The sequence below is a fragment of the Dama dama genome, chromosome 20 (genome assembly GCF_033118175.1).
Source record: "Dama dama isolate Ldn47 chromosome 20, ASM3311817v1, whole genome shotgun sequence".
Taxonomy (NCBI): domain Eukaryota; kingdom Metazoa; phylum Chordata; class Mammalia; order Artiodactyla; family Cervidae; genus Dama; species Dama dama.
The window spans coordinates 95,846,119-95,915,720 of NC_083700.1; the positions used below are offsets into that span (position 1 = coordinate 95,846,119).

Consider the following 69,602-nt stretch of genomic DNA (forward strand, 5'->3'; position numbering starts at 1 on the left):
ATGTCAGGTTTTCAGAGCTGCTGGGGCCCTCAGAAATCACTCGGTCCTCACTGTACAAATGAGGACACAGGGGCCCCAAGAAAAGGGACTCGCTTGAGTTCACACAGCTTAGGAAGCACAGCGCTTGGGTTGGAACACAGGACTCCGGCCTGAGTTCACATCATATGCCATGGTATTTGAGTTAGTAAATCAGGTGCCAAACAATCAAACCTAGCCTCCCCTCCCCCACCCCATTACCCTTTATACCATAAAGGAAGGAAAAGGCTATGTGTGCACATGGGCACGTGCACAAACACACACACTCCAACTGTTCCCTTGGCCTCTGCAACCTCCAGGAGCTTAAAGCCCTGTGAACTCATAAAACAACGCTCAGAGGCACCCCTGCTCCACGACTCCTCCCCACCCTGCAGGAAAGTGAGTTTTTTCCCCCTTTTGACTTCCCATTCCCCTTTCTCTGGTCTTCCTTTTGTCCTCTTGCAGATGATGACAGCCAGCTTGAATGCTGGTTGTGCGTACCGAGGGCCGGGAGGTTCTTAAGGGGAGGGACCACGTATGCTAGCCTTATCCAGAAGGTCTGCTGAATGTCCCTGCTCTAGGACCTCTAGGGCCTTGTGCTAGACTACTGGAAACAAAAGGAAAAAGAAAGTTCTGGCAGACCCCACCATTGTAAACATGCCTGTGTGTGTGCACGGACACATGTGCCGAATCACACTCTTCAAACATTTACCTTTGTCCTGCTCAGAGTCTCGTCAGGCCTCACCCAGCTCTGCAAGGTAGCAGCAGCCAAGGCCGCAGCTTCACACGCACACACTCACAGAGGTCCTCGGGATCACAGAAAACTGCGACCAAAGCAGAGGAAAAGAGCTGCCGCGAGTGACAAGATCCTGCTTCAGGACCGTGGGAAGGGGGAAAGGGTGACAGGATTATCCTGAGAGATCTTTCTGAAAATCCGAAACTGCCTGTTGCAGAGTCAGTACAGTTCGCCTGCTGCCTGGCCGATCCTTCAGGTCACACACGAAAGCACAATTATATTTGTTTTCTCATCTAATCACCGTAGTGACTCAGAGACTGAAGAACAATAGTTAACATTTACTGACTACATCTACTATGTTCTAAGCCCTTTCACACTGTTAGCTTACTTCTTCCTCACAACAACAGTATGAGGTAGATACTCCTAATAGCCCCCGTTTTAGGGAGTAGGAAATAAGAACAGGGAGGTTAAGTAATTTACCCCCGGGGTTACACGGCCAATGTGAAGAACCAGGATTCGAACCCTGGCAATCGCTCTTCACCCAAGCATTATGTGGGACTACACTTGGTGCTAAAGTGCTGTGGCTGAGGGCACCCAGGTGAAGCCAGGGTTTGAACTTGGGCCTGTCTGGCTTCAGAGCACATGTTCTCTTCTTTTTCTCCTCCTTCTCCCTCAGAGCAGAGGGTTGATTGAAGGAAGCCTGTGTTTCCGCTCCCTAAAGCTCCAGTTCCTACCTTGATATGGTGATACTAGGTGATGGATGCTGGCTGGGAGGGGATCAGGTACATGGACCACAGCTGAGTCACTCCCGACGAGTGGCTCGCTCCAAACCCCCAGAATCACCCCAGGGGTTGGGTGTACTGTGACTCTCCCCTCCCCTCCCCTTCCCCAGCATGGACAGTACCTTGGAGCCAGGGAGAGCCCAGCACCCCACCCCCATCAAGGCCAGCATTCCCTGGGCCACCCAGGAAGGGGCTGCGAGCCACAGCTTGTGTAATCACAGAACAATTTCTCTCTCCTTGCACGTTTTCTGGCACTGGTTTCTAGAATCAGGAGGGCTGGCCAGTTCTCCCTGCTCTAAGCTCATGGTTCCTGCTGGGTGATGTCCCCCTCCTTCAATTTCTTTCTCCAGCTCCATCTCTGTTGCTCTTCTTTCTTCAGCATATATTTGCATGTTCCTGCTCTGTCTCCGTGATAAGCTGGGATGTGGACAAACCAGACAAGGTCCCTATCTTTGGGGGCCTCAGTAGGGAACACAGACACCCAAACACGTGTGGTTGGAACCACAGTGAAGGGATGTTTAAGGATCATAGGAGAAAGAGCTGAGGCGGGAATCTCTGCTCTGCTGGAAGTCCCAGGCCAACCAGGGTCCCTGGCTCTCCCTGTCTCCCTCAGGGAGATTTACTTGGTGTTCACCCACGTCTCCTCTCCCCCTGCCACTCCATGCAGTAGGGCCCCAGGGCACAGTCCCGGGAAAACAAGACAGTGGAGGGACGAATCCAGGAGGAGCAAAGCACCCAGCTATATGCTGCCAGAGGCCCTAGATCATGGGTGTGATTTCATTCAACGCCTCTCCGTTCCCTGAAGAGTGAGCCTTGGCTCCCTGAGGGCAGCCCAAGTGGGCTATGCCTCCTCTCCCATCCCCCGAAGCCAGCACAGGGCCCGGGACTACTGCTCCACAAGTGTTTGCTTCAGATGGACAGACGAGCAGAGGCTGTGCCCACTGTGCAGATGAGAAAACTGAGTCCCAGACAGGGAAGGTACTTGCTCCCCCACCATAGCTTTTAATAACAGAATGAGAAAGAACCCAGGTTTCTTAGCTTAGAACAGGAACTTGCTGCCCAAGAAAGGGGAGCGTGTCTTTCTGTCACCCAGACACCTAAGACACTCAGGTCAGTTCAGTCGCTCAGTCGGGTCCGACTCTTTGCGACCCCATGGACTATAGTACACCAGGCTTCCCTGTCCATCACCAACTCCCAGAGCTTGCTCAGACTCGTGTCCATCGGATCAATGATGCCATCCAGCTATCTCATCGTCTGTTGTCCCCTTCTCCTCCTGCCTTCAATCTTTCCTAGCATCAGGGTCTTTTCCAACGAGTCAGTTCTTCACAACAGGTGGCCAAAGTATTAGTATACCTAAGACATTGCTAGGCACAAACTAGACGTGCAGAAAATGTGGAATAAAATGAATGAATGGAGCTGGGTGGCATGTGGTAGAGCCCTCCATTCTTGCCACATCTACCATGGAGCCACGGTCACACTGAGAGGCTTGCTGTCCCCATCTGTGCCCTTCACTTCCCAACACCGGGCCTTTGTACTTGCTATTTCTCTTCCCTGTCACCTGCCCAGTCCTCACAGACACCAGTTCTCTGAAGTCTAGTCTGATTCTTCCAGGCTGAATAAACACACACACACACAGTCTGTTCCCAGCGCACTTTGCACACCCCACCCTAGTAGGGCACCGATTAAACTGCACTGTAATTCTTTGCCTCTATCTTAAGATCTCTAGGCATGAATACAGAGTTGATGTGGAGTAGAGACTCCTCATAAAAAAATAATAGCTTCTATTTATTAAATGGTGGTAAGCTCTTTGCAAAGCTCTTTATATACATCTCATAATCTTTCCAACAATCCTGTGAATCATGTGTTACATTTGCCTCCACTTTAGAGAGGAGGAAACTGAGTTACAGAAAAGTGATGTAACTTTCGTAGTAACACCTACTGAGGAGCAGAGGAGTAAGTCTAGCCTAGCATGTTCTAACAATCAGTCACATCATTAACCACACCATCAGGCTCTGTCCTGTGTGTGGGAGGCATTCTGAGCTGACATACAGGACCCAGGCCATGTGGACAGAGGGCTCCTGCCATGGTGTTTCCTGGTGACTCAGGAGCTGGTGACAGAGTCCAGTAGGAACATGTGTGTCTTTAATTGGTGGCTTTACAGACTTTCCCCTTCACTTTCTACCCTTATTTCCATCACCCCATCACCCTGGCCCTGGACAGCCGACAGACCTGTTTATAATGGTCAGGGCTGACTTGTTAGAAACATGACACCGGAACCAGGATGCTCTGCTGGTATAGGTACCTGTGGGGAGCTGGAGTTCTCATCGGGAGCCAGAGCGGAGACTGAAAAAGAGGAAGGGGGCAAAGATGAGAAGCGCAGAGGCAGAGTAAGGATCAGGGGCAGGAAAAAAAAGAGCGGCCCCAGGGAGAGAGACAGAGACAAAAAGAGCACAAGCTTGAGACAGAGGTGGCAGGGATGAGAGGCAGAGTGAGAGAAATGATAAGAGATAAATGGAGAGAGGAATTCTGTGGTTTCCTCACCCCATTACATTCCCTTAACAGATGGAGAAACTGAGGGTCAGAGGAAATGACCCTACTTCCTGGCAGATGTGTCTGCCACTTCCTAAACACCACCAATTTAGTTCTTCTTGTGTCCCCGGATATGTACCAGTGCCTCATATGCTGGCCCTGAGAGTCTTTCCATGACATTTTTGACTATTTGTTTATCTTCTTTAGTGTCACAAAGGATTTAAACTAGGACATATCACAAGATTTTGAAGTAGTAATCCCAATGTAGCAAGTATTTCCTTATAGTCAGCAGGAATGAAAAGGATGTTGGTTCCAAGCTGACATGGGACCCAAGCTGACATGACTAGCTGAATCACCTTGGATAAGATGAGCCTCATCTCTAAGTTTTCCTCATCTCTAAAGCTGGGGTCACACAAGGTTATTGTGGTAGATGAAGTAACAGAAGGGAAGCAGAAGCAAGGAGCAGTACAGGCACACACAGTAGGTGCTCAACACATAAAGTCCCCCTCATCTGTGCAAGGGTCCCACTCATAAGTACTTATGTTACATGAAGGCTGGGGCCATGTCTGGGTGACCAACAACAACTGTTTGCTGGTTAGAGGGCTGGTGGCTGCACACTTGTTCTTCTGTCCTTTTCTGACAGTTCTGGGAGCAAAACCACTGATAGCAGAGTTCTGTGGGATTCTCTCCTCATGAGGACAGAAACCACTCAGGCACTATCAGCTCTATAATTCTGGGGAGTGCTTCTGGTCTTCTGGATGCTTCCATAAGAAGCATGGGTTCACGGAAAGGGAAATGGCTTCAAAACATCAGGAAACACAGTGCATTCTTAATACATTCAGTTCTTTCACACTGGCCATTGAAATAGATGAGGCTTATAAACCACAGCAAGGGTCCTCACATTTTGGTACTCATCAGAAATCACCTGGACATTCTGTTAGAATTCTGGGCCTCACTCTCAGAGTTTCTACTTTAGTGGGCATGAGGGTAGGCCTGAGAATTTGCTCTTCTAACAAGTCCCCAGATTGTGGTGATAGTCCCCTTTGAGAACAATTGAATGAATGAGTGAGGCCTTTTCTATTTGCATTCTGATGGCAGCACTGGGTTTGGAAGCACAGAGATGACTCTCCCCATATCTCAAGCGTGGAATTCTGGGCTCAGATGTGCTTACTGGGGGGCAGAGGCCAGGATTCTTCCAGGGCAAGGAATGGGGACCAAAACAGAGACAATGGTCATATGGAAGTGAAAGAGGAAAACAATGACATCTCAACTTGGATTTTTCACTGTTAAAAGTAAAATCCTTAGAACAGTGTGAAGAACTGACTCGTTGGAAAAGACCCTGATGCTGGGAAAGAATGAAGGCAGGAGAAGGGGACGACAGAGGATGAGATGGTTGGATGGCATCACTGACTCAATGGACATGAGTTTGGGTAAACTCTGGGAGTTGGTGATGGACAGGGAGGCCTGGCATGCTGCAGTCCATGGGGTCACAAAGAGTCAGACAGGACTGAGCAATTGAACTGAACTGAACTGAAGAACAGTATGATGTATAGACAATTATCATCTCCCTCCCCCAGAAGAGGAAAGTGAAACTCAGAGAGTAGGTAATTTACCTAGAAACATACAGCTGACCCTTGAGGGAGCAGGGCAGGAACTCAAGGCTGCCTTACTCTTGAACTTGCTCTGCTGCCCTTGGAAGCAGCAGAGCCTGAAGGCAGATGGTCCTAAGTGTGAAATCTGGCTTCACCACTTGCCAGCTGGGTGTTTTCTGCAAGTTGCTCAGCCTCTCTGGGCCTCAGTTGGCTACCTACAATAATGGGGGTACTGGTAGTCCCTACCTCACTGGGCTGTTTTAAGGATCAACTGAAGTAATAGTTATGAGTGCTAAGGCCAGCACCTGACACATAGTACCATCATGTACATATATTGAAAATAAACTGGCTGCTCACCACAGTGCACACACACACACCACATCCCTTCAGGCAACAAGCTCTGGGGAGAAAGCTCAGAGATTGCCTTGTACCCGAAGACAGGGGTAGACAGAAACAATTCCAAAAAATTTAAAGCCTCAAGTTTGGAGGAGCACCCGGCCTTTGGTGGGGGTGGGGGACAGCTCAGAGAGTGGCGACGACGAAGCCCTCGGGCCCAAAGCCGGGCTCGCTGTTCACTCCAGGCTGTTTCTCCCGGGACCAGACTCCAGACGCACAAGTCTGGGTCCTCACGTCCCCTCCACCTCGACATCCCCAGCCCAGGAGCTCCGGGTTTCCTGCCCGCCCGCGCGAGGCCCCTGCCTGGGGCGGGCGGAGGAGGGGTGGCATTTCCTGGCGGGGCTGCGGGTAGCGTCACTCGCTCCCGGACACTCGGACAGTGCGCTGACCGACAGGCACCAGATGCTATTTCGGGCGGCGCTCCGTTCAGCGCGCAGTTTCCGTTTTTCCATCTACCGTCGGAAACCGGGGAGGGGGGAGAGTGTGGACGTCACGAGCCCCCAGCCCGAGGCGGGGGGTTGAAGGCCGCGTCGCGATGGCTGCCAGACGGTCAGAATCTGGAGCTTCGCGAATAGAGGCGGGTGGGGAAACCACCTCACCGCGCGTCTCTCTCTCCGCGTGGCCGGGCTGACAAAAGCCGTACCTGTCCTTGTTCTTTGCTCACAGCCCTTGGGGTGCCCGGCGGGGTCGTTTAATGCCCTGTAAAATAATCCAACAGCCTGGCGGTTCCTCCAAGGCACCTAAACTCGAGACATTTAAAACCAAATGCAGAATCCCTTCCCGTTCCCTTTGGCTTCCAAGTCTCCGTCACCAGGAGTAACACTCCCATCGAGGCAAATACAGCCAGAAACCCAGAGGGTTCCTGGATCTCTACTTGCCCCTCACCCTGCCAACCCAATTCTTACAAACCTGATTTGTGTTTTAAATACATATCGTCTACATCTGCCTTTTGCCATTTTCCTGGCAACACCCTAGCCCCCTCTCCAATCCCCCTTCCTTGGATCACTGCATTGTCTTTGGAACTGACCTCTCGACATCCTTCCTACTCTCTCACACTCCTTCTCCACCTTGCAGCCAAATAGCTTTCTAGAAATGCAAATCTGATCCTGTATAGGACATTATGCTCCCACACCCAACCAAATAAATAAAGTGGTCCCCTCCTCAATTCTTTGAATTGTCAACAGCCTTGCTCCAGCCATTACTGTACTATTTTCTGTTCCTTTTATGAACCTCAAGTTCTTCTCCAGCCCTTGGTTAACCTGGAAGGCTCTCAATGCTCAGTCGTCTAAGCTAGCCCTCAGCCCACTCTCCCATTTCAGTCCAGGGATCAATTCTCAGAAAGCATTCCCTGGCTGGGCTCTCCCTTTTCGCAGTTGCTCAGAGATGTGAAATGATTTGCCCAATGGTGCCATAGCCCAAGGATGGTAGCGCTGGGCTTTGAATCCAGAATTACTTGAATCCCACCCTTTCTATTTAGTGATGCAGCCAAGCAAAGGCAACAGGAACCAGAGAAGGGAGAGATGAAAGCACAGCCGCCCCCCCCCCCCCCCCCGGCCCGCAACCCCCGCCGCCCCGTTGCAGAGAGGCTTCAAGAAGAAAAGGGTAGGGACTTCCCTGGTGGTCCAGTGGCTAAGACTCCTTGCTCCCAATGCAGGAAGCTCCAGGTTCAATCCCTGGTCAGGGAACTAGATCTTGCAATGCCACAACACCTAGTACAGTGGAGTAAATAAATATTTAAAAGAAGGAGAAGAATAATAAAGGTGCGGAATTTGGTAACTAACAATGGGTGAAGCGGTGAATGGGGCTAGAGCTCTGGGGAGATGGGGCTGAGTAAACCGCAGAGACCTCTCCCCTGAGTCCCTTGTCCAGCAGTTGGTGTGGCTGGGCCAGAGGTGGCTTTGTGGCAAGTTCAGGAATTAGACTTTCTCCCAGGACATGGGTAGCCTCTCTTCCATAGGATTCTGTAAAGTTACCCATGTCCACATGGTATCCTAACTTCCACCAGAGAGCACAAGAGGAACAGAGGGAACAGGCTACAGTGAATTAACTGTATCTTCACAGAGAGTTAACTAATAGCCAAGGAGGAGCTGAACTAAGGCTTTGGACACACTCTGGACTCAGTCTTCGAATGGGACTCGTTCCGTGAATTCTCAGGCTCCAAAAGGAGCTCAAAACCAAGATGCTAGAAGGACAAAGAAGCCTGGCCTGATGGGTAGAGTTGGGGACTGGGAACTGGATAACTGAGTTTAGGTATTGGCTTTTCCTCTAGGTCACTGAAAACTTTGATAAAGTCACACATCCTGATGACCTAATTTTCTTCTCTATAACGATAACCAGAACTCCTATGTGCAAGTGCATAGGATGTCAGCCTGGGCAAGGTTCCATGAATTATTGCCCTCACCACCTTTTAAAGATCATCTTATATAATCCTCATAACAGTTCTCTGGGGTGTTATCTTCCCATTTTACAGATGAGAAAGCTGAGGTTCAGATCTACATGCCTTGTAGTATTTCAGCTTCCACAGTAAAACAATGAATCCATATACCTTCCATAGGCTGAGCCCACTGCCTTGTGCCTCAGTCACTCAGTCCTGTCTGACTCTGTGAATCCATGGACTGCAGCATACCAGGCTTTCCTGTTCTTCACCATCTCACAGAGCTTGCTCAAGCTCAAGCTCAAGCTCTGTGAGTGAGCAAGCTAGATGTCAGTGATGCCATCCAACCATCTCATCCTCTGTTGTCCCTGTCTCCTCTTGCTTTCAATCTTTCCCAGAATCAGGATATTTTCTAATGAGTCAGTTCTTCGCATCAGGTGGCCAAAGGATTGGAGTTTTCAGCTTCAGCCTCAGTCCTTCCAATGAATATTCAAGGTTGATTTCCTTTAGGATTGACTGGTTTGATCTTGTAGTCCAAGGGACTCTCAAGAGTCTTCTCCAACACCACAGTTCCAAAGCATCAATTCTTCGGCACTCAGTTTTCTTTATAGTCCAACTCTCTTCCACACATGACTACTGAAAAAATCATAGCTTTGACTATACAGACCTTTGTCAGCAAAGTAATGTCTCTGCTTTTTAACATGCTGTCTAGGTGTGTCACAGCTTTTCTTCCAAGGAGCAACCATCCTTTAATTTCATGGCTGCAGTCACCATCCACAGTGATTTTGGAGCCCAAGAAAATAAAACATGTCAACTGTTTCCATTCTTTCCCCACTTGCCATGAACTGATCAGACCAGATGCCATGATCTTCGTTTTTTTTGAATGTTGAGTTTTAAGCCATATTTTTCACTGCCTACCCTCTCACAGAACCCAGATTTCTAGGCCACAGTACAGATCTGCGCTCCTGCAATGAGTTGAGCCCAGAGCCTAAGCTTGGAGGACAGATCTGGGCTCAACTCATTGCAGGAGCCCAGTTCTGTCCTCCAAGCTTAGGCTCTGGATGGGCTCTGGAGGACTCCGGTGCCAAATTTGCTTCACACTCAGGTTTCACCACTCAATAGATCTGCAACACTGGGGAAATTACTTTTACTCTCTGTGCTTCAGTTTCCTCATCTGTTAGGTGAAGATCATCGAATCAACCTCTTAGAATTGTTTGTGAGAACTAAATGAGTTATTTGTACAGTGCTTCAGTATGTGTTAGTTGCTCAGTCCTGTCTGACTCTTTGCGACCCCATGGACTGTAGCCCGCTAGGCTCCTCTGTCCATGGAATTCTCCAGGCAAGAATACTGGAGTGGGTTGCCATTTCCTCCTCCAGGGGATCCTTCCGACCCAGGGATTGAACCTGGGTCTCCTGCATTACAGTCAGATTCTTTACCGACTGAACCACCAGGGAAGCCCACAGTGCTTCAGTAGTGAGATTAAAATGTTAAATGCTCCCCAGGTCTGGGTTCAGCCTGAAACTCAACAGAATGGATATTTTAAACTCTTCGTTGACACCAGTTTCTTCTCCCTAGAGCCCGCTGGAGAGACCTCAGTCTCTGACATTCAGGCAAGCAGGCTCCATTTTAGAACAGAAAAGAGACAAGGTTGAGGGGAGATGGGAGTGGGAGGGGTGGGAGCTGGGGAGCTTTCTGGGCTAAAAGGAACTGTCCCTTGAAATTCGGGTATCTAGGACACTAGAATGAATGGATGTCAGGGAAGGAAGGGCTGGATGTGACCGTTTGGGTGCTGTGGTCTGGCTGGGATGCGAGTCGTTGGAGAAATGTGCCTGGAAGGAGGAGGGACTGAGGCTGTGGGGAGCCGGGATTCCCCGGAGGCCTCGGGATCTGTAATGAGGCTGCACCCGCCGGGTCCTACACAGAGCGCCCAGCTCTCTCCGTGGCGCATTCCGGGGCCGGTCCCAAAGCCGTGCAACCAGTCCCCACTCCCCTCCGGTGAAATTGCCAAATTAAAATGAATCATTTGGCCCATAATGGCCGAGGCGCTTATCGGGGGCGAGCGGACCCGCGGCAGTGCCTTATCTCCGCGGCGCACACGGCCCCCGCGCGCCTCGGCCCATGCTAACGAGGCCTAGAACGTGAGCGGGATTAGAGTGCGGCGGCGGAGGAGCCGGGCGCGGCGCGGCGCGGGCGGGCGGGCGGGCGGGGGAACGGGGACGGGGCCGGGGGGAGGGGAGGGGAGGGCTCGGCACTAAGGACCAGGCCTCAAAATGGCCACACGCGTCCCCCAGTAGCGGCAAAACGTGAGCATTCTGGCCTTTTTCTAGGGGAAGGCAATCTGCAGCCTCTCACGGAATTTCCCGTTAATTTCTTCCCTTTTTGCCCGTTCGCAAAAACAAGGTTTCGCTCCTTTTCCCTCGGTTTCTTTCGATGGGGGTGCATTTTCCAGGGACGCCCTTGCGCTCGCCGCCGCCGTCGCCGCCCCTCCCGTCTCGGAGACTCTCTTCCTTCCTTCCCTTTTTTCTTACGCAATATACAGAAATGCGCGAGGCGGTGGTTGGTTTTCGTTTCTTCTTGGTGGTTGTGGGCATGCAGTGGAATTGTTGAGAGTGCGTGTGTGAGCTGTGGACAGTGTTGACTTCTGAGTGTGGTCTTCTAGGCGACAGGTTGTGTGTCCAAGTGTGATGGTGCTTGTGCTGTTCGGTGTATAGATTTGGATTCTCCGAGGCCCATCTACGTTTTCATCGTTGTATATGCAATTATGCTCGTTTGCCTTCTCGACATGTATGTTGGGTTGCTTGATCTTCGCGATTGTGTTTGGATGGTCTCCTTGTGTCGGACGTGCGTGATCCTGACTACCTTGGGTCGTGCGCCTAGGAGCGATTGCCTTTGATCGGTTTCGTTGTGTCCTGCTGGACAATGTTTGGGCCTGACCGAGTCGGCTTGTGGGGCAATGTTGGGCTGTGCTTACTTTGCTTCCCTTCTATGGGGCTGGACCGCGAGTGGCCTTGTCCATCCCGGGTTGCGTGGCTGTGTGCTAGTGTCCTTTGGAAGTGCATTTGTAAATCGCTGGGGGGTGGAGGGGAGGGCGAACGAGCGAGAGATGGATGCGCAAGTTGAGGTGGCGGCATGGGGGCGGGGTGAGGGATTTCACATTTTATTCCAATTTATGATGTATTCGGAAGCCAGTGTTGGCTTGGATGAGCAGCTGGATCATCGGCTGCTCTGTCTGGGGGCCAGTCTGTACCTCAGTGTTGGAGGGGTTTGTTAGTGAGTGGGAGCCTCTTCCAGGCTGGAAGCTGAGCAGCGTTCGCGGAGGCCCGCGCCTTCAAGCCGGTAGCCGCCAGCTTCGGTTCCCGCGGCACTCAGGCTTCGTCCATTTCTGGTCAGTTTCACCGGTACGGCCGCCGGGGTCTGCGGGAGAGGCCCGGAAAAGACAATGGGCGCATTCTCCAGGCCTCGCGCCTCGGGTGGGGACTTTGGGATCATCTCCAAGGAACATTTTCCCACTCCTTCCCCGGGTGAGCGACATTCCCGCGTGGGTCAGGTACCCCGTCACATCGATGACCAGGGCCGGGCTTCATGGAGGGACGGGGTCAGTGCTGCCCTAGCTCCGAAAGAAAGGATTTTGTTTTGCCAGTGGTTGTGGTTGCTAATGTCATCATCACCATCACAGTCATCGTCATCACCATCATTTTTAATTAAAATAATCATGTAGGAGCGACTAGTCCCTTTTAGCTTCTTTGGAGTGATAACAAAGCAGCGGGGGTTTCCTCCCACCAGCGCTCTGTTTTTTAAGTTGCTGGGTTTGTGACTGCGAGAGAAATGCAGAGAGGGAGGAGCACAGAGACTCCATCCTAAAGCAAAAATTAACCTCGACCTAAGACACCGGGGCACAACTGGATTTCCCCTTGTTCTCACCCTTCCCCCCTTTTGAATTAGAAGAGGAGAAAGAAAATCTCCTGCATTAGATTGAAACTGCGGGGAAACAATTATTACTGTATTTTCACCAAAGCCAGGGCAAAAAAAGAGGTGGCCGTATCTATTAATCCAAGACTTCGATGTGTGGCCATAAACTGAACGATGGAGCAAAACAAATTAAACAAAACCTTCCAGAGGGAGGGGGGGGAAAAAGAAAAGAAAAGGCGAACTAAATTTCCCTGCCACTACACCTTGGGAAGCAATATTGGATTTATTTTTACCCTCCCTCCTTTCCTTGTTTATTGCTGCAAAGAATTACTAGAATTCTCTTGTATTCTGCCGATATGAGTATGAAAGAATCGAAAATCTTGTGTAGGGATGGTTGCAGGGAGAGGCGAGGACCTTCCTTCTTTTTTTTTTTCTTTTTGATTGCTTTCTTTATTTTCCCCTTCCTAATCCTTGTTTGTTTGTTTCCCTTAATGGTAGGAAGAAAAAAAAAAAAAAAGGGACCTGGATACATCAGATTCTCTACCCGCTTCCCCCTATTCTCTCCGATCTCTGCGGTTCAGACTGTGTTGTATCCCTTTGGGAAAGTAGTCTTTGGAATTGGGTTCTGGTTTCGGTTTAGGTTGGAGGTGGGGCGGTGAGAGTCAGAGAGAGAATAGGGCTTCTCAGAGGTTCTGTCCCACCGACCACGGTCTAAAGACTGGATCCCCCTTTTGGTACACATGTCCCCCTACCCACCCAAGCCAGGCTGCGGACGACTCCGGTGTTGTGGCCGCAGCTCTGACCCGCCTGACTTCGGTTCCAGAGCCAACTGCTATAGACAGTCAGTGCTATAGATAGTCAGTGCTTAGAAACCAAACGGGCCACACTGAACCAGACGTCCCGGTTGGAGGGTACGATAATGTTCAGGGCAGTCTGCCGGCGAGCTGTTGTTGTTGGACTCTATAGTTATTTCTGATTGGTCAAGTGTAGGGTTCTTTTTTCTGGGGGTGCGGGGGAGGCTTCAAACACCTGCAGGTCGCGGGTGGAAAGCTGCTGGCGATCCCCAGGGCTGGTTGAGGAGGACATGAGGTAATACCCAGCCATTGACCCCCATTTCTCTCTCTCCCTCCCTCTTGCCCTCCCTTTCTCTCCACCCCCATCTTTCCTGGAAACTCGCTTTGGGCGCGGCAGACCGCCCAGGACCACACCGCGGCCTAACTGCCAGGCTCTTGGTGAGAGAGGGGGAGAGCAAAGACCCCCTGTTCACAACCTGGACCTCGACCCCCACCCCTCTCTGGCCGGAGGAGTGGAGATCCTATTCAGAGGGGCCCGTCTCTCTAAATATGCCCCAGGTGAGTTTTTTGGGGGAACGACAGGGCTGATGGAAAGAGTCACCAGGAAGGCCTTGGGATCTGTCCTGAGGTGGGGAAAGCTGGGGACAGAGGACAGTCCGGTTTCAGATTGGGGAGGGGAAGAGGAGGACGAACCCAGAGCTGGGAATCCTGAGATGTGACTCTGCCACTGACTGCGGCCTTTGCTACTGTGGCTTCCAGCAGGGCCCTTTCCCGGGTAAGAACAGTTAGTTGGACTGTAGTCCCCCCAACGCTCCATGGTTCTGTAGATGTTTCACAAGGCTCATAACTTTGGGATGGCTGTAATCGGATAGGTCAGGTTGCGTGGAGGAGGGGGGGGCTCCGGCAGGAAGAAGGCCGCAGCCATCCTGGCAAATGCAGTCCTGACTTGGGTGGGCCCACGCAGGGGCCTCAGGCCTAGGGTGGGGCTGCTTTCGAACACCCCTCCATACCAGCAGCAGCGGGAAAGTGGTTCTGTTCTGGGGTGATTGTGGTTTGTGTGCAGGCTTGGGGCTCCCCCAGGGGGTCATGCTGGGGGTGGGGGTGTATGTGTGTGGATGCAGTATGAGGGACCGACTGGAGGCCGAGTCTAAGGCAGTGGCTCTAGCCCAGGGCATGGCGGAGGCTGCTTTTACACAAAAAATTTTCCCTGCTGGGGATGGGGAACTGCCAGAGGCCAGGTGTCTGCCTCTAGAGCTCTCAGGTTCCCCGGTCTTGTTCAGATACATATGGAAATGATCCGGCTGCCTGCCTGGCAACTGGAGATGAGCCGAGGTAGGGGGCTTGGAGCTGGCATTTGGTCTCACAAAGAGAAGTTGTAATGGTCTGTTCATTTCAAAATCTGCAATCTTCTTACTTCCCTTCTTCACTTTCCCCAATAAAAACAAGTAAAAATCACTAGGTTTTCGTTTTGATAATCTTAACCGAAGCCAAGTGATCGGGTTTAGTCACCGATCATTGAAAGTGAATTCTCCGGTGGCTTCCTCAAGAGTCGAGATCTCTGGCCTTGGGTGATCCTGGTTGCAGAGAGCGAGCAGGGTTTTCCTGAGGTCCCAGGAGGGGCGGGGAAAGGTTGGCCACAAAGCACAGGGGACCAATTATGGGTTTCTCAGGGGGAGTCTCAGAGATACAGATGTTTATAGGCATCTGGAGAGCGCATTCAGGGCTAGAGTCAACTCATCTGAAATACTGTGCTCCCACCACCCCCACCCCTCTGAGATCTGATCCTGCTCAGAGCCTCAGAATTAATCAGAAGGATAAATGTGTCATAGGAGAGCTTGAGCTCATTTTGGCGATTGCAGAGTGAACTGTTGGTCACTCATTTAGAAGCTGAGACTGAAGCACGTGTCACTGGGTGCACAGCAGTGCCTGGGGATAGTAAGGTAGGGAGCCAGCCTCTTGGGGCTTGTATGTTTTGCCAGAGGACTGTATATTTCTAATGCACTTCACTGTTGAGGGGAGCCGGAAGTCTCCAGTGGTATACCTCTGGTGCATTTCTAGTGACTGAAATGTCTTGGCGGTCCCATTCTGTGGATATAGACCTATTGTTTCCACCATAATCATGAACTCGTTTCCAATGAAGTGTTGCAGACCTACTGCCTTTGCAGCCAGGGTATACCAAGCCTAGGGGAATTTTGTCGTTTCGGGGTCCTGCCCATGGGGCTGGCAGACTTAGGGCATGGTGATAATTGGAATGGTGATTCTTCATCAGCTGTGTGTCTGGTAGCAACTAAGCTGAGTGAGCTCTGGAGGTTTCAGAAGTTCCTGTCTTTCTTCTGGGGTGGGATGATGGTTCCTAGGCCAACTAGTCCAGAGTGGTGCAGGGGCAAAATGGCTGCCAGGAATGAATTCTCTGCCTGGGGCTGAGTTGGATGTTTGCGTATTTGTTTTCTGTTATAAAATACCCCAAGTATATAATTCCGATAGCAGAAACTTTATTTTGAACATCTTACAAAGCCTGTCGAGTTGATTATGTTTTTGTTGTTTATTAAAAGTGACAAGCATTTTCACACTCTGGACCCAGAATCTCATAGTTTTTCTGTTCCCGTTTTTTTTTTGGGGGGGGGTGGTGGTGGTTGTGGCATGTTATGGAAGAGAGTGGAAGTGGGGAGTCACCCTGCCTGCAGTCACCCTGGAGTATGGTTGAGGAGGAGAACAATGTCCTTGGTTGGAGATGGGGGGATATATGGGAGGGATATATATGGGGTATATGGGGGATATATGGGATATATGGATATATGTGTACACAAGGATAAGCGACTTAGCATGCATGCATGCACGCACGGGAGGATTGCAAAGACAGAGACTGGAGTTCTAGTCCCACTCTGTGTGACCTTGGGCAAGGCAGTCCCCTTTCTTGGGCCCAGTCTCTCAGTCTATAATAATGTTTACTTGAGCATTTGCACAGTGCTTTTAAATGCATATATGAGGTATTCCTCCTGTTCCCCAGAAGACAGCACCGAAGTGGGAAAGGGAGATGGGTGAGTGCTGGAGGAGTTCCTCAGCCATCATTACACCCCTTCCTCACATTCGTGGATGGGCGCCCAGAGCCCAGTGGCCTTAAGAACACTACCCTTCGAATGTCCGGGCTCCACACCGCCTCAGCCAGGCCTCCCTTCTAGACCCCACCTCACTTCTGAGCCCAGCTGAGCAGAAGGAAGTACAGTGTGCAGGGAGGTAGGGCCGGGATCATCATCTTCCCTCCCTGATGGCCCATCTCTAGTCCAGGTGGGAGAAAAGGGTCACTGGGTTTTCCAGCGGCTCCACAGAACACAGGTGGATTTGTTGGGTATGGACCGACACCCCCGCAGCGGGGTGAATGTGTGTTGAAAGGGAGAGCTGAGTTCCTCCGGATAATTCTCTGCCAGCTCTGATCGCTCCCCCACCCCCACCAGATTTCCAGGTGTATGTATGTCGCGGTAGGCTGGGGGCACGTACTGTTGAAAGGAGAGAGGAATTTCAAAAAGCACCCCACCTCCGCCCGACAGGTTCCCCGCCAAAACCAAAAGGGGGGCGGGAAGAGCACCGTCGGTCGGGGATTTGTTCCCTCCTCTTCCCGTGCGGCCCGAGAAGGGGCACGGGTGATATTTCTTTCTCGCCTCTTTCTGCATTTCCTTCCTCCTTCCCTCCCACCCCCCCCCCCCCCCAACTGTTTTTCTCGTGCTGGCTGTATTTGTATTCCTTTTCTTCCAAAGTCTCTGTCCCTTCGGCCCTCGTCTCTGTCTCCCAGGTATCCTCCTCTCTTCTCCCAAACCAGAGACCCCCCTTTCTCTCCGGCCCCAGCACCCCGGGCTCGTGTGTGTCCACGTGGCGCTGTTAGTCCGCGTCTTCTCACGTCTCCGTGCGTGGGTTTCCCTCCGCTCTTCACCCCCTCCCTCAGCTCCCCCTACCGCCCGCCCCATCCCGCCCCCCAGCGTGGGTGGGTCGGTGGCCGTGGTCTGAGCGGGCGTCCGCTTGTCTGTCTGTCTGTCTACTCGCAGGATGACGGAGCAGCCGCCGAGCGAGGCGGCACACAGTGACCCCCCGCTAGAGGGACGGGACGCGGCCGAGGCCCGCATGGCCCCCCCGCACCTGGTCCTGCTGAACGGCGTCGCCAAGGAGACGAGCCGCACAGCCCCGGCGGAGCCCCCGGTCATCGAGCTGGGCACGCGCGGCGGCGGCCCGGGGGGCGGCCCCGCCGGTGGGGGCGGCGCCGCGCGGGACTTAAAGGGCCGCGAGGCTGCGGCGGCCGAAGCACGCCATCGGGTGCCCACCACCGAGCTGTGCAGACCGCCCGGGCCCGCGCCCGCCTCGGCCCCCGCGGAACTGCCCGGCGACGGCCGCATGGTGCAGCTGAGCCCGCCCGCGCTGGCGGCCCCCGCCGCCCCCGGCCGCGCGCTGCTCTACAGCCTCAGCCAGCCGTTGGCCTCGCTCGGCAGGTCAGGGCCGGCGGGAGGGGCGGGTGGGCAGGCGGCGCGGGCCCTGGGACTCCCCTTCCGCACGTGGGGAGCCGGCCATCCTCTCCCGGCCCGGCTAAGTGACTGAGCTCGCGGAGAGAGGGGGAGAGGGGCTTTACACCCGGAGACGGAAAAGCCTAGGCTGGAGACCCCGTGCAAGTGAGGAAGGAGCCCTCTGCAAATGTGTTTGTGTGTGTGTGTGCGCGTGGGTGTGCACGCAGGGGGCAGTGTGCGGATGGCTTATGTCTGCGGCGTGCAGGGAGCGCAGAAGCTGAGGGGGAGTGCAGGCATGCGGCTGGGTGTGAGCAGAAGTGCGGGGTGCTGCGTGGTGGTGGTGGCGGGGTGGCCTGGAGGAGTCTTGTGAGTGTGAGTACCAGGCAAGAGTGTGTCTCAGTGCGCTCCCGGTGTGAAATTCTTCTGGATTCTGCAACCCTCGGTGGACAGGTGAGACAAGTGCATCTGAGAGTGATTGGAGAGGGCTCCCTCCTCGAATCTCCCACCTGGGGAATGGAGCCCTCCCTCCTTTCCTGAGCTCCTCCTCTCCTAGCTGCGATCTCTGGCCTGGACCTGTGCTCCCTTTTGTGTGAAGGTGTCCATTTCCCTGGTGGGACCACTGAGGTAGTGGAGAGCAGGAGGCAGGGTTGGGGTGGAGACAGGAAGATGAGGCAGGGAGAAACAGTGTGGGGCAGTGGGGAGTCTGCCGGATGCTGGAGAAAGAAGCTAGGGAGAATCCACTGCAGTGGGTGATGAGGGAGCATGTCAGCAGTACTGAGTCAGGGTTTCCTGTCTGTTGTCTGTCCATGGGCCCCATAGGGCTGGGGTGAAGGTGGGGTGAAGCTGAGGGTAGGGAACAGGGTGCTGTTATGAGATGCAGGAATTGCACACTCCCAGCTGTGAAGGCCGTCTGCTTGTGTGAGCACCTGTTTGGGAGCAGAGGTGTCTATGGATTGTGCACTTGTATGGGGGAGGGGAGTATGTCTGTGCAGGATGTGTGTTCATTTTCGTGTTTGCTCCCTGTGTTCACCATTGACTGTGTGTGTGTGTGTGTGTGTGTTCAGGGTATGCAGGTATGTGGCCCCCCTCCCGTTGCTTGTCTAACCACAGAGAAAGGCTAGGTGAGGGGTGTGTGTGTGTGTGTGTGTGTGTGTGTGTGTGTGTTTTATGTTCCTTCTAGCCCCAATGTTGGTGCGAAGGGACCAGGGCTGCCCTTGTTTTTCCAGGGGTTGGCGGGTTCAAGAACAGGTGGGGAGGGTCTGTGATCTTGTGGTCTGCCTTCTCCCTCTTACAGTGGCTTCTTTGGGGAGCCAGATGCCTTCCCTATGTTCGCCACCAACAACCGAGTGAAGAGGAGACCCTCCCCTTACGAGATGGAGATTACTGATGGTGAGTTTACTCCCACTCCCAACTTGTGTACTCATTCCCTCAAGCTGTTCAAGCCCCTGAAGGCGGGACCACCAGGGACTACATCCTAGGTGTCTCACAGAGATGGGTGAGCTATCTTGGAGCCCCTAACTGTCAAAGTCCTTGCCCTGTTGACCTGGGACTAGGGGAGGTCATGGGTGGCGCTGGGGGTTGCCACACTCAGTCCTGGCAAGAGAGGACATGGGAGTGAGGGACACATTGTGGTGCTTAGCCCAAACCTCCAGTGTTAGTTGCTGTCTCCATTCTAGCTCCATTCCTACACTTGGCAAGGATTCCTGGGGAGGGCAGAAACACATGGTGCCCCTGACTCTAAGCACCAACCTCTGGGGATTATCTGCACCATCTCCCAAGTCCTCTTTGGAGTCTGGAGTCTCCTCCTTGCCTGGAATTGTACCTTTAAAGGTCTTGTCCCAGGTCCATGCAAAGTGGGGCCCTCTTGTCCCTTTCCTTTCCTGACACTGTAGATTCTACCCTACTCCCTCCCTTCCCCATCCCAGGGGCTTCAGCACTTTTAACGTGAACTACCTGAGGAGGAGGGGGACATTTGAAGGACCCCCTCCCCCTTCCCAGGGTTGACCAGATGTAGTAGAGAGGGCCCAGCGCCAGGGGGCAGGAGAGCAGGCTCTTCAAAGCCCAGGGACTTTCTGGAGTTCCCAGTGCACTCTGGATGCCCAGGGTTTACCAAGCACCTACTCTGTGCCCAGAGAGAATGAGGCAGAGGACATGGAGCAAGGGATAGGCTCAGGCGAGAGGAAGCTGTGGAGAGGTGGGTGGTTCTCTGAGAAAGACCTGAGAGGATGGAGGTGAAGGGTGAGGGTGCAAGATATGTCCGCAGGATTTTGAAATCAGAGACTTAACCAAAAGGAGTCCATAAAAGTGGAGCTGTTAATAACATAGGTCTAAAGTCAGAACTTGATGTGGTTTCCTGTTGCTGAACTTTTCTGGGTCTTGGTTTTCTCATTTGTAAAGTAGGGAGAATAAAAGCTTCCTCACAGGTTGTTGAGGAACCAGTGGGGTAAAGTGCTTTTAGGACCTGGCTTGGGATGGGTGCTGCCTCTGGAGTCTGTGTAGCTCTAGCTGTGACAGCAGCCATAACGCTCCTCTCCCCACCTTTTCAGCCACGGGGCAGGGACCAGGCCTGATGGCATAGCTGAGGGACTCCCCTCTGTCTGGCCTGGAGGCCAGGGTAGGATTGCCCAGCAGGAGTGTTGTGTTTTTCCCAGCCTGGATCTGACCTTTGGTGAAGAGTCAGCTTGGGTGGTGCTTGTGGTAAAGAATGTGCCTGCCGTTGCAGGAGACATAAGAGAGGTATGTTTGATCCCTGGGTCAGGAAGTTCCCCTGGAGAAGGAAATAGCAACTCACTCCAGTATTCTTGCCTGGAGAATCCCTTGGACAGAGGAGCCTGGCAGTCTATAGTCCGTGGGGTCACAAAAGAGTGACTAACACTTTCAGCTGGATGGGGGCATGCTGGGGTTTGGAAAGACAAGCTTCTAAGGCACTACGGGCAGAGATGAGTGATTGGGCACATGGTGTGTGTGCATGTGTGTGTGTGTGATTGTAGGAGAGAGGTGATCAAGCAGAAAGTGTTGGCACTGATGAGTCCGTTTGCAGGGGCATGGTCTGCCTCCGTTCTGGCCGCAGTCTGCCTAGCTGTGAAATGAGTAATGGATCTTAGGTGATATCTTCTCTCCTACCCAACTTTTCATGTCTGAGATCTGGTTCCAGGGTCATCAGAGGAGGGCAGACAACTATCCCAGGACTGGCAGTTCCTTGAGGGCACAGGGCATCCTGAGGACTGCCAGGAGCTAGCTCTGTGACTCAGTGTTTGGGAGGGAAGTAGCTGTCTCAGCTCCAGGACCTGGGAGCTAGTGGGGCCCTCCTCTGCCGTTCTTGGATTTGGGAATTGCTGGTCAGGCTAGGACATTTAGTGCAGTACTTTGTATACCATAGGTGCTCGATACATGCACGCTGGTGTCTGCACCTGCTCTGCAAGTCTCAGTACACGAAGGCTAGTGAATTCTGGTCTAGTGTGTATTCAGGCGCTGTAGATGTGGGAGACGGAGGCAGCCTTCAGACGCTGCCCAGAGCCTCAGATCAAGCCTGGGCAGGGCTGTCTCTCCACTCCTATCCTGGGAGCGGGGAGAGCCCACAGTGAAGTCATTTCCCCACTGCTTTCTCCTCCATTCTCCACCTGTCAGCATGATCAGTTAGTCTGCAAATGTTTACTAAGCTCTTATTCTGTGTTTTTCTGCACCCTTAGAATAAAATCCCTGTATCTTACTGCAGGGCCCTGTGGAATCTGGACCTAGCCTACTCTGATCTCACCCACACTAATCTAGCCGGGCTGGCTTCCACTGTTTTCCAGCTCAGGGACTTTGCACATGCCCTTCCAACTTGTCTTCCTGTGTCTGGCTGGCTCTTCTTTGACTTTAAGTTCTTCCCTTACAGGGTGGCTTAGATACCAAAGAATCTGCCTGCAATGCAGGAGACCCAGTTCCCTCCCTGGGTCGGGAAGATCCCCTGGAGAAGGAAATGACAACCCACTCCAGAATTCTTGCCTGAAGAATTCCATGGACAGAGGAGCCTGGTGGGCTATAGTCCATCGGACCACAAAGAGTCAGACACGACTGAACAACTTTCACTTCACTTACAGACATCACTTCTTCCAAAAGGCTATCCCCAGCCACCTCAGCTAAAACATGCAGCTTCTTTCCATCTTTTCATTTACATTCAGCTTCCTGTCTGTTGTTTGTTTGCTGCTTGTTTATTATCTGTCATCCTCATTAACACGTGAGCTCCAGGAGGGCAGGGACTCTGTCCTCTTCACCTTTATTTCTTAATGCCTTGCACAGTGCCTCAGGTCAGTTCAGTCGCTCAGTCGTGTCCGACTCTTTGTGACCCTATGGACTGCAGCACACCAGGCTTCCCTGTCCATCACCAACTCCTAGAGTTTACTCAAACTCATGTCGGTTGAGTCGATGATGCCATCCAACCATCTCATCCTCTGTCATCCCCTTCTCCTCCTGCCTTTAATCTTTCCCAGCATCAGGGTCTTTTCCAGTGAGTCAGTTCTTCAAATCAGGTGGCTAAAGTATTGAAACTTCAGCTTCAGCATCAGCTCTTCCAGTATATTCAGGACTGATTTCCTTTAGGATTGACTGGTTTGATCTCCTTGCTGTCCAAGGGGCTCTCAAGAGTCTTCACCAACACCACAGTTCAAAAACATCAATTCTTTGGCACTCAGCTTTCTTCATGGTCCAACTCTCACATCCATACATGACTACTGGAAAAACCGTAGCTTTGACTAGGTGGACCTTTGTTGGCAAAGTAATGTCTCTGCTTTTTAATTTCATGGCTGCAGTCAGCATCTGCAGTGATTTTGAAGCCCCCCAAAATAAAGTCTGTCACTGTTTCCATTGTTTCCCCATCTATTTGCCATGAAGTGATGGGGCCATATGCCATGATCTTAGTTTTCTGAATGTTGAGTTTTGACGCACAGTGCCTGGTTGTCCGTAAATAACTGATGAATGGATAAAACTAACATTTAGTGAAGGTTTAATCAGAGGCAAGTATTGTCTTAAGTACTTTGCCTGTGTTAGTTGTTAGATCCACATGACAATCTTATAACTTGGTTCACTAGTACTCTGTCCATTTTGGAGGTGATGAAGTTAAGGCACAGTTTAGGTAATTTGCCCAGAGTTACGGTCTAGGGAGTAATAGATAGAAATTGAACCCAGAAAGTCTGGCTCTAGAGTCTATCTGACTAGTGCTATATGGCCTTTCAGAACAAGTGAATGACTGAATGAATGAATTAGTGATGAAAGGTTCCTGTCCTGAAATGTCTCACAGCTCACAGAGGAAAACAAGCTTGGAAACATACAGTCATGATCAAAGGTGGTGGAGATTCGGGATTATAGGGCCATGGTGGTTGGTTAGATTTGTCTGAGGGGTTAGGGAAAATTCCCGGAGAGAAGACAGCTGAGGGTTTTGAAGGATGAGTAAGAGTTTTCTGAGCAAAAGGAATGAAGGCATTCTAGGTTTCCCAAGTTTTCTCAAGCTTTCCGATGGATGGTTTCTCTTCTTCCCCACAGGAGATTATGCCCTGGGGGATCTCCAACCCACTCTCCTAACCTCTCCTCCTGCCCCCAGGTCCCCACACTAAAGTCGTGCGGCGCATCTTCACCAACAGCCGGGAGCGATGGCGGCAGCAGAATGTGAATGGGGCCTTCGCTGAGCTCCGCAAGCTGATCCCCACGCATCCCCCAGACAAGAAGCTCAGCAAGAATGAGATCCTCCGCCTGGCCATGAAGTACATCAACTTCCTGGCCAAGCTGCTCAATGACCAGGAGGAGGAAGGCACCCAGCGGGCCAAGCCTGGCAAAGACCCTGTAGTGGGGGCTGGCGGAGGGGGTGCGGGGGGAGGGGGCAACGCGCCTCCCGAGGATCTCCTGCAGGACGTGCTCTCCCCGAACTCCAGCTGTGGCAGCTCCCTGGATGGGGCAGCCAGCCCGGACAGCTACACAGAAGAGCCAGCGCCCAAACACACAGCCCGCAGTCTCCATCCTGCCATGCTGCCCGCTGCGGATGGAGCCGGCCCCCGGTGATGGGTCTGGGGCTACGCCGGACCAGCCAGGCGGGTGCCCTCAGGCTGCTGGGACCATGGACTTTAGGGCAAGTGGGGTGAGTTTTGGGCAACTCTGAAGTAGGACATAGACTCGATGAGCTTTCCTTGATGTCTGAACTTTGGGGAGTCCCAGCTGCCTCCGGGGCTGGTTTTCCTGTTTCCTGCCTCAGTAGGAGACCAGTAAAATGGAGCAAAGTGGTAGGTACTTTTTATGAAGACGGCACAGTCTTCCCCTTTTTCCAAATCCCTAAGACTTTTCAAGTAAGAGGCTCAAGGGGCATTGCTTTTGGCCTGGAGCACGGGAGCCCTGTCTTTGCTGAGACCTGGGCTTGTCAGCTCTCTCCAGAGGCGTCTGGCAGCCTCTGCCTTGCCTTTAGCCCCTCCCAAGCTGGCTGGGGTGGCTTTTGTGGCCACACTGTCCGAATATATAGGTACCCAATAGCTGCCCATTTCTTGAGCCTCATCTTCACCCAGGCCCATGTTGGTCCATCCAGGTTGCCAGCTGATGCAGAGAGTTACAAGTCCTGAGGTGCCTTCTTCAGGGCCTGGCTGAAGAAGATGGCCAGTGGACAGCCTGCTCTCACTTAGCTGGGCCAGCGGGTCAGAAAACCCAGTAGCCCTTACTTCTTGCCCTGGGGATCGAAGCTCTGCTTTCTTCCCACTGAGATTTGCCTTCCTCCTGCTTGTGGCTGTGGGGACCAAGGCTGCGGCTGTGAGTGTGCCCTGTGGGTTTCGTTTGAAGGCAGACAAAGGAGAAATGATAGTGAAATTGAGCAAAAGCTGTTTGGGGCACGTGGGCTTCAAATCGTGATTGTGTCTCAGAGCTACCTTCCTGTATTTCCAGTGACACGTTGCTGTTTGTGGGGGGCACAGATGCCAGTGTGCTGAGGGGGTTTGTGCTGGTCCTGAGAGGAGATATGCAGCCCCTTCTGGTGTTCTGGCTGTGCAGAGGGGCCTCCCTGTTGCAGGATATCTGTTGGCTAATGGTCTGGTCTGTGTTCTGAAACCGAATTGATGACAAATTCTGTCCTATGAATTCCTGGTATTTGGGATTTTGCTTGACTTCAGTTATTTTGGGACCTCAGGGTCTTGATATGACCCAGGATCCAGCCCCACCTCTAGGCTCTGGGGAGCCCAGTGAGAGACCAGTTGAGACCCACGCACATTCACTTTCACTTAGCAGAACCTTCAACATCCCTGAGTCTGCAAATTTCAGGTATCACGAGCGTGTATGGGAGGCTGGCGTAACGCATGAGGAGTGCTCCCCGCCAAAAGTTGTACATGACATTTTTGTAAATCAAATCCTTATCCTTCATCTTTTAAAGAAATTCTACTGCAAGTCCCTTGGTAACGTGGAGAATCCTTCTGTAGAGTGGACCTCTGCCCCCTCATTGATCTCCTGTGTCAATCCAGATGGTGGGATGTGATTTTCTTCAGGCGAGGCTTGCCTGTGACCCACATCCCAGGCCCATGGAGCAAGCTGCATACCTGTGATTGTGCCCTGAAGTCACCCTGGCCGGCTCTGGTGCTCTGGCTTTGCCCTGTCCATAGCGATGTTGGAGAACCATCACCGCAGCTGTCGGGAAAGGTCTGCACGCCTTGTGGGCTCCAGCTTGGTGGTCTGCCCTCCCTGTGGCAGGGCCTCGGGAACAGTCACGTGCACACGGGGATGATCCCTGCACTCCCCCCTCTTCCTTTTAAGTTGTGAGGTCCAGTTCGTGGGAATGGAAGCCGCATGGTTTAACCCTTGTAGAACTCTCTGTCCCATTTCAGCACCCCCCCCACCCATGATATTTTGACAAACATTTGGATGGGTTCTTTTCTGATACTTGGAAGCTCCTGGAGGAATCCCATCTGTCCGAAGACGGAACACCTGTTCTAGGTCTTGAGGCTGTGTCTGCTTCCAGTGGATTAATTTGACCTGGGAGTGAAAAGTGGCCACCGTGAGCATCATGGATGGGTTTTAGGAGATGGATTATACATTCTAACAGGAGCTTGAGCTTCTGGCTCTCTTCTCTCAGACTTGCAGTGTGATCTGGTAAAGTTCTCTCTCTGCATGTCTTTCTCATAAATACCCTGGCTTGGCCTGTCTCCTAGGGCTGTGGTATGGACTGAATGGAATCATGGAAATAGAAGCATTTTGAGACCATAAGGAACTCTGTTGCTCTCAATATCATTCCTGCTGTGGGATTTCTCACCCGGAGTTCAGGACCTAGACAGTGGGCCAGTCTGCCCCTCTGTGCAGCATTTGGGTGATTTAGCTTCTAAACCATTTTAGCCCACTTAAGGATTTTCTAGATTATCCTCATCTTTCCAGATTGACCTCATTTCAGTCTCATCCCAAAGCAAGGCATAGAAGGGAGTCTAGAAGGGAAATATGGGACTGTGGGCAGAATGTGCAAAATGTAGTACAAGACAGGCCTAGGGAGGGGTAGGCAAAGCTTTGTGACTTTGTTAAGAACCAGAGAAGATCCATCATTTTTGCTTTCATTTCCAGCACTTCCCCCCACCATACCCTTCTTCCTCTGCCTCCTCTTCACCCATGAATATTCTCCATCCAAGAATAATACCTGTCAAAGAGGGAAAAATTGTAAAAAACATGAGGAGGACAAAGATGATTTTAAATGACTGGAGGGAATCATGTCTTTTAAGAAAAATTCAGATTCTTTTATTTGTAGTGGCAAACGACAAGATGGTACAACCTTTATCCTTTTCTGAAAGCAGAGCAAAGGGCACAGCATCTGTAGTCAGCCCACGACCGTCTAGGCCTTTGCGGGTGGTCTCATCGTACTTGTGATTTCAATGGTACGTGGCCCCCCGCCGAAGGTTTGCCCCGGCCAGTGTACATAGCGCATCGTTCCTGTGGGCGGGCCCAGCACTTTCCGTCAATGTTGTACTGTACGTGATGCGTGGCGTTGGTCTCTGCATTTTTCTGCAGAAGAGGAGTAACCGCTCCAGGTACCTTGACCTTTGTACAGCCCAGAGGCCAACACTGTGGGCGTGTGACTCTTAGCGACAAAACCCATGTGGTGATGATGTGTGTATATATATAAGGATATATTGGGAAGATTTCTAAATAAAAGTTTTACAGAGGGATCTGGACTCCATGCTTGCCTGTTGCATCCCCAGGATGAGATTTGGGATGTTAAAGGAAAGCCATGGCACGAAGCTGTCTCACTTGAAATGAAGGTTCCAGGACTCAGCTGTCCTCCCAGGGTGCGATCCCACCTTCTATCCTGGGGCTCCCCACTTAGGGTTTCTGATCTTTTCCCTCTGCCACGCCCCGTGGAGGGGGGGTGCTCTTCTCAGCACTGTGTACCCATGCTTTGGGCACCAGGCCTTGGGGTGGAGAGTCCCCTCGGTGTGTTGGGTTCAGCTGCGTGGCTGGGGCAGTGGTTTTATCATAGGTTCAGGACAGATTAAGATCCCACCTGAGAAGGGTCCCAGGTTCTCCAGTGACTCAAAGGAGGCTGCTGCTTGTATACCTGCTCTTGAGGATTGAGGGTGCGAGTCTTATGGGGGGCTCAGGGACAGAGGCTGAGGCTGAGGGAGCAGTGAGTGAAGGCTCAGGATAAGACTGCCATACAGAGGCAGGGACTCTGGGTTCTGGGGAAGCCTCTGCGTGCAGACTGCTGGATCTTCAGGAACCTCAGCCAGGTAGGCATTTCCAACTTACCCTTTTTCCCTTTGTTCATTTAACAAATATTGAGACCCTGTCATAGGCCAGGTATTGTTCTAGGTGTTGGGGATCTAGCAGTGAAGAAAATGGAGATCCCTGTTGCTTAAATTCCAGCAGGGAGATGGTAACCCAACAGACACACACAACATAACAAATATGTTGCAGGAAAGGGTACCCTTTCCAGGGCAGGAAAGGGGGTACTTGTCTAACACTTGGAAATGGATTGTCGGAGGAGACACATGTGCTGACAAAGCCAGAGACTTTATTGTGGTGGGGCACCCGGGCAGAGAGCAGGAGGATCAGGGAGGATCAGAAGGGCTGCTCTGCCACATGGCTTGGGTTTTACGGTGATGGGGTCGATTTCCAGGTTGTCTCTGGCCAATCAGTCTGACTCAGGGTCCTTCCTGGTAGCACACACGTTTCGGCCAAGATGGGTGCCAGCGAGAAGGATTCTGGGAGGTGGCAGGACCCGTGGCATCTCTTTTTAACCTCTCCCGAATTCTTCTGGTTGGTGGTGGCTTGTTAGGTCCGTGTTCCTTACCAGGACCTCCTGTCGTAAAACTCACAAGAATGGTTACAGTGGTGCTCGACCAGGGTGGATGGTTTCAGTCAATGTTTACCCTAACAGCTATATTTCTATTGTATAGAAAGTTAGAAGGTGGTTAGTATTAAGGGAAAAAGATGTGCCAAGAGGGGAACTCAAAGGACCCACAGTTTGGCTCTTTGGAGGTGAGCGTTGCTCATCACGCCAGGCTCTGATCTTGGCCGCCCCCTGTCCTGGGGTGCTTCCATCTGTTGCTAGGGGGGCAAAGGCATGCAGGGCTTGGGCATATTGCTCTGGCCTGCAGGGAAGCTCCTCGGCTTTTGAAAGACGCCAAGTGTGCCTCTTCTCATGCCAAAGGAAGGGAGTCTCTGGGCAGAGAGACGGTGAGACTGTCATGGGATGGGGTGACTGGTGAGGGTGGGTGCGGCCACTCACCACCTGAGGAACAGCATGGTGAAGGAGACATGAGAGGCAGACAGACAGGGCAGCGTGCTCAGAGTAGGAGGAGAACCACCAGGGGAGGGTGAGTATGGTGTTTCAGGAGGCTGAGGCCAAAGGGTGTTGGGGGATAGAGGAAGTGGTTAGCCAAGCCCAAGGCAGACAAGAGGGCAAGCAAGAAAAGGTCTGAGAGTGTTGACTGGATTTGGCAAGTGGACTTGGTGAGAACAGCCGCAGGGGTGGGGCGGAGGCTGCAGTGTGACTGTCATGGATACAGAAGCGGAAGGGAGGAGCACCCACTTCCGGACAGACCTTTCCCAGGAGAGGGCAAGGCAGTCCACATCCAGAGAGCTCAGGAAAAGCCCATCAGCTCTGCGGCCACCAGGCAGAGATGACGAGGCTAGGGGCTGCCCAGGCTGGCTGGGCCCTTGGGGATCAGCTGGCCTGGTGCCCCATCTCCAGATGGGGAGACTGAGGCCAGAGAGGAAAGGGATCTTCCCAGGGCCACATGTCTCACTGAACAGTGGCAGGCAGGACAGGGCTGAGCCCGCGAAGGGGAAGGACGGTCGCGGAACCTCACCCGAATGGTCTCTCCAGGGTTGTTTCTCACCACCCCACCCTCCATTCTCTTTGCCCTTATTGCAGTAGCCTTTCTGTTCTGTCTGCAATTTTTTTTTAAAAAAGCCCAGTTTCTGCACTTTTGGTTTCTATCCATCCTCAGTTCCCACCCTCCTTTCATCTGGTTAATTTGTCCTCAGCATCAGAAGATGGTCCTGACTCTCTGGGGTCAGCTGCCTCCTTTGTGATCCCACAGGCCTTCCTCCACTCTGCTGTCCGCTTTCTCACTAAAACACGAGCTCCTTGAGGTTGAGGTCATGTCTGATTTGTCTGTTCGCCTCCAGCGCCCTGCGTCAGACGTGGCCTGGGGCCCTTTCAATATTTATTGAATGAAGAAGTTCTCCTACATGGAATGTCCCAGCTTGGTGTTAAGGCCAGTGTGGAATAAAAGGGTCGAGGGGTGCATGAGTGGGAGGCTGGGTTATTCCTGCAAAAAAAAAAAAGCCCTCTGCCTAAAACCACAGTCCTGGGCTGGTCAGAGGTAGACAGACGACTCTGCCCCTTGGGCTGGCAGAGGGCCTTGGGCTGCTTTGGTTGGTGAATAGTGAGGTGGGGTATGAGCTTTCTCAGGCTGGGACCCCATGGCTGGACCTGGGTTGGGTTATGATTGGGGTAACGAAGATGAGGAAGCTGATAATCTGGTTAACTCAGAGCAGCCTTACCCACCCTCCATCTTGCTGCCCATTCCCCTCTTCCAAGCTTGCAAAACAACTAATTGCTCCCCAGGAGCCAGCTCTCTACCTCTGGCTTTATGGCCCATGTGACCAGCCTGCTGGGGACAGGCCGTGGTGCTGGGTGTGGTGTCCAGCAGTAGAGGCTCAGCTGTCATGACTCAGAGTAAGGAGAGGAGTCAGTCAAGATCACCAGGCACCCTCTCTGTCATCCAGAGGAGGGAATGAGGCCTAGAGAGGACACGGACTTCACCAAGGTCACACGGGATTTGAATTCAAGTCTGATCTGGATCCAGTGCTCACGGCCCCTCAGGAGAGGAAGACGAAACAGCCACTAGGTAGTTGGTGCTCTTAGAGCAGATGGGCCTGCGCTATGCTGAGGGCAGTTAGCAGCGTGGCTTGTCCAGTAATCTACCCAGGACCATGAGCAATCATGCAGGCACTGGAGAGCTTGCCCATAGCAACAGGCTTGGCTTGAGGACAGGCTCGTGGGCAGTGAGGACAGTTGATGTGCTATCAGCTCAGGGAGGGAGAGGCCAGGACATGGGTGGGGTTGAGCAGGAAAGGCCGCTGGGCCACAGACAGAACCTTGCCTTTGGGGTCAGACTTATCTAGGTTAAGTTCCAGGACTGCCACTTTTTGCACCTGTTGTGTGACTCTGGGTAAATAAATCACTTAACCTCTCTGAGTCTCAGTTTTCTCATCTGTTCAATAAAGATAATCACACCCATCTTATAGGACTGTCATGGGATTTCAAAGCAATATATGTAAAGTGCTTATGCTTTGTAGAAAGAACCATTACTATAGCTGAAAATGCGGTTGGGACAGGGTTGTGTTTGGAGTGGCAGGACAGGGGAAGAGGGCAGAGGGGAAGTGGCGACCTTCATCATCCACAGTAGCAGGAATTCTTCTGGACCTGCTCCATGCTGGGCAATGCTGGGAGCTGCCAGGGATCTTCGGCTGGGTGGAAGTGGGATGGAGGGGAATAGATCCAGAATATGATAACCCTGGAGGCAAGTGCTGTGTGAGAGAGGCCCAGTAGCTGTGGGAGACCTGGCTTTGGCAGAGGAGGCGCAGAGTAAATGTCTGCTGAATTGAAGGAGCCGGAGGAGGAGGCTGGGGAAGGCTTCCTGGAGGAGGTGTCATTTCTATTCTTCTAGGTGCCTTTGCAGGTTGGCACAGCCTGTCCTGAGCTCCAGCATCTTCTCTCAGTGGCAGATGCAAGCTGCTCCTTTATCCAGGCGGGGGGAGGAGGGAGGGTCTACTCCCTGTCCAGGCCACCTGGGGCAGGGCTGGGCGGCTGAGCTACCCCTGGCCACCAGGACATTTCCTCTGGCTCCTCCTTTCTCTCCCCACTGGTTGGTCCAAGCCCTGCCTCCCTCCCCAGCTCCTGGCCTTCGCTGTCCACACAATAACAGGATGTGATCCGTTCGAAGAGAGGAAGTGGAGAGGACGGGCAGTGCTGATAGCGAGGCTCTGACTCTCCACTCTCCACGCCTCCCCTCCCCTCTCCTTTGGACCAGCCTCTGCGGCTGCCTCCTGCCCAGGGCCCTGGCTGCCTGGGGCTCTCTCTGGGTTTGGGAGGGATGAGTTTTGGGGGTCTTCAGGCCTGCAGAAGCCCATTGAGAGAGAACCCTTGGCCCTCTGCCTGCCCTGGCCTGCCTCCTGGCCCTAGCTTTCCTGGCCTGGAGACAACCGTCTGAGACCCTGAGACTCGGAGAGGCTGGCCCAACCAGCTCGTGGCTCCAGGGTGTTTTCTGCCAGAGCGTGGGAAGGGCAGGGGGGTTCCTCAGCCTCCACATGGGCAGGGCTCCGCCCACGGCCTGTTTCCACGTGGTCCTAACCCAAGGCAGTGGGGCAATAGAGTCAACCAAGAGGCCCCCGTCAAGCACTGACTGTGCTCTGCCTTGCATAGAAGGTGGGATAGGTTGCTAGACAGGGAAACTGAGGCTTCGAGAGGCAAAGGGGTTGTCTAAGCTCAGCATGACCTTAGGAGCTAAGCTGGACTAGAACCCAGCTGTCCTGACCCCCATCCTGGAGCTCTCTCACCCTTTCAGACCAGGGCTGTCCAGCAGAATCCGTGTGATGGGCATGTTCGATCTTTCCTGTCCACTATGGAAGCTGCTCGATCAGCTGTGGAGCACTTGAACCGTGACTCCTGCAACTGCGTAACTGAGTTTTTAATTTTATTTAATTTGAATGAACTTTAAATAGACCTGTTAAAATGCCATCCCCTCAGGGAAGAGCTGGTTTTGGTAGAGCGGGGCCAAGGGTCCCCCGGCTCCAGACCTGGGAAGCTTGGGAAGAAGTTGTTGGTCACTAAGCTTCACCTCACCTGGGCACAATGTCTGCAGTTTATACAAGGGCTGTGCTTTCAGTTCTGCTGTCTCACTGACTCCTCCCAAGAACCCAGTGTGAGGGGACAGGCACTCAGAGGTGGAAACTCAGGTCAGAGAGGTTAAGCAATTTGGCCAAGGTCAAGTGGCTGAGAGAGAAGCCCAGCTGGGATTCTGACCTGGGCTGTTTGGGGAGTCAGTTCCCTCACCTCAGTGCAGGTGAGACTGAATACTGCAGGGATCACTGAGAGGCACCCCGGAGAGAGTTCCCGGCTGTTAGTAAAGATTACTCGAGGGGCCATCAGAGGAGGGGTCGCCCTCAGCCCCCACCCCACAGACATCATGGGAGGAGGTTTGGTTATGTGTTATTTTGTGGGCCCCTGTGACGGGGGAGACACAATCTCTCCTGACTCAGTCTCAGTTCTGCAGATGGTGATCTGAAGATAACATCCCTCCCCCAGGACAGCCCCCCTCCCCTTATCCCATAACTGGCCCCCACCTGCTTCCAACAAGACCCTGCATTTCTGAGACCCAGTGGAGCTGCGGGACCAGGGTCGAAAACCCTTTCCCACCCCATGCCCAGTGACAGCTCAGCCAGCTGAGACCCAGGAGCCCAGGGTCCTCAGCCCTCCCCAGCCCACCCCCAGCAGCCTGGGACCTGTGGTGCTCCTGGGTCCCAGGCTCTGCGGGATCTCAGGGGGCTGGGCCTTCTGCCCTCTGGCCGTTCCCACACTGGAGCCCCCGTTCCATCTCTCCGCCATTCCGCCCCCTCTCCAGCAGCTCCCCTGGGAGCTGCTGCCTTCAATGGGCAATCAGGCTTTCTCATCATTCTCACGCCCTCTCCCCACTACCCCTGAATAGGTGGGATCCAGACGGACACAGGCACTCCCAGCCCTAAGCCCCCAGGCAATCTCTCCAGGATCTCCTGGGACCTCACAGCTCTGATGCCTGCTACCTGCCTTCCAGGCTCAAAACTCTTAGGTCCTGAGGCTGCGATTCCCTTGTTGAGCGATTCTAGAGCAGCGGTCCAAACACGGGGTGACACTCTGTGACGCCCTGGACTGAGCTAAGATCTGAGTCTGTGAGTCTAATGACAGGTGGTAGTTGATGTCTCTACAATCCTCAGATTCTATCACCCTAAGAATCAATCGTCATTCAGAGATCACATGCTTCTTGGACACTCTGACTTTTTTTTTGGCAGCTATGGCAGATTCCAAGAGGCAGGGAGAGGCTTGTGGGGTGGGTGGAACTGGGTGGGGGCTGCCTGGCTTGGTTATTTTTTGAGGGGGGGCCAGGGTTGGCCACAGCCCCCTTCAGGGTTTACATCTGCTCAGTTGGGGCTTGGCCAAAGCTGGGCTGCTGGTCCAGTTGCCCGGCTGCGGCTGCGGCTGAGGGGGAGTCTGGCTGGCAGGCTTTCTGTCTGATGCTAATGAAGGCAGTGGCAGGGCAGGAGGGGGAAGGCGCTGCTTTTGTCTTGCACTTGTCCTAGCTGGAGGGTCCTCAGAGAGAGACAAGGGGCCCTCCTCAGACCCAAGTGGCCGTGATTAGCCTGCTGTCACTCACTTCGATGGCTCCCAGTGCTCTGGGGGTGTGGACAGTTTCCTGGGAGGGAAAGGGGAGCAAACAACGGTCCTGTGCCCCTCCCAGTGTTTTCCAGGGAGTGTCCTAAAAAGTCGGCTAGTTTATGATCCAAGTGAAAAATGCGGCCTCATTCTCTCTCCTCCGTCCTCTCTTAGGAGCCTGCTGAGTGCCCAGAGTCTTCCACATCTGCCCTTACCTTCCCTCCTCTAAGCCTTTGTAGAAACCCTGAGATGCCCTCCCTGTAGACTCCCGCCACCACTAACAGTTCTCTGGGTTAAGCTTTATCTGCAGCTGCACCTGCTGATCCACCCCTCACCCCGCCCTGGACTGGGGTCTCTCCTATTTCTGAACTCACAGAGCCCCTTGAACCATATCAGGGTGCTGCCTATGTTTGCCTGTATCTGCTGTCTGCCTATGTTTGAGTCCTGGCCTCACCTCCCTGTTTGTCTGTGAGCCGATCGTTGCTGGGACAGTACGTGTCACTGGTGCCTCTGTCAGGCCCAGTGTGTGGGGAAGGTACACAGGTGCTCAGTAAATATTTACTGAGTTATTTCATCAGATCTATCACATGGATCATTACTGTCATTTTATTATGGGCCTTTTCAAATATACATGAATATAGAGAGGATCACATAGTAAATGGCACCAACTTCAACAATTGTCCACACGGGTGATCTTGTCTTATTTATACCTTCATCCTTCCCCACACTCCTTGTCCTTGAAATGGATTAATACAAAGCAAATCCCAAACATCATGTTATTTCATCTGTAAATTCAGTTAAAATCTTTATTAGTTGATTAAAATATCTACTGAACATTCACTCTGTCTGGTTGTATGCTACATTCTGGTAAATTCCTATTCATCTTTCAAAGCCCAACCTAAATGTCACCTCTTCTTGGAAGTCTTCCCTGATCTTTCCTTTCTCCAGGGGAGTTTAATGGTTCCTTCTTTGGGGTTCTAATTGTATACCTCCCTCACAGAACTCATTGCTTTTTAATATTGTTCCATTTCACTTTGTTTTGTTTATGTGAGGAGGAATTGTATACTTAAGAGCTTTAAGATCAAACAGATGTGGATCCACTTACTTTCTGAGTTTAATTGCTCTGAACCTCAGTGGTCTTGTTAGTACAATGGGGATATAGTACTTACCTCATGTTCTTGTGAGGATTAGAAGAGCTATGGCTCTGAGGCTCCTGGTATAGTGCTTGGCCCACAGTAAGCATTCCTCCTAGAAGTGATGATCCACTAAAGTGATGATCCTCACTGTCACCTGGACTGAGCTGGCGGGCAGGACCAGGTGCTTCCTATGTGTGTCCTGGCAACTGGGAGTCCTCTCTAGAAGAGTATGGTGGGGCAGAGCCTCCAATTAGCCAGAAAATAGACAGACTGGGTTCTCCCACAGAGCCCCAGTGGCCCTGCCTGGCCAGGGATGGATTCTTTGGCAAAGAGAGACTCTGGGTTAACTTTTGGGCTATTTAAGGGCATCAGTAAAAATTTGAAAAAGTAATTTGATTTTGCCGTTTTAGTGCATATTTATTTTATTTTTAAACTACAAGTTCTCTCCCCACTGCTCCCTCCCACGCCCCCCACTCACCCTCCAGTCCTCAAATAAACAAACATTCTTTGTTATAGAAAACCTGGAAAGAACAGAAAGAGAAGAAGAAGGAAAAAAAAAATCACAGCCCAGGTCACCAATGAAGGTTTTGATGTATTTCCTCCCTTAAAAAAACAAAACAATCCCCACCTCCAAAAAACATACCGGTTTTTCTTTCCTCAACCATGAAATTGCAATTGCATTTTGTTTCACTTTTGCATGCCTTTGGAAGTTATTTTCATTTTGAAGATCAAAGTCTGACCTTTCAGATAAAAGTATGAAGTGTGAAAAGACCCAATGGTTTGGGTGTGGCTCTTTCTAGTCCGAGTTAGAAGTGGTGAACATGTGACCAACAGAACAGTACCCCTCTCCACCCTGCTGGAGCTTCTGTTCTAAAAAAGAACTGGTTTGGGACAGGGCAGGACAGCTCAAACATTTGACACTCTGTTCAGATCTGGGTACTTGCTCCTAACATTTATCAAGTATGTAAAGCTAGACAGCATTCAAATGCATTATCCTCCAACCAACCCAGTGCAGCATTACTGGGAACCAGAGGCTCAGAGAAATGAAGAGACTTGCTTAGATCACAAAGCTACTAGTGGGTGATAATCTTGACTGTCAGTTCACACTTCCTGGTCCTCAGGGACCAGCACTGTGACTAATCATCCCTCCCCTGCCTCTTGCTGTGCCCTGCACACTGCATGCTCAGAGCTGCTGCTTGCTCACCCCTACTGGTGTGGAGCTCACCACCTTTCAGAGTCATCTCCACTCTCACTAGACTGCTCTTTGAGACAAGCCTCTCTCTCACTGAACCAAATCCAGCCTCTGTGTGACTCCTCATCAGGCCCAGCTCTGCAGTCGAAGGGCACAGAGCATAATTTCTCTCTCTGATCTGGAGACAGAGCCCTCCGAGGCTGCTCCTTTTCAGGCTAAAAGCTCAGCTTTTCCAAATATTTAATAGACTAATGGCAACACTTGTGACAAGGGAAGAAAAGAGTTTTAGTTAAGATGAAATAAAATCAGCAACATGACTTCAAAAGCCCTGAAATGTGAGCCTGCCTGATGCTTGTAGTTTGATTGTAAGGGTATAAAGGCTATATGTGCTGCTTCTTTATCTTCCCTTCAGTTCCAATGGGGTGGATATTGTCCCCATCCATTCAACTAGGGCATTTCTTAGGTCTGGGTCCCAGTCTGACCTCTCATCCTTCCCTGTCCTGGCCAAGTTGACCCTGCCTAAGGTCTCAGTCACCATCCATAAGTGCTAAATTCTAAGCCTCTATTTCCAGTTCAGAACTCTCTCAGGAATGCCAGATAGACACCCCTAGCTGCACCCTGAGATGTCCCCCCAAGCCCTGTGAATCCAGCATGTCTGCACTAGAAGCCAGGATATGTTTCATTGCTCATTGCTTGTCTTATCCCTAACATGTGAGTTCCCCCAGGGCACTGTGTAGCTATAGTATCTAGAACAGTGCTTCTCACAGAACCGACCCTTTGAAAGTTCTGTTAAATGAATGAATACATGCTCTTTCCTTATTCCTAACCTTCTGCTCTTCTAGTATGCTCTGGTTTAAAAAAAAAAAAACACCAACATCCAAGCATTGTCCAAAATGGGGAACCGGGCACCACCTCGCGTCTTCTCTTGAGGCCCTTCTGCCCTATATCCATGCGGTCACTGCAGCCTGCCAGTTGTACTCCTTAAATTGCTCTTCGATCCTCCCCCTTCTCTCTATGCACTGTTTTGCCACACTGTCTCTCTCTTGGATTCCCCCCGCTCCGACCACCATCACCACCAACCCCACACCCAGCCTACTCACAGTTTCCTGCCTTATCTAGCCCATTCTTCAAGCTGTGGTTGGAGAGATCTTGCTCAAATGCAAAGACCGCCTATGTCACTTTCTTGCCTAAAACCCCATAATGGCTCAGTATTCTCTGTAAGGTAAAGACCAAACCTCTTAACAGGTCCAGCAAGGACCTCAAGACCCCTTTCCCAACCACCCTCTGCTCTCTGGCCAGGCCCATCTCCCATCAGCTCCTCCTGCCTGGGCTCCTTCCCATCAGCTCTTGCCCAGCCTGAACCGGCTCCTTTCTATCACTGCCTATGCCCAGGACTTCGGATCTTCTGAAGACACAAAGGAGTGCTGCATTGCTGCCCACATCTCCCAAATGTACTTCTCCAGCCTGGACCTCGCCTCTTAATTCCAGACATATGCATGCACGCGTGTGCGTGTGCTAAGTTAAGTCACTTCAGTTGTTTCCGTCTCTGTGTGACCATATGGACTGTAGCCCACCAGGCTCCTCTGTCCATGGGATTCTCCAGCAAGAATACTGGAGTGGGTTGCCATGCCATCCTTCAGGGCATCTACACAACCCAAGGATCGAACCTGCGTCTCCTGTATCTCCTGCATTGCAGGTGGATTCTTTATGACTGAGCCACTGGGGAAGCCCCCAGACTCACATGCCCAGCTCCAAACCAAACTTGCAAAACCTGCCCCTTCTGAGCAAGGATAGCATAGCACTCCTGAACCTTCCCCATTTCAGCCCCATGCACACTGAGTGGACTCAAAATCTTGACGCCACTTCCCCTTCTCTTTCCCTTGCACTTCAAGTCATGTCACTTTACCCCCGAAAGACAACTAGATTCAGATCATGTACCCCCAGTTCCACGGCTGCTACCTTGACCCAAGCCACTGTCATCTCTTTCCTGGAGTGTTCAGTAGACTCCTAACTGGACCCCGTGCTCCTGCTCCTCTTGCTCCCTGTGGCCTCTTCTCAACAGATCACATCTGTGCTCAGAGTCCTCGAAGAGCTTCTTGTCTCAGCGTGACTAAAAGCCAAAGTCCTTGTGTGGCTATAAGCCCCGGAAGAGTGGCCTTAGGTAGCTCTTCAACCTCCTCTCCTGTCCTCTCCTAGCACTCGCGTCTCTCGGCCACATGGCACCTCCCTCCGTGTTCCTTTCCCAGGGCCTTTGCAAGTGCTCTTGGCTCTGCTTGTCTGCAGTCCTCGCTCCTCTGAAAGCTGAGCACCTTATTTCCTCACTTTCAGCTTTCCTCTTAGAGGAGCCTTCCTTGATGAGTCTATATAAAACAGCACACCCCTCCCTGCCAGGACTCCATCCTCCTGATCCTATCTTGACTTTCCCCTACAGCCATGTGACCTATTTTATCTGTTTATTTGTTTGCTTCCTGGCTAACCCCTCTAAGATATAAGCTCTGTGAGGGCAGGGACTTTGTTTTGTTCCCTGCTGTATCCTGGGCATCTGAAAGAGTGCCTGGGCCATAGGAGGCTTTCAGTAAACATTTGTAGAATGAGTGAAGACATGAATTTTAGACTTAATACTATTGTACCTTTTCTTGATTTCGTCATCTAGAGGGCATCCCCATTTATATACTCTTCCACCTCCTTTAAAACATCTGGTGTGACGGTAATTAGGTGATAGTATAATGTAAGCTCTGTCTTGTTCACTACTGTGTCTCCAGTCCCATGGGAGACACTAAACTGAGTGCTGAGTGAATGAATGAAAGCAAATCAGACTGCTCTTTGGGAAACTGACCAACAAGCAGGTGCTTCACAGAGGGACTGAGCTCTGGGCTAGACATAGGCATGCCTGGGGTTTAGTCCCATCTTACCTACTAACGTACAGTGTGACTCTGTTAGTGACTGTCTCTTTCTGGGTCACAGTTTCCCCAGCTGAAAAATGGGGAGCGAGATCACACTACTCAGAATGAGCCTTTAGGCCAGGAGAGACTGGGATTCCAGAAGCCAGCCCTGACCTTGGGATTCCACTGCCGGCCCAGGGCAGCGGAGCAGGGCTGTGTGGGAACCACGGGGCAAAGATTGGGCTTTGGGACTCTGCTGGCAAGATGAGCTCTTGTCACAGGGCCAGCCCTTTAGTTTCTTGGCAGAGTGAGTGGGCAGCAGAAGGTGATTGATCTTCCCCCACTGGGGGGTCCTGGCCATAAATCTCACCAGCCCAGTGGGGTCGCCTAGGACCCAGAAGTCACAGCCAGTACATTCCTTGGCTTGGCCGGCTCCCAGGGGTGCCTTCTGCTCTTTCCAGCTCCCGGTCACTGGGGCCTCTATGGGCAATCTGAACATAGCCCCCAGCTCTGAACCTCAGAAAGCCTCTGTCCAGACAGTGCTGATCTTTCTCCAGGTCTGACCTTGAGATCATGTGGCTTTGCTTTGAGCAGACCTGCCCCAGGCTCCCTCTAAGTTAGGACTTCTTAACTCTTTGCACTGTGGAAACCTCGGGCAGTCTATGGACCCCTTCTCAGAATAATGTTTTTAAATGCATAGAATAAATTGTGTGGCATTGCAAAGGAAAGCTATTACATTGAAATGCAGTTATTAAGATATTAAAAATACAAGTAATCAATCCTGAATATTCATTGGAAAGGCTGATGCTGAAGCTGAAGCTCCAATACTTTGGCCACCTGATGCGAAGAGCTGGCTCATTGGAAAAGACCCTGATGCTGGGAAAGATTGAGGGAAAAAGGAGAAGGAGCAACAGAGGGTGAGATGGTTGGATGGCATCACGGACTCAATGGATGAGAGTTTGAGCAAACTCAGGGAGATAGTGAAGGACAGGGAAGCCTGGTGTGCCGCAGTTCAAGGGGTCGCAAAGAGCTGGACACAACAGTGACTGCAGAACAGCAGCTATTATGTGTATTTTATGACAAGATCTAGTGGAAGTCTAGTTCCAATGACTATTATGTATTTCCATAGTGATGAGCAGAAACAATACATCCAGATACCTGCAACAATTGTGTGGTAACATGAAAACATCACAAAGGGACTGTGATTTGATGCCTTCATTCCTGATGGAAGAAAATGGTGAATTTCAGTAAGAGGTTTGTGAAAATACAGATGCAATGCATGAACCCTTGTTGAGGGAGTGCTTAGTGAAGGGAGCCCGGTGAACCAGATGCTGAGTCTGAGAGGAGAGAGACTCACCACAGTCCTAAGCAGCCCACTTCCTCAGAACCTGATTAAAATACAAAAATCTATCATCATCTGTTAACAGAGTCACAGAATCACAGGCTTCCCGAATGGGCAGGGTCAGAACCCCTTCTGCAACTGCCCCTACTGGGTGACCTGGTTCCTGGCCTTTTTTGTGCACCTCTAAGGATGGGAACTCATGCTTATCCCAGGCTAGCCAGCTCCAGCTTCTCCAAACAGCCATAACCCTGTCTCCTCTCACCCAGAGATGAAGCAGATCCATGCTCCTTGGCTGCAGCTAATAGACAGAGGAACATAAGGCCCCAACTAGAGTTGGTGCTGAAACTCCAATACTTTGGCCTGCAAAGAACTGACTCATTAAAAAAGCCCCTGATGCTGGGGAAGACAGAAGTCAGGAGGAGAAGAGGATGACAGAGGATGAGATGCTTGGATGGCATCACCGACTCAATGGACATGAGTCAGAGTAAGCTCTGGGAGTTGGTGATGGACAGGGAAGCCTGGTGTGCTGCAGTCCATGAGGTCTCAAAGAGTCGGACACGACTGAGCGACTGAACTGAACTGAAAGCTAAAATACCTCATTCATTCAACAATCATTCTCTGAGCTGCTCTCTGCCAGGCCAGAGGGAGGCACTGGATTTGCTAAGACTCAACGTTTGTTGGGTGTATGCTCAATAATAGTTTGCTGGGGTGCCTTCTCTCCAGGGAGACAGACATTAAGTGAGTAAACACACATATCAACATGTCATTGCAATCTATGATAGTGCTGTGAAGAGACAAGCAAGGGATTCACAGAAGGACTGACTTCAGATGGGGGAGAAGGGAGATCAAAGAAAGCCCTTTGGAGAAAGTGACACCTAAAGCAAGACTTGGAGGATTGGTTAGAGTCTGCCAGGCTAACAGTGACGAGCGAGTGTGGAGGAGGCCCTGATGTGGGAGAGAACTTGGCTGGTGTTTAGGAAGAGACAAAGGCCCTGGGGCCAGATGAAGCTGGAGAGAAGGATAAGGGCCGTGGTGGGGTCTTCAAGCCCAGCTAAGAAGTTTGGATATTATCCGAGGAATCACTGAAAGCCCTGAAGAGGGCTAAGCAGGATCTGTTTGAATGAATAAAATAAGGTCCCCAGGAGCTCTCAGATTTGCAGCGAAGACTTTAGCAACATGAAATATAAGAATGAGTTTAAAAGCCTTTTACTTTTTTGCTCTTAAGCACCCTACTTGAATGTGTCTCCTTGCTTTTCCTCAGGCTGAGCTCCCTCTGCCTGAAAGCCTTCCCCAAGCTGTCACTCCCCTAGGTCCAACAAGCCAGCTAGCTTTCTAGCATGCCCTTCCTCCAGGATATCATCTTTAATGAGGTAGCTGTCAGTGCTTCCCTAGTGCACAGCCATGAGCATGCCATGTGTGCTGTTCACAGCATCACTGACTGTTTACTTGTCAGCGTCCACCCTCCCTTCTTCCAAACTACCCCTGGAAGTGGTCGGAAGTAGGGGGCTGGAGAGAGGAAGTTGCAGAAACTTCAGTGGCAAACAGGCCCCTCTCTGCTCTCCCCAGCTAGTCTGGGATCAGAGCTAGACTCTGCCACCTGCTGGCAGCAAGGGGAATGGCAGGCTAAGTAGGGTGGGGCGATAGGAGACTCCAAGAAGCTCCAGTACTCTTGCCTGGAGAATCCCTTGAACAGGAGGGCCTGGCGTGCCTAGTTCACGGGTTCACAAAGAGTGGAACTAACACTACCACTATTACTACCAGAAGCTTCAAGGGATTATATCCGATAGACGAGCACCTGAAGAACTATGGATGGAGACTCACAACATTGTATGGGAGGTGGTGACCAAAACCATCCCAAAGAAAAAGAAATGCAAGAAGGCAAAATGGTTGTCTGAGGAGGCCTTACAAAAAGAAGAGAAGAAAAGTGAAAAGCAAAGGAGAAAGGGAGAGTTATACCCAACTAAATGCAGGGTTCCAGAGGATAGCAAGAAGACATATGAAAGCCTTCTTGAATGAACAATACAAAGAGATAGAGGAAAACAATAGAATGGGAGAGATCTCTTCAAGAAAATTGGAGATACACGGGAACATTTCATGCAAAGATGGGGACAATAAAGGACAGAAATGGCAAGGACCTAACAGAAGCAGAAGAGATTAAGAAGAGGTGGCAAGAATACACAGGGGAATTATACAGAAAAGGTCATAATGACCCAGATAACCACAATGGTGTGGTCACTCACCTAGAACCAGACATCCTGGAGTATGAAGTCAAGTGGGCCTTAGGAAGCATCACTACAAACAAAGCTAGTGGAGGTGATAGAATTCCAGCTGAGCTATTTAAAATCCTAAAACATGATGCTGTTTAAGTGCCAGCAAATCTGGAAAACTCAGCAGTGGCCACAGGACTGGAAAAGGTCAGTTTTCATTCCAATTCCAAAGAAAGGCAATGCCAAAGAATGTTTAAACTAACATATAATTGTGCAAGATAATCCTAGCCAGGTAATGCTTATCCTCAAAGTTTGGCTTCAATAGTACATGAACTGAGAACTTCCATATGTGCAAGCTGGATTTAGAAGAGGCAGAGGAACCAGAGATCAAATTGCCAACATCTGTTGGATCATCAAAAAAGCAAGAGAGTTCCAAAAAACATCTACTTCTGCTTCATTGACTACGCTAAAGCCTTTGACTATATGGATCACAGTGTGGAAAATTCTTTTCCATCACTGTGTGGAAAATTCTTAAAGAGATGTGAATACCAGGCTACCTTACCTGCCTCCTGAGAAACCTGTATGCAGGTCAAGAAGTAACAGTTAGAACTGGATATGGAGCAATGGTTTGATTCCAAACTGGGAAAGGAGTATGTCAAGGCTGTATATTGTCACCCTGCTTATTTAACTTATATGTAGAGGACATCATGAGAAACGCTGGACTGGATGAAGCACTAGCTGGAATCAAGATTGCTGGGAGAAATATCAATAACCTCAGATATGCAGATGACACCACCCTTATGGCAGAAGGTGAAGAAGAACTAAAGAGCCTCTTGATGAAAGTGACAGAGGAGAGTGAAAAAATTGACTTAAAGCTCAACATTCAGAAAACTAAGATCATGGCATTCAGTCCCATCACTTCATGGCAAATAGATGGGGGAACAGTGGAAACAGTGGCTGACTTTATTTTTTGGGACTCCAAAATCACTGCAGCCATGAAATTAAAAGACACTTATTCCTTGGAAGGAAAGTTATGAGCAACCTAGACAGCATATTAAAAAGAAGAGACATTACTTTGCCAACAAAGGTCCGTCTAGTCAAAGCTATAGTTTTTCCAGTGGTCATGTATGGATGTGAGAGTTGGACTATAAAGAAAGCTGAGCACCAAAGAATTGATGCTTTTGAACTATGGTGTTGGAGAAGACTCTTGAGAGTCCCTTGGACTGCAAGGAGATCCAACCAGTCCATCCTAAAGGAGATCAGTCCTGGGTGTTCATTGGTAGGACTGATGTTGAAGCTGAAACTCCAATACTTTGGCCACCTGATTCGAAGAGCTGACTCATTTGAAAAGACCTTGATGCTGGGAAAGGTTGAAGGCGGGAGGAGAAGGGGACGACAGAGGATGAGATGGTTGGATGGCATCACTGACTCAATGTACATGGGTTTGGGTAAACTCCAGGAGTTGATGATGGACAGGGAGGCCTGGCGTGCTGCAGTCATGGGGTCGCAAAGAGTCGGACACGGCTGAGCGACTGAACTGAACTGCAATGAACTGAGGATACATCATGTTAAATGTTGGGCTGGTTGAATCACAAGCTGGAATCAAGTTTGCCAGGAGAAATATCAATAACCTCAGGTATGCAGATGATACCACTCTAATGGCAGAAAGTGAAGAGGAATTAAATAGCCTCTTGACGAAGGTGAAAGAGGAGAGTGAAAAAGCTGGCTTAAGACTCAACACTCAAAAAACTAAGATCATGGTATCTGGTCTGATCACTTCATGGCAAATAGATGGGAAAAAAGTGGAAACAGTGGCAGATTTTATTTTCTTGGGCTCCAAAGACTGTGGATAGTGACTGCAGCCTTGAAATTAAAAGATGCTTACTCCTTGGAAGAAAAGCTATGACAAACCTAAACAGCATATTACATAGCAGAGACATTACTTTGCTGACAAAGATCGGTATAGTCAAAGCTATGGTTTTTCCAGTGGTCATGTACAGATGTGAGAACATGTGAGAGATATGCTGAGCACAAAAGGATTGATGCTTTTCAACTGTGGTGCTGGAAAAGATTCTTGAGAGTCCCTTGGACTGCAAGGAGATCAAGCAGTCAATTCTAAAGGAAATCAACCCTGAATATTCATTGGAAAGACTGATGCTGAAGTTGAAGCTCCAATAATTTGACCACCTGATGGAAAGAGCTGCCTCATTAGAAAAGACCCAGATGCTAGAAAATATTGAGGGCAGGAGAAGAGGGCGACAGAGGGCGAGATGGTTGGATGGCATCAATGACTCGGACATGAGTCTGAGCAAACTCCAAGAGATAGTGAAGGACAGGGAAGCCTGGCAGGCTGCAGTCCATGGGGTCACAAAGAGTCAGAAATGAAGTAGTGACTGAATAACAATGAGAAGCAATGAGGACCACTTTGGCTTTTCTGAAGGGTAATTACAAGAGATCTAACTGGGTGGAGGACCTAAGGGGGCCTGATGACACAGAGCAACAGAGATCTGCTGGGAACAGGAGGGAGGAACTGAGGGCTGATGGAGTAGTGGCTCAGAGATGAGGATATAGGGTCCAGCCCTGTGGGGCTGCTGAGGCCTGAGTCCAGATCTTGGACCCAAGCCAGACCAGCAGGGGATCCAACTTGTTACCATGGGGACCCAGGGCTGTGTCCATACAGCTGGAGAGATGACTCCCCCCCCCTCAGTTGGATGAGGACACCTACAGAGCAGTGACCAGCCTCAAAGCCAAGTGTCCACCCACACCCTGCCCCCCCTCCCCCCCCTTTTCCGGAACAACTTGTTTTGCTCTAAAGCTTGGGACTTTGACCTGGGAGGTGTGTTTTCCTCCTGTTGGTCACCTGCTGTCCTTCCTGCTCACCCTCCTCCCCCAAGGTCCCCAAAGCATGGCCCAGGGAGTCCTTGTCCTTCCCCGGACCCTGTAGGGAAGGGGGAATGCTTGGATGTGAGAGGTGGGACCTGAGGCTTGGGGATGATGGAAGAGGTGGAGCTGCCCCTGGGGCGCACTGGCTGGAGAGGGGGTCCCAGCAGTGCCTTCCCTGTTTCTTCTTGGATCTTGCCTTCCTTGGTTTCTGGGACACCCCATTCTCCTGGAGTTCCTCCTTCTGCTCCACCCTGGCTCTCTGCCTTTGAAAGAGCCTTTGTGTTTGGCCATGTCCTGGTATCTCACTGTCTGCCCCCCTCCTTTGCCCTGGCTCTCTCCTTCACATGCACACACGCACCCACACACATCCTGGGGAGACCATGCACTCCAGTGCCTCCACTACCAATGCTGTGCCACAGGCGGCTCCCAGATTGCGCTTCTCTACCTTAGACCTGGGGATCCCCCTGCCTTCTGCCTTCCCTAAGGAGCATCCACAAGGACAAAACATCTAAACCTGTAGCTCGTCACCCCTCCCCACCCCCTGGAACTTGCCCTGGCCCCTTGTGAGGGGCCGCCAAGCCACAAACGGAAGTGACCCTCGGGTCCTCACTGCCCACTCCCCACTCCCAGCTAGTCAGTGTTCTGGTGCCGTGTCCTGTCCATTCAGCCCTCCTAAATAGGGCTCCACCCCATTCCCTCTGCCTCACCCTGCAGCCCTGTGTTGCTATTGTAAGTTTCCCCATGACTTTCCTTTCTCCCGTCTGTGAGCGCCCCTTTCATTCTCCACTCTATGTCCAGAGGTATTTTCTCGAATGCAAATCTGATCCTGTAACTCCCCTGCTTAGAAGAAGGTTATCAGTGTTTGTTTGTTAAATTCACCTCCATTCCTTGCATTCCAAGCAGTGATGCCCTGGGTGTTCATTAACACACCAGGTGCCTACTCTAGCCACACATGGTGCCAGAACATGCTGAAGACCCAAGTTGGAGTAGGACAGACACCTATAGATGGCATCACTCACCTCCAAGCCAAGTTCCCTGAGATCACCTTGAGACCCCATGTTTGCATGAATGTGTGTATCCCCCATGGCAGTGGGCACACACAACCACACACACACATACATACAAGAAGCAGGGATGAGGGGAGATGTCTGGGTGTGCCACTGGCAATAGCAAGGGCTGACCAGGAGGTCCTGTGAGCACCAGTCTGGTGGTATCTGGGCAGAGAGGCTGTGCAGGGGCTTCCAATTCACACCCTAGCTTCTGGGGACGCTCCATCTCAGAGACTTTGCCTCAGTCTACTGGTTCCTTCTTTCTCAGCCTCTGTGGAGCCAGACTCCAGCATCTGTGGCTTCCTGTACTCCTGGAGGAATGTAGGGGGGCATGGAGGAAGGAGACCCAGTAAGACCCTTGGCTCCCAGGCCTCAACAGAAACTTGGGTCATTCTCAGATCCTGAGCTGGAGGGCCTGATGACCTCCATGGGATCTTGAGATTTAAGGACCCAGGGGTTCAGGGCCCCAGACTGGACCTTCCAACCTGTGAATGTCCTTCATTTGTCCTCCAGAGCAGGACACCTACTGCTCTCATTGGGATAGGTGGAGAGGGATCAGAAGGTGTGTGCAGAGGCCTCTGACCAAGCTCAGATCCTGTCCCAGTTTCCAAGGATCAACTCTGGGGCAAAGAGGTGGAGCTGAACTGAGTCAGGTCAGCTTGGTTGGGTGGGGATGGCTGGGGACTAGGACCTCAGGCTCTCTGTCGTGATTCCCATGGGAAAGGGCGGATTTAGAAAGCTAGTGAACTGGGCAGGGAGTGCAGGGACAGAAGCCAGGGCTGTGTGCAGGAGTGGGACCCTGGGCTCTGGCTTGGTTGAGTGGGGACAGGTGAGGATAAGGACAGAAAAACGGCCAGGCTCTCAGGGAGAAGGCAGCTTTGACCTTTCCTAGCCTCTGGGGTTTTCCCCTAGTCCGGAACCAACCAGCAAATTTCTTAATCCCACTGTCAGCCCTGCCCAGAGGCCCCGCCCACTGGGCTCATTCAAAGGCAGGAGCCAGAATGTGTCACACCTTTCCCCAGAACCCAGCCCCACTGCCAGTAAGGGGGAGCTGACACAAGATTTCAGGGCCTGGGGCTTGGAGGTGAGGCCCGACTCCCTTCACCTCCCAGGGCTCGGCCCCACGGTCCCTGGAAGATGACCTCAAATACCAGCCTGAGTGGGCTGGGCTCTGGCCAGGGAAGGCCAGGCCTGGCAGCTCATTACTGTGGGAGGGAGGGCAGGTTCCCTCTCCCTTCCCTCCACCTTCCCTCCTCCTCCCTCCCTCGCCTCCTTCCTCACTAGCTTCTCTCGTCCAGGGTCAAACCAGGCCGAGCTGATCTCAGCGGACACGCACAGGACCCACAGCAGCTCCAGGGGCCCAGGTTCCAGCCGCCCGAGCAGGTGCCTGCAGCCATGTTGGCCCTCAGCCTGGTCGTCCTGAGCCTGCTCACGGCAGTGCCCCCCGCCAGCTGTCAACAAGGTAGCTTGGCCTGGGCCAGCCCCGGGGCTGCGGGGAGGAGAGGGCCGGGCTGGGTGCTGGGAGCCCAGGGGTGGAGGGGGTGGTCTTCTGGTCCTTCTCATCACCCTTGGCACCTGCAGGTTGGAGGGGGAAGAGGCACTGGTCTAGTCCGGGGAACCTCCAGAGGCAGACACAGGCTTCTGGCTGGGACATGATTCCCACAAGTGAGAAATGAGGGCAGCAGGGAAACGCTTGATCTAGGGCTGGGGAGGGGAGTTGAGACCCACGCTCCAGGAGCGGGAATTGCTCTAGAGATGGCTGGGTTCTGAGAGTTGGGGGCTTCAAGGAGGGTGGGGGTGGGGGCTGAGCCACCCCTCAATGGCAGGCTTGTTTCTGTCTTGGTTTTGGCCTAAACCCCCATTGTTTCCTACCCAAAGTCCCAGTGGGGCTCCCACCATGTGCCTGGGCTCTCTGTCCAGCTTTGCCTCTGTGTTGCTGTGTGCTGTGTATCTTATGCCACACAAGGAGATGAGCAAATCACTGCCCTTCTCTGAGACTCAGTTTTCTCATCCATAAAATGAAGACAATACACCTGGCCACCCACCTCCCAGGGCACCTGCCCTGCAGGGGTGGGGTAGGGCTTTGTATGGGTAAAGCTCCACACCCACCACCTGGTGTCTGCCCTGTGCTGTGAGGCTGTGTTTGCAGCCAGAGTCTGGGGACTCTGCAGGTGGGCTTTGGGCCCAGAGGGGGTGGCTTCCAGAGCACCCCTCCTTTGCAGACACCCTGAGCTCTCATGCATGACTGCTTCAACTCTGTCTCTCAGGCCTTGGAAGCCCTCTTTGGGAACTGAAGATCAGAGAGGCTGAGTAACTTGTGTCGGTCGCACAGCAGAGCAAGAAGGGACAGGGCTAGATCTCCTCTCTCCTGCCGCAGGCCCTGCCCCTTGTGCTGTGTATCCATCCCAGAGCCACCTGGAAGGAAGAGCAGTGTCCCTGGTGGGTCTGGAAGGAATCGGCTGCAGAGACAGGCCTCCCAGGGCCTGAGCCCTGACTCCCAATCCTTGAGTAGCCACTGAGGAAACAAAGGGCCTGAACCATTGTTTTTTGGGAAAACAAGGAGTCCAGAACACAGCGTTTTGGCAAGTATGGAACATATAGTAACCACACTGTGTATCTCCCTTCACCCAAGGAGATGAGCAAGGTCTGACCACAGGACAGAGTTCCCGGGGCCCTCCCTCCTTCCCAACACCTGCCAGGATCAGGGACTGCTCGGAGAAGGCAGTGCCTCCCTGCAGCAGGAGAGCTTTCGGGTAGACTCAAGGAAGCACCTTTGAGAGGGAATGAGGCAGAATGAAGTTTCTGATGCTCAGCCTGGGTCCTTTAGGTACAGGACGGCACTAGAAACGCAGGTATTCTTGCCTGGAAGCAGGACCTTTCAAAAGTTTCCTGTTGGCCTCTGTCCCTTCCTGAGACATCTAACTGCTACTGTGTGTCTGTCCTTAGGTGTGGCCAGGCTCTCTCGGGCTCACAGAGCACGGTGATGTCCAGGGAGAGGAGAACCCTTTGGGGCTGCCAGTGGCTGAGAGCAGAGACTTCTGCGAAATCTTGAGGGTTAGAGGTGGTGTCAAGGGTCAAGGGTCAAAACACAGAGAAGGTGCCTGGATGGGGCCTCAGACTGGTGTCTGGCCTAGTCCCTTGGGCACCCAGCCAGAGGAGCCGAAAAGGGCTCAGATTGGAAGCTCCCCTTCTGCCAAGACCCAGAGAGAGCTCGGCCCTCTGTCCTGCCTTTCCAAAGGTGTTCTGTCCCACCCTTCCTCTGGGCACCCCTGGCACTCCCAGCTGCGCGGCCCTGCCTGTCCGTGCTCCCACGCCTACCCAACCCCAGAGAACCTCTGCTACAAAACAGGATCTTCCAGATGCCAGCCCAGTCATATTAGCTCTGGGCCGCTCCAGCCTGGGAGCAGGGGAGGAGGGGAGCCACCCTCCCTGGCAGGGCCAGGCTGGCTATTCAGGGGGCTGCCCTTTGGTCCCTGGGCCGAGGCTTTCCCTGGGGGCCCCTACTTGTTACCCACTGCAGCGGGAGAGGTCTGGAGGAGGGGACACTCTGGGCTGCCTGGACCTCAGACGCTGCTTTCTGAGGCTTCCTCCCTCCTTGGCTCCTTTCTTTCTTCCAAATCCTGTCTTCCTCCAAACCACCCTCCCCTTTATAAGCCCAGTGGTCAGACGGGGTCCTTGTTCCCCAGACGGTCTCCTCTGGTCCAGGCAGTGGGCTGGGAGCCTCCAGCACAGGCCCCTGCCCAGAGGCAGGAGGGCCCCCTGCACTGGCAGTGCCCAGCTTGCTGCAGGACAACTCCCCCGCCAAAGCATAGCACACTCCTCCCTTTCCAGGCCGGGGGAACCTGCAGCCCTGGATGCAAGGCCTTATTGCTGTGGCTGTGTTCCTGGTCCTTGTCGCAATCGCCTTTGCTGTCAACCACTTCTGGTGCCAGGAAGAGCCGTGAGTGCTGCCTGGGCGGCCCTGGAGCTGGGCCGGCGCAGGCAGGGTGGGACCAGGACCCTGGCCACTGCTCTTGTAGCAGGGAGAAGGGTTGATGAAATCCTCTCACTGTGTGGAAGGGACACGGAGGCCTGAGGTCTCGGGGGGCAGAGCGGAGATTTGGTAGTGTCTACAGCTGAGTGTGCTCACTGGGGGCAGGTTGTCTCTTCTCGGATTCTCAGTGTTTCTATATGTATAGTTGGGACAGCGGCCCATCTGTGATGGGGGCTGTGAAAACCCCTGGACAGGAATGTTCTGCCCTTCTCCAGGGTCTGCTGGCATGTCACATTCGGGAGGTACAAAGGGGCAACGGGACAAACGCTGCTCTTGTGCTCACAGACTCCCAGATGGGAAGGGAAGGCAAAACTGGTGGGAGCCATCGCAGCTTGAGGCTGATGCTAAAGGAGCCTGCAGAGTGCCGTGTGGGCCTGACCTGGGGGGGAAAGGAGGGCGACCAGAGAAGGTTTCCTACTGTATGTTTATCCTGAAGCCCAAGCAGGAGCCAGTCCCAGCACAGTGCAGGGTGGGAGAGCATTGCAGTTGAGGGGTCCTAAGTTCGGAGCAGAGCACAAAGGCAGAGGGGGCTGGGCTGAAATCTAGTTCATTCTGCACCTGTCAACTCTGGGGCAAGTCTGCGTCTGCCCCTGGTTCTCATACTGGTGGCCGGTCCTGGGTGCCAGCAGCAGCCCTGCAGGAGACACTGAATAAACATGAGCAGTTCCCAGATGGAGAGAGGGATGGAGAGGCCTGAGATAGGCTGGCAAGGTCAGCAGAGCCCAGGCCAGGCAGATGCTTGTGCACTAAGGCCCCCGACTTCAGGCTTTGTCCTTAATGCAGTAAGGATCCAGTGCAAGTGTGTAAGCCAGTCTCGGGTTGAGATGTCTGCAGATGAAAAAAAGGGATGAGGATGAGGTCAGGAGAGAGTCTGGACTGTGGAGGCGGCGGAGGGGATGGAGAGAGGGGACAGGTCTAAAAGCTGTCAAAGAAGGAAGGGGTCGGCACATAGAGACAGGAGGGAGGAAGGACAGGGAAAACATCCAGGCTTCTGATGGGGCTGCCCACCGATACATAGACCACGAGAGAAGAGGCAGGTCTGGGGCAACTTGGATATATTATGTCTGAGGTGCCTGTGGGATGTCCGAGGAAAGATAAGCAGTGGTTAGGATCCTGGTGACCCTCATGAGAGTGGTGTCCAGGGATGTTGGGGCAAAGGCCACCCTTGAGTAAGAGGCAAGGAGATTGTTGTTGGAAATGGTTCTTTTCTCCACTGGCCCCAGCTCTGCCTTCAGCGGCCATTCCTACTGCTTAGGAAAACCTTGTAGGAAATCTGGGGCAGACACTGAGGGCTGCCAGATCTGCTCTGGAGCTGAGCTGAGGCCGGAGGAAAACAGCAGAGGGAGACTGGGAGGTGGCTGGTACAAGAATGTCTGGTACGTCTTTAGTAGACCTCAGGCTGGAACCTGAGGGCCCCACTGTGGATCAGGGAGAAGGGTGTGAGGCCCCTTAGAGTGTGGCCAGAACCAGGATGCTGGGCCCTGCTGGAGGGAGAGGCTTCCCCTAGAGCCTATAAAATTGGGCCTGACTGGACTAGAAGGAGGAGGGGTAACAGATGGAGAGGGAACCCAGGGAGCCCTATTGATGAGCTCTGTCCCTAGGGAGCCTATAAACATGGTCATGACCATTGGAAACAAAGCAGACGGGATCCTGGTGGGAACAGATGGCAAGTACTCCTCAATGGCAGCAAGCTTCAGGTGAGGCACTGGTATAGGGCAGATCACCCTGTGCTCCAGGGGCTCCCGGGGACCTCAGGACCAGGACCTTTTGATGAGGAGAGGGTGGGGAGTATGGTGGCTCATGTGTGGAAGGGCTCAGTGAAGAGAAAGGGTTCAGTGTGGGAGGATGGTGAGTGAAGGGGCCTTTGGGAGGACTGCAAGGCTCCATGCAGCCTCAGTTTGGAGAGAGGGCTCAGTAAGGGGATAGGGACTCGGCGCGGGGAGGGGCTCAGGGGGTAGATTGGATTCATAGGGAGGGGTGTAATGGGGAAAAGAGGCTCAGTGAAAGAAAGGGACTCTGAAGAGATGAGTAGAAGGACTCTGTAGGGAGGAGAATCTGTAGGGGAAGAAGCTCAGTGAGGAAGTGGGCTCAACAGGGGGTTTCTTAGTGGGGTTCCCCGGGGGAGAAGCTAGATGGCAGAGAAAGATGGGATTCAGGGTGGTGGTGGTGAGAGGCCTCCAGTCTCAGGTGCAGGAGACCAGATATGGTCAAGGGAACCCCCTCTGGGACTCAAACATTTATTCTGGAAGACACAGCTCTCACAAGTGCGGGATGGGGCAGGGAGAAGGGGATGGGATAGAAGGAGCAATGACCCCTATCATCCTCTTTCAGGTCCAGTGAGCATGAGAATGCCTATGAGAACATCCCAGAGGAGGAGGGCAAGGTCCGCAGCACCCCGATGTGACCCCTGCTTGCCTGTCCATGCCAGCCCCCTCCCTCTCTCTACAGGGATCAGCAGGAAGGGGCCTGCCTTCTCCACCCCCACGTCTGTCCCACCCTCCTGCCAAGGTCCACGCTCAGACTGTGTCCAGGCTGGGGCTCATCTGTGGCCTTGAGGTTCTAGGGGGTCTCCTGCCCAATTCATTTCGGAAGACTCTTCTGAAAAAGACAATCAGCTCAGCACCTCTCATCCTGCCTCACATCTCCCTCCCCCGACCATGGCAAGGGCCCTTATTTCTGTGAAATAAAGACATTTTGTACTTCTGGGTCTTAGACTCTAAATAGCTCAGAAATAGCTCCTTAGGCTTCCAGAGAGGCCCAATCTTGCTTTCTGACTCATCTTCCAAAGCCACTGTCACGGTGATTCTGGAGAATTTCCAGGAAGTCCTCTCTGGGAGAACCCCCGAGGCCAAGGAGCACACTTCTTGCTCCAGGCAGAGACCCTCTTAAAAAGCACCCCTCCCCTTTTAAAGAAAACATGTATTATTTGACTGCATTGAGTTGCAGCACGCGGATCTTTGTTGCGTCAAGTAGGATCTTTCCTTGCGGTGCACAGACTTTCTAGTTGTGGTGCACAGGCTTAGCTGCTCCGCGGTGTGTGGGATCTTAGTTCCCTGACCAGGGATTGAACCTGGGTCCCCTGCACTGCAAGGAGGATTCTTCATTGCACCTCCAAGGAAGTCCCGAGTCTTCCTCTCTTGACCTGCCCTTCACAACTGCAAATCTGGGTGATTCTGGGCTCTTCATGTAGCACCAACCCTGACCCCTCCACCCTGCCTCCATGTTGCCAGATGTTGCAGCGGGTTCACTCGTTGCTCATTCATCCAGCTCTGTCCTCATCCCCATGGCCCCTCTGGGCTGGGCTTGGGGCATTGGAAGCACTAGGGAAAGTCTAGGGCTAGGACTCGGGAAGCTCAGATTGGAGTCTGAGCAAGTCCCCTCCTGACTTGCCATGTGACTTTGGAGAGTCAATGTCCTCTCTGAGCTCTGCTGACCTTCTGAGGATTTAGCCAGGCTCACCACAAAGCTTGAGTGGGAATTATCCTTCCTAAGGCACTGACTCCCAGATCCAGGTGGGGGTGGGGCGAAGGAACTGGGCCCCCTGGGAGAATGAAGCAGGAAGGAGGGGACATGACCCTAACCGGGCTGGCTGACCCTGGAGACCCCTCACTTCTAGAACTGTCATTCTCATGAGAACAGCCTCTGTCTCTGTCTGGGGTGGCAACTGGAGGCAGGCTGTCCCGGGAGCACCCCAAGTTCCAGAGGCGAGGGGCTGGAGGGCAGGAAGCAGCCCACCTTGTCCCTCAGATCTCCTTCTGCCACCTGTCTCAACCTGTCACGGCCTCTGGTTCCTCCGTTATAGCTGCTCCTGTGCTGCTCCAGGGCTTCACGCAAATACCCCTGGGGAGTTCCACCCGAAATCCAGACCATCCCTCCCACCTCTCTGGGGGCTAGTCTGCAGCCTGCAGCCGAGGGAAGATCCCGCACTTCAGGGTCTCTGCCCTGCTGTGTGACTTGCCTCTCCTCTCTGGGCTTCAGCTCAGTGACTTGTGGCTAGAGCTCCTGTGATTCCCACTCTCTGCTTTTGCACACATGAAAGAATGCCTTTTCACCCCCCTCTGCCCGTGTAAACTCTGCACATTCCTTCTCCTTGGCCCTGCCTAGGTACCTCTTCTTCTAGGAAGTCTTCCTTGACTAGACCAGAGGACAGAGTCAAGTGACCAGCCAGCCCAGCCTTCGGCTGCCTGGGTCTGATCCTCCTTGTATGAAGCTACGTTCCTCCCACCTCAGCCCCCTGTTGTCTCACCTCAGCACCACCCACCCCCCCAGTTGTCTCGGGGTGTCGGAGGTGGGGGGAGGCGGTTCCCAGTCTGACTCCTCATTGGCCTGCCAGCTCTGAAGGCAGAGATGCCATCCCCCTGTTTCCCCTCCAGCCCCTCACACTTCACCAGCAGGGGCTGTGGCAGCTGCTGTCCTGTCCTGGTGCTGAAGGTGGCGGGGGTGGGGGGGTGGGGGGGGGCGTGGTGGGCTGGGCTGGGGTGGCCCGCTGGGTGAGTAGAGGGGTCAGATTCCCCTCCCTCCACCCCACACCCCCCGGGCCTTTCCAGGAGCCTCCTTAGCCCCTTCCCCACCAGCTGGACAAGGATGGTGGGAACTCCATCCTGGGGTCCTTGTGGGGCTGTGCTGGCATTGACCTTCCCCCCAACCTCATGTTCCTGCCCTGACAGGGGGCAGGGGGCATGGAGCTGCCGGCCCCAGAACTGCCGGAGCCCCCAGTCCTTATCGCTAGTTCCCACCTGCCAGTCTGGCCAGAGGAAGGAGGGAAAGGAGGCTGGGTCCGGGCCAGGGCGGTGCTTAATGACCCTCCGGGGGCCTAATCGCAGACTGGCAGCCGCTGAGTGGCTCAGGCTGGCTCCTGGAGGAGGCTGATAACGCACCAGCTGGGCCCCCCACCATCTATCGGGGCTGCACAGCCAGTCTCAAGGGGGCATCGCTCGGGGGGCCTGGGAGGGGGAGCCTCTGGGCTGGGGCAGGGCGTCAGGGGACGTGGGGGAAGCTCTCTGCCCCTCCCGCCCTGCGGGAAGGGGATTTCTGAGCTCCTTGATTGACAGACAAGGGAGAGGATGCTCCTTCAACGCCTTCCTGCTCCCTCCCCACCCCTTTCTCCCCAGGCCGGACCTCCCGGTCCCAAGCCTGTTTTCTCTTTGGCTCTCCCCGCCTTTACTCATCTCCCTGTCTGTGCTCCAGTCTCTTTCCGAGTGCAGTTTTTAGTTCCATCTTCTTGTATCGGTCGCGTGTCTCCCTTCTCCTTCCTCCACCTGAACTCATTGTTCACGCCTTCTCTCTCACCTCTCATCCGCCCTCTTTTTCCAGCGGGCTCTCCCCCTGCCTTCTCCCCAGCTCTCCCCACGTGCCTGCGCTGCCCTGATGCCCCTCGAGGCGGTGGCGAAGTCCGGTGCCCTCATCCAAGTCTCACTCTTTGTGCAGCTTGACCTCCGGCGGATCCCTCCCCCTGCTCTCTGGGCAGAAGGCGAAGGCTGCCCAGGCCCTGGCTCCAGGACCCAGAGGTTCTATTACTCCCAGAAGACATTCTTGCTCCTCCGGCATTCTGTAATACGGCCGGCACCTTTCCTGTTCTTCCTCTACCTAAAACGTTTTGGATTTCACAGGGTTACATTGCAGGTTACACCCGAATCACGCTAAAAGCCCCACCCAGCAACTGCAGAGTTGAAAGTAGATTGCAGCACAGCTTACTTCAGTTAGACTTGAAGAGGAACTTCCAGCCTGGAGTTGGTTTTGAAAAAAGGGTGCGGAGTCCTAGCTTGAGTGTTATTAAGATAGAGTCGCAGGGGCTTGGAATAATTTTCAAGATGACTTCTCTCATGCTCAGAGTGACATGAGTAGAAACACTGCACTCTTATTGTATTTCAGGGAGCCTAATATCACCGGGGAATGTCTGCCAGGCAGAGTCTCTTCCCCCAGCCCAGGGAAGAGGAGTGGGGGCAATGGGAGGTGTCCATTGCCTGTGACGGGCTGTCTTTCTCCTTATCCTACCCTATCTCCTTAGACCAAGCTCTCAGGTGAGTCACATGGCTCGAACCCGTGGAACTTGCTCTGGGATGAAGATGGGAGGCATTTGCCTCCCCTTCAGATCTGGTCTATGAGCCTGGAGCCCTCAGCTTGGCTCTCCTCCCAGTTTTCAGACCCCAGTAGTCCACACAGTGGCTGAGAGCTGGGGCTTAAGAATCATGCAGACTCTAGTTGAAAGTCCAGCTCTTCGCCTCACTGCTTGTGGGACCACCTGGGCTTCTGGATGTTCTTTTCACTTGCTGGTAAGACTGCTTCTGTCATGACTTCCCTGCGGGGTTACTGGGAGGAAGCAGAGATAATGTATGTGTTATCCTTGCACCTGAGACTCGCCAGAAGACCCCTTAAGCTCGGCTTAGCAGTCACTTCTTCTGGGAAGCTCGCCCTGAGCCCTGGGCTAAGGGCTTCCTCTGGGCCACACCAGCATCTCTGCACTCACTGCCCTGTGTTGCCTGTTTCCTTGTCTGTGTGCAGCTCCAGCGTCAGGTCTGGGAGCTCCTCGAGGGCAGGCAGGGGGTGACTTTCCTCTTTGAGTCACCAGCACCCACGCTTGGGCCCAGGAAAGGGAAGCCCAAGGGGTAGCGAAGAGACCCAGAAGGAGAGACTAAATCCCAGTCCATACCCGTCCACTCCACATAGGTACAGACACACACAGGACCTGCACCCCCGCTCTTAAGCTCTCTCTGGCTGAAGGTCCTGGGGTCAGTGAACACCGATGCTCCATCTGGTCTTCAGTTGCTGGGGAGGGGTTGTTCTCCCCCTCCCCGCCCACGTCTGCCTCCTGGTGGCTGCACACTCATTGTGAAGAGTGGATTCAGTAGAGCCTTTGAACTGGACCTTCAGGGGGCTCTTCCCCCTTAAGCATGGGGACCAAAGACCTTCCTATGGCCGGGCGCTCGGGACCTCACAGGTTGTGCAGCACCTCGCACTGCAAGCTTCAAGGGCAGCCGGGCCTCCAGTGCCCCCTCTTTGTGTCCCTAGAGGCCAGCTCCGTGAAAACTTCAGGTTCTGAGTACTACTGGTAGGGCCAGGCTCTGGGGGACTTAGCATCCGGTCCTCATGACGCACCTCCCTTTCTCTCAGAAATGGTCCGAGAGTCCCATGGCCTCTGTCTTGAGTCATTATTCCAGAGAATAAGGAATGATAATGTTTGTGGCGCCCTGCTCCCTGGAGACCCTGGCTCCGTGGGGAGGAAGAATAGAGAGCTTGATGAGAGAGAGAGTGAGAGGAAGTTCAGGGATGAGTCTCAGGATCGTCCTGAGCAGGCTGGAAGGTGGTGGAACCTCTTGGGGAGCACTGACAGGGTTGTGTGAACTGCACCTCTACCTGCAGCCTGGGGGCCTGCCTTGGCCTACAGGGAGGGGAGCCTTTTCCTGCTTTTCACGAAGGCACTGGGTAGTGGGGGGCCCCGTGAATGACAGGTGCCAGGGGACGAGCAGGAGTGTGTGGGGTGAGGATGCATTTGGACAAGTGATTTGGGAGCTGGTGGGATGTCTACAGGGAGAGGACTAGGGGGCATTTGGGTGCATAGGGCAGGTCTGAAGTGCAGTTGAGCAATTTCTAGTTCAGCCAGAGATTTTGCTTTCCAGTTGGATGCCCACTGGGAGGTTAAGAGGACAGGTCTGGGCCAGGCAGCCTGGACACAACACCGATGTGACACTGATATCATATTGGACAAATCAGTCAACCAAGCTCCAGGTTACTCATCTGTAAACTGGGGGGAGTACATGGTGTCCATTTAATAAGAGGTGTTGTGAAGACTCAAGCAGAGCACATAATACACAGAATAGTGTCAAGTGTACTATTACTGCACACAATAACATCCGCTGGACCATCAAAAAAGCAAGAGAGTCCCAGAAAAACATCTATTTCTGCTTTATTGACTATGCCAAAGCCTTTGACTGTGTGGATCACAATAAACTGTGGAAGGTTCTTCAAGAGATGGGCATACCAGATCACCTGATCTGCCTCTTGAGAAACCTGTATGCAGGTCAGGAAGCAAGTTAGAACTGGACATGGAACAACAGACTGGTTCCAAATAGAAAAGGAGTATGTCAAGGCTGTATATTGTCACCCTGCTTATTTGCAGGGTACATCATGAGAAATGCTGGGTTGAAGGAAGCACAAGCTGGAATCAAAATTGCCAAGAGAAATATCAATAACCTCAGATATGCAGATGACACCACCCTTATGGCAGAAGGTGAAGAAGAACTAAAGAGCCTCTTGATGAAAGTGAAAGAGGAGAGTGAAAAAGTTGGCTTAAAGCTCAACATTCAGAAAATTAAGATCATGGCATCCGGTCCCATCACTTCATGGCAAATAGATGGGGAAACAGTGGAAAAAGTGGCTGACTTTATTTTCCTGGGCTCCAAAATCACTGCAGATGGTGATTGCAGCCATGAAATTAAAAGATGTTTACTCCTTGGAAGGAAAGTTATGACCAACCTGAACAGCATATTAAAAAGAAGAGACATTACTTTGCCAACAAAGGTCCATCTAGTCTAGGCTATGGTTTTTCCAGTGGTCATGTGTGGATGTGAGTGTTGGACTATAAAGAAAGCTGAGCACCGAAGAATTGATGCTTTTGAACTGTGGTATTGGAGAAGACTCTTGAGAGTCCCTTGGACTGCAAGGAGATCCAACCAGTCCATCCTAAAGGAGATCAGTCCTGGGTGTTCATTGGAAGGACTGATGCTGAAGCTGAAACTCCAATACTTTGGCCACCTGATGCGAAGAGCTGACTCATTTGAAAAGACTCTGATGCTGGGAAAGATTGAAGGCGGGAGGAGAAGGGGACAACAGAGGATGAGATGGTTGGATGGCATCACCGACTCGATGGACATGGGTTTGGGTGGACTCTGGGAGTTGGTGATGGACAGGGAGGCCTAGTGTACAGGTGTTCATGGGGTTGCAAGAACTAGGACATGACTGAGCGACTGAACTGAACAAATGTTAGCTTTTGTCTTATTATTATTGTTATTATTATAGGATGAACTCGGTTGGATGCAGGACCACTCTGTCAGAGCTAGCAAAATCCTTAGAGTCATTTAGCCCAGTTTAGTATTAATAATATTGCACAGTGGAATCTGAAGCCCAAGGAAGGGATGGCCCCTGCCCAATGTCATGTGACAATCAGAGTGAGAGGCAGGCTAGAGGCTCTGCATGGCTGGTTGGAACAGAATGTGCTGGGCCCAGCTGCTCCCCTGGACCTCTGGAGGAGCCAACATACTGGGGCTGGTTCGTTCTGCATTGCTGAGGCCTGTACTGTTCTGTACGTGGACTTTGCAAATGAGTAACCGGGCTCCTGACCAGTTCAGGCTGTGAGCTTGGGGTGTGGGATGGGGATGGTGGTGAGAATGGGTGCTGGCAAAGTGGAGGAGGGGTCGAGGAGGAGAGTGAGCTCCAGCGAGCAGGGAATAAAAGGAGAGAGAGGGATGGGAAGAAGCTGATGGAAGAATCTTCCAGGTGCCAAGAGCTAACAAGTTGCAACAAGAGATTGGGAAGGGCCATCCCTTCAACCCTTCAAGGCAGTGATGGTAGTTTGCACATTGAAGCTAACAGCTACTTTGTGGTGTGTAGGATGATTTCTGATTGAAAATTTAATCTGATCCTATTTTCTTGAGGAAAAATTGCAGACTCAGAAAGGGAGGTAAATTGCTTAAGGTCACACAGTCTGGAAGTGGCATTGGGCCCTGCTCTTTTGACTTTAAATCCATTGTTAATTCTACCTCAATATAGGGTTCCGTGTGTGTGTGTGTGTGTGTGTGTGTGTGAGAGAGAGAGAGAGAGAGAGAGAGATGGGGAGATGAAGAGGAAAATAGAGTGTTTGTCACTGTAGCACTCACAGTCCATTGGAAAGAGGCATCTGGGAACTGGAGAGCGGTCCCCTTAGTAACTAAGCAGATGCTTGGCAGTGGCTACTTCTGCCTCCATCCTGCCTGCTCATTCCTCTACATCTTCCACCTCCAGCACTCTGCCAAATCTGCCCTCACTAGGAGCACAGAATCCTGTTTCTTGTTGCAAGACACAGTGGCCTGTCTGATGCTTCGGCTCTCAACACAATAGGATGATGGCCGTTTTCTCTGGGAGTTCTTCCTGACCACCCTGGTGAACCCTCAGCGCCCCAGGCTCACACAGACCCGTGGACTCACAGCCTCACGTTGGTCATGGTGTTGCTCTCTGAACAAGAATGCTGATCTCTGTGAGGCAGAGACCATAGCTGCTGTGTTTGTTGTGATGTCCGAGTGTCTGGCGTAGGTCCGGAATAACGGGAGGTCCCCGGTCAATGGTGGTTGGATGAATGTCATAGGGACCTTATCCTCTCCATTTATTTACATTCCTTCCTATGACGTATCAGCTTCTGAATCAGCATCTTCAGCCCCATCCCCTCTAGGACCCAGTTACCTCCTGCACAACTCTACAGGAACCTCAGACCAAGATGGAATTCTGGGTCTCTTACTCATCTGAGTATGCTGCTAGGGGTACCCCCACTCATCACCCAGGCCAGAGGCGGGATGCACCCCAAATCCCCCTCCCTCACCCCACCCCATCTCCCCTGCTTCAGGTCTGCAGCTTGCATGGATGTCTGCAGCAACCCTCTGTCCTTCTCCTTCTTCTCACTCTTGCTTCATGCTCCAACTATCCTCCACACACGGTCACTCGAGAGACCTTTCCCAAACAGAGTCAAGCGGGACCCAGCCCGTCACACCTGTGAGGTGAGCCTCCCTCCTCCAGGAGTGGGCCTGGACTTGAAGCCAGACTTCCCTGGGCAAATCCTGCCCTGCCAATTTTATTTATTTTTTGTTTATTTATTTTTTCCAATTTTATACCAGCATGATGTTGGGCAAGTTAGTAACGTAGGTGCATCTCAGCGCCTGAATATGAAAATTAAGGATAAATTGATGCCCATCTTATTGGGTTGCAGTGAACAGTAAATGAGTTAATATATGTTCAGGAAGCAGAGAGTAAATAAATACTTAGTGAGTGCTAGCAACAGACATCTTTCTTTTCCTCTTTTGCCTGCAATGTCTTAATTCGCCACGAGATGGCACTCTGCTACTTAACTACAAGCTTTCCTTCCTCCCCTACCACAGTGCTTCACATCTCAGAGCCTATTTGTTTATGTTCTGGGCTTATGTTTTCCATTCTGCCAGCCTCACCAACTTCAGGAACGCTTTCTGATACATCGTTCCCACTCCAAACTCACCAGGTGGATTATATTTTCTATCTGCGAGCTCCTGGAGAGCATGACATCTCCGGGTCCCTGGGCAGAGTCCCTACACAGAAGAAGAGCTGTGTCTGTCAGATGAATGAATATGTGTCAGCCAGTCCCAGCTCAGCCACTTAAATAATTTGCATGATCTTGGGCAAATCACTTTACCTCTCAAGTTTTTTTTTTTTTTCTTAAATGGACATCAAAGAGGCTCTACAACATATTTGTGGAGACAGTCCAGTGCAAAGCCTTAGTAAGATCTGACATGGTGTAGACCCAGGGCCACCTTGCCCAGACACCTGCCTGCCAACCATGGAGCATTCTCATTGCCCATCAGCTATTACCCACTTGTGCTTACTTCTGTCCGCTATCCCAGTTGAGGGTATTAGAAATGAGTTTACCTCTTCCTCAAGGTCCTTCTTTATTAAGTATGGTCTGGAATTAGTCTGCAAGCTGGCTGGGCTGGGTGGGCTGAGGCATAGTTGATGGTTCAGCTGAGTCCAGTGGGCTCCCATTTGCCTGGAAAGCACAGGCTCAGCCTCTCTGTCCCTGAAAGCCCCACTGTCCTCCTGAACGAGGCTCTCCTGGGCCTTGTTTCCTTCACTCTGGTTCCTGATGTCCCAGCTCTGGCTGGGGTGGGACACTGCCTCTGTTTAGATGACCTTAGTCATTGTGCCTCTCCCATAAAAACCCTGCAAACAATGGTTCTGCCTTAGGACAAACTCCCAGGAATGGGATGACGCCATGAAAGAATATAAGCATTTTTGAGGCTCTTGCAAAGTACATGCTCACCAGTGATTTCTTTAACAGTTGAAGCCTTTTACACTTAATCAGTTCACTGTAAACAGTGTGGGTGGGGGAAGATTCCAGTTTGCTTTTGTGCCAAACACTTAAAAATTGTTCACAAAGTACAATACTTTCTTTTTGCCAAATGTCTGTTCTGTCCTTTCTCCTTTCTCCTTATTGCTGGCAGTATCTTGAAAATGGCAGTGCTCACACACAATCCTTGGGATGCTTAAAGCTACCAGCAACCCCTTTTCCTGTTTGTAGAGAGGAATCTGCCCAGGCCGAGGGTCTGAGCATACTGACCACTGATAGGATCCCTGAGAGATGGGGTGGCCCAAATGGAGAGATCCCTGGTTGGAAGTCAGGTGTTTGGGATTCTAGAACTTGTCCTGTCCTGCCTGAAGTTTAGCTACCATTTATTTCCTGAGGACCATCACATCAGGAGCATCCAGCCCCAGGATTTGTGTCTATATTTACAATTCCTTTTCCTGTGCACTGGCTCTCTTAAAAATTGTATGTATCCCACTGCAGATACGCTGGAATTTCCATGTCTGCAATGGCACCCTCAGGCATGGGGACTAGGTTGTTCTCTGTAGACCCTATCTCTGCCTAAATACCCCATAACTGCCTCACTCCATGTTAAGCAAGAGTTCTACAGGGTATGGTATCCTATAATATTCCAAATGGAAACTCAGATACAGGGCTATCTATATTCAGAATTCCTTGTAAATATCTAGGGTTTTCATATACCCTTATCAATTTACCCATTCCCTAGAGAGTGTAATAAGAGACTATAAGATGATGCAGTTACTTGCCGTTAATCATAAGGGAAGGTAGCTGAGGATAAAGCTGTCATGCAGAGATATGCAGAGATGAAAGTAATCTAGATGTTGAGTTGGAGCCTAGATCAAACTGTGCTTGAAAGCCACACTACGACTAGTTACATGAGCCAATAATTTCTTTTTGCAGTTGAAGTCAGCTTGAGTTTCTGATGTATTTTTTTGTGGGTTACACCAAAAGGAAACCTATGTGATCCAGGAGGATATCAGGATTATTTCTACTAGTTGTTAAAACCAATCAGAAGTATCCTAAATTATACAATTTATCCCCAAACCATATAGATGTATTTTGGCATTATATTTATCTTCATATTCTTCCTCTGGTAATAAAATTCCTTCATTAATCATTATATGAGGAGACTTAATATTAGCAAACTTTCTTTAGGAACACATGGATTCCATTCTTAGACTTTAGGATTATTTGGCATGTGAGTATGGGAGGCTTGTAGCAGTCTGGAGTCAGCTCGAAGTGGAGCAGAGTCAGGGCCAGGGCCATTTTGCATTCAGCCATGACAAATGCTGCACAATGCAGTTCTTGGCGACACCAGGGAGGAAAAGTAATACTTGATGAATCTGTATATTATTAGAAACATGAGACAATCTTTTTATATATGACACCTTTTCCAGGGAAACAAAATCCATATTCTAAACCAAACCAAGTTTGTGGTAAAATCCAGAAAAGGTTTTAAGTATACTGGGACCATAAAGTTCCTTTGTGTCAAGACTAAGTGATAGTGAATTGTATCAACAATTGATTCTGCAGGATCCGTAGAATTAGAAAAAATTTTCCAAATTATGGAGAAGAAACACTAGTTTTACTATTATTCATTTAGAAATCTGTGCAGTTGAGCATGAGAATGTTTTTTTTTGACACAGACAAAAGAGGGTTTTTAGTAAGTAAAATATGGAGCATGTAATGTTTTACATTCACAATTCCGCTCTCTGTTGCCACGACAATTTACCCGAGCTTTGAATTTGCAGTGAAGAGCATGAGAATATTAAACCTGGTATGCTCAGTGGATTACGCTGATTGGTAAAGCAGGTTTTTCTCATACCATATTGGAGCTTCCCTGGGGGCTCAGATGGCAAAGAATCTGGCTGCAATGCAGGAGACCCAGGTTCAATCCCGAGTCAGGAAGATCCCCTGGACAAGGGCATGGCAAGCCACTCCAGTATTCTTGCCTGGAGAATTCCACCAACTGAGGAGCCTGATGAGCTATCGTCTGTGGGGTCGCAAAGTTTCGGGCACGACTGAGCAACTGCTATGGGAAAGGGACATTAGGAACTTAGAAGAGGAATTTAGATTGTGCCTGGGTGCTGCCAATGCTGCCTTGTCTGGGGTGGAGATGACTGGCATCAATACATGCCCACTTGCCAAGGAACAGAGCTGTCCTTTATGAAATGAACTGATCTCTTTGGGGGCTCGTCTGAACTCCCTGGCCATAAAAGCAGACAAGCCAGGTAACGTGGTAGGGAGCCGCCATAGTGCCAGTGAGCTGTGGGGTTAGAGTGAGTGAATTTTGTCAAGCAAGCACCATTGTACACTTCCATCCTGTTTACCAGCTTGAGTCTTTACCTTGATCCAGCTGAGAATGGTAGGAAGGCATAGGAGTGGCTTTTTTTTTTCACAATTTTCTTTGGAGAATCTCAAGGGGTAAAGATCTGTAATGAGAGTGAAGGTCCTCCGCTTCCCCCCCACCCCCAGACTCTACACATATCAGGAACACAATTCCTAAAGCTAACTCTAGGAACTGACAAAGCCTGGGTACTACAAGCCTAGCCTGATGCTCCTAAAGGCCTGCCATTGAAAACACATCTGGAGCAAGCAGAGACTACAATCTAGGGGCAGATCTAATATGTCCCTAGGATAAAAAGCAACCATGAGTCATTAGGACAATTAAAATACAATCTGACTTAGCCAAATCTATTGACTTCATTATTTTCCCTTCAGGGCTTCCCTTGTGGTTCAGACAGAAAAGTGTCTGCCTGCAATGTGGGAGACCCGGTTCGATCCCTGCTGGACATGGGACAACAGACTGGTTCCAAATAGGGAAAGGAGTAAGTCAAGGCTGTATATTGTCACCCTGCTTATTTAACTAATATGCAGAGTACATCATGTGAAATGCTGGGCTGGATGAAGCACAAGCTGGAATTAAGATTGCCAAGAGAAATATCAATAACCTCAGATGTGCAGATGACACCACCCTTATGGCAGAAAGTGAAGAGGAACTAAAGAGCCTCTTGATGAAAGTGAAAGAGGAGAGTGATAAAGTTGGCTTAAAACTCAACATTCAGAAAACAATGATCATGGCATCTGGTCCCATCACTTCATGGCGAATAGGTGGGGAAACAGTGGCTGACTTTATTTTTGGGGGCTCCAAAATCACTGCAGATGGTAACTGCAGCCATGAAATTAAAAGATGCTTGCTCCTTGGAAGAAAAGCTGTGACCAACCTAGACAGCATAGTAAAAAGCGGAGACATTACTTTGCCAACAAAGTTCTGTCTAGTTAAGGCTAGGGTTTTCCCCTGGTTGCTCAGCTGGTAAAGAATCTGCCTGCAATTCGGGAGACCTGGCTTCTATCCCTGGGTTGAGAAGATCCCGTGGAGAAGGAATTGGCAATCCACTCCAGTTTTCTTGCCTGGAGAATCCCCATGAACAGAGGAGCCTGGCAGGCTATAGTTCATGGGGTCACACGACTGAGTGACTAAGCACAGCACATGGTTTTTCCAGTGGTCATGCATGGATGTGAGAGTTGGACTATAAAGAAAGCTGAGCGCTGAAGAATTGATGCTTTTGAACTGTGTTGTTGGAGAAGACTCTTGAGAGTCCCCTGAACTGCAAGGAGATCCAACCAGTCCATCCTAAAGGAGATCAGTCCTGAATATTCATTGGAAGGATGCATGCTGAAGCTGAAACTCCAATACTTTGGCCACCTGATGCGAAGAATTGACTCATTGGAAAAGACCCTGATACTGGGAAAGATTGAAGGCAGGAGGAGTAGGCGACGACAGAGGATGAGAGGGTTGGATGGCATCACTGACTTGATGGACATGAGTTTGAGCAAACTCTGGAAGTTGGTGATGGACAGGCAAGCCTGGCATGCTGCAGTCCATGGGGTTGCAAAAAGCCGGACGTGATTGAGTGACTGAACTGACTCATTATCCCTTCACAGTAAATACCTGCCTTTGTCATATACAAATTGACAAGGAATCAAATTATTTATTACTCTTTTCCTTTGTCTTGGGTTCCCCATAGACTGAGCTAGTGACTTGTACAATGTTCGTGTGTGCGCACTCAGTTGTGTCAGACTCTTTGTGATCCCACAGACTGTAGCCCATCAGACTCCTCTGTCCATGGGATTTTCCCAGCAAAAATACTGGAGTGAGTTGCCATGCCCTCCCCCAGGGAATTTTCCAGACCCAGGGATCGAACCCATGTCTCCTGCATTGGCAGGCCGGTTCTTAACCACTGAGCCACCTGGGAATCCCTGTGCAAAGTTCAAGGGGTGGCAATTCAAATGCTCAAGTCATTCAGATCCTGGCCTCTCCACCTCCCCATCTCTGTGGGAGGTTGTGGGTGAGCACAGCCTGGATTTGGACTGTATGGTGGCTCTGAACACTGGTTCACAGCCAAGAATCATGCTCTTTCTCTCCCAGACCCTGCAGGTCTCTCCTTCCTTCTCACCCTCATTCAGGTTCACTTTAGGTGTAAATGAGAGTGGGATTTTTGAAGGTCTAAACTCAAATATGCGCTATTTGTTACAAGGCAAAGACTTTATAATGTTGCTACTTTAATGATTTCCAGTAACAAATTGTTTGTGATATATATCATAACTCAATGACTAGCTTGACTTTATGAATAAATGAAAGTGGGGTGCAAGGTGGTTAAATGACGTTGTGTCAGTCAAATAATCACATGCCTTTTACTTCCCAAAAGGATATGATGTGTCTCTGTTGAGGAGGAGTCATCGTGGAACAGTGGCAACTTTATAAATGGGAAATATTTTTCTTTTCTTTGTTTTATTTTAAAATATTTATTTATCTACTTGGCTGCCCTGAGTCTTAGCTATGGCACATGGTATCTTCTGCCTTTGTTTGCAGCATGCAGGATCTTTAGTTGAGGCATATGAACTCTTAATTGTGGCTTGTGGGATCTAGTTCCCTGACCAGGGATTGAACCTGGGGCCCCTGCCTTGAGAGTGCAGAGTCTTAGCCACTGGACCACCAGGGAAGTCTCAAAGTAATTTTCTTTTAAAAGCACAGAAATTTTGTTCTGTTTTCTCTTTCCTAACCTATGGATGGTTGTTCTAACCATGGCCTCGACTGTGAATATCTTCTGTTCCCTCCTATCCTTGCTGACTATCTGAGATGCCACTGGGTGGAGTTTGGGACTGTCATACCTGAGGGTCTTCCCATATAGCAGGGTTGTCATGAAGAGTCCAAATATTGAGAAACAAAGGCATTCCTGAGTAAACAGGAGGAAAAGTAGGCGAGCTAAGATTCTGACTTGAAGAGCCGACTCATTGGAAAATACCCTGATGCTGGGAAAGATTGAAGGCAGGAGGAGAAGGGGATGACAGAAGACGAGATGATTGGATGGTATCACCAACTCAATGGACATGAATCTGAGCAAACTTTGGGAGATAGTAAAGGACAGAGGAGCCTGCTGTGCTGCAGTCCGTGGGGTCCCAAATAGTTGGACATGACTGAGCGACTGAACAACAATGATTTGTGACACTGAGCATCTTTTCATGTGTCTGTAGGCCCTCTGTATGTCTTCTTTGGAAGAATGCCTATTCAGGTCCTCTGCCCATTTTTAAATTGGATTTTTAAAAATATTGAGTTTATGAGTTCTTTATAGATTGTGGATATTAACCCCTTAGTAGACATATCATTTGCAAAAATCTTCCATTCAGTATGCTTTTCATTTTGTTGATGGTTTCCTTCTTTGTGCAAAAGCCTTTTAGTTTGATGCAGTCTCATTTATTTATTTTGGCTTCTTTTTACTTTACATGAGGAGACAGATCCAAAAAAATATTGCTAAGACCCGTAACAAAGAGCTCACTGCCTATTGTGTTCTTCTAGGAATTTATGGCTTCTAGTCTTCCTTTTAAGTCTTAATTCATTTTGAGTTTATTTTTTTTTGACTATACAGTGTGAGAAAAGTTATCTAGTTTCATCCTTTTACATGTAGCTATCCATCAAATCTATATATTGTTAAAGAAATTTTGACCTGTACCAATGGGTGAGTTTTATAAAGGAGGAAGTTTTTTTGTTCAATGTTCTCAAACATGATTGTCAGTGATAGCTGCCTAAGGATGAAATGACTTGCCTCCTGAATGAATGGGCTACCTCCACTGCTAGACATATCCATCTGCTAAGATTCTCCAAGATATTAGGGCAAAGGAATGGCTCTCAATAGGGTCCAGAAATGGGCTCAGGGAGTCGACTGGTGTCACAAGATCATAGACAAACTCTTCTACTGGTGCTTGGAAAATGTATATATTTCTGGGGGAAGATTTGCTGTTTTCTTCAAGTTTGTAAAATGATCAGTGATGCACAAAATGTAAAGAACAGAAACATGACTCTTGATATGATTTACAACTAACTCTGTTGGGTGTACAGTCCTTTACAGAAAAACTTTAAGATTAGGGTTTAAGAAGTTGAGCGTTGTTTTTTGCTTGTGTGCCATCTCCCAGTTGAGGGGGACAAGAAGAGAGAGTGATAGCATTTTGTTCAGGTTTATGTGACTCCTTCAAGATACTTGCCCACATCGCCTATTCTTGACTTGAGATTGAATACTTATAGATTTACCTGTATGGCCTGCTGAATGGTGACCTTTAATTCAGTTCAGTCACTCAGTAATGTCCGACTCTTTGCAACCCCATGAACAGCAGTACGGTAGGCCTCCCCATCCATCACCAACTCCCAGAGTCTACCCAAACCCATGTCTATTGAGTGGGTGATGCTATCCAATCATCTCATCCTCTGTCGTCCCCTTCTCCTCCTGCCCCCAATCTTTCCCAGCATCAGGGTCTTTTCAAATGAGTCAGCTCTTCACATCAGGTGGCCAAAGTATTGGAGTTTCAGCTTCGACATCGGTCCTACCAATGAACACACAGGACTGATCTCCTTTAGGATGGACTGGTTGGATCTCCTTGCAGTCCAAGGGACTCTCAAGAGTCTTCAACACCACAGTTCAAAAGCATCAATTCTTTGGCACTCAGTTTTCTTTATAGTCCAACTCTCACATCCATACATGACCACTGGAAAAACCATAGCCTTGACTAGATGGACCTTTGTTGACAAAGTAATGTCTCTGCTTTTCAATATGTTGTATAGGTTGGTCATAACTTCCCTTCCAAGGAGTAAGTATCTTTTAATATCATGGCTGGAATCACCATCTGCAGTGATTTTGGAGCCCAGAAAAATAAAGTCAGCCACTGTTTCCCCATCTATTTGCCATGAAGTGATGGGACTGGATGCCATGATCTTA

At 51.3% G+C, this 69,602-nt stretch overlaps 2 protein-coding genes and 1 non-coding gene across 7 annotated transcripts; 2 read left to right on the plus strand and 1 right to left on the minus strand.

The window, feature by feature from the left end:
• The first annotated feature begins 10,702 nt into the window (after positions 1 to 10,702).
• On the plus strand, positions 10,703 to 23,658 carry TAL1 (TAL bHLH transcription factor 1, erythroid differentiation factor). Of its 5 annotated transcripts, none has more exons than XM_061121977.1 (5): positions 11,005 to 11,810; positions 13,526 to 13,686; positions 17,166 to 17,603; positions 18,910 to 19,004; positions 23,194 to 23,658. In XM_061121977.1, the coding sequence occupies exons 3-5, from the start codon at positions 17,167 to 17,169 to the stop codon at positions 23,646 to 23,648; spliced, it is 987 nt and encodes a 328-aa protein (XP_060977960.1). In that variant the 5' UTR covers positions 11,005 to 11,810; positions 13,526 to 13,686; position 17,166; the 3' UTR covers positions 23,649 to 23,658. The 5 variants fall into 5 exon arrangements, with proteins under 5 accessions (XP_060977963.1, XP_060977960.1, XP_060977961.1 ...); XM_061121978.1 differs by lacking the exon at positions 11,005 to 11,810 and adding an exon at positions 12,875 to 13,245; XM_061121976.1 differs by lacking the exons at positions 11,005 to 11,810; positions 13,526 to 13,686 and adding an exon at positions 14,969 to 16,915.
• A 23,877-nt stretch (positions 23,659 to 47,535) lies between these two features.
• PDZK1IP1 (PDZK1 interacting protein 1) lies at positions 47,536 to 52,939 on the plus strand. The gene is made up of 4 exons (XM_061121981.1): positions 47,536 to 47,669; positions 50,039 to 50,147; positions 51,842 to 51,937; positions 52,572 to 52,939. The coding sequence occupies exons 1-4, from the start codon at positions 47,603 to 47,605 to the stop codon at positions 52,642 to 52,644; spliced, it is 345 nt and encodes a 114-aa protein (XP_060977964.1). The 5' UTR covers positions 47,536 to 47,602; the 3' UTR covers positions 52,645 to 52,939.
• Positions 52,940 to 67,264: 14,325 nt separating this feature from the next.
• On the minus strand, positions 67,265 to 67,337 carry TRNAE-CUC (transfer RNA glutamic acid (anticodon CUC)). Its single transcript has one exon. It is a non-coding gene; the product is annotated as a tRNA-Glu (tRNA).
• Positions 67,338 to 69,602: the final 2,265 nt, after the last annotated feature.

Bases quoted from the DNA above. Each gene is read 5' to 3' on its own strand.
- TAL1 (XM_061121976.1), top strand. From the start codon at position 16,593: ATGTATGTCGCGGTAGGCTGGGGGCACGTACTGTTGAAAGGAGAGAGG. The intron at 17,604-18,909 runs GTCAGGGCCGGC...TCCCTCTTACAG, and splicing joins CCGTTGGCCTCGCTCGGCAG to TGGCTTCTTTGGGGAGCCAG. The intron at 19,005-23,193 runs GTGAGTTTACTC...TCCTGCCCCCAG, and splicing joins CGAGATGGAGATTACTGATG to GTCCCCACACTAAAGTCGTG.
- PDZK1IP1 (XM_061121981.1), top strand. From the start codon at position 47,603: ATGTTGGCCCTCAGCCTGGTCGTCCTGAGCCTGCTCACGGCAGTGCCC. The intron at 47,670-50,038 runs GTAGCTTGGCCT...CTCCCTTTCCAG, and splicing joins CCCCGCCAGCTGTCAACAAG to GCCGGGGGAACCTGCAGCCC. The intron at 50,148-51,841 runs GTGAGTGCTGCC...CTCTGTCCCTAG, and splicing joins TTCTGGTGCCAGGAAGAGCC to GGAGCCTATAAACATGGTCA.